Source organism: Fundulus heteroclitus, chromosome 3, assembly GCF_011125445.2.
Source record: "Fundulus heteroclitus isolate FHET01 chromosome 3, MU-UCD_Fhet_4.1, whole genome shotgun sequence".
Classification (NCBI taxonomy): Eukaryota; Metazoa; Chordata; class Actinopteri; order Cyprinodontiformes; family Fundulidae; genus Fundulus; species Fundulus heteroclitus.
This window is the reverse complement of record NC_046363.1, coordinates 24,833,731-24,893,468: the sequence shown is the minus strand read 5'-3', so window position 1 is coordinate 24,893,468 and position 59,738 is coordinate 24,833,731. Positions and strand designations below refer to the sequence as shown.

General features: G+C 39.2%; 4 protein-coding genes across 6 annotated transcripts in view; 2 read left to right on the top strand and 2 right to left on the bottom strand.

Moving 5' to 3' along the window:
• Positions 1-6,805: 6,805 nt before the first annotated feature.
• Positions 6,806-15,989, top strand: LOC105928536 (aquaporin-10-like). Its single transcript, XM_012865838.3, has 6 exons — positions 6,806-6,889; positions 9,438-9,564; positions 10,067-10,204; positions 11,406-11,524; positions 11,613-11,830; positions 15,782-15,989. Exons 1-6 carry the CDS (start codon positions 6,806-6,808, stop codon positions 15,987-15,989), a joined length of 894 nt encoding a protein of 297 aa, XP_012721292.2.
• Positions 15,990-23,056: 7,067 nt separating this feature from the next.
• On the top strand, positions 23,057-32,032 carry LOC105928534 (aquaporin-10). The gene is made up of 6 exons (XM_012865837.3): positions 23,057-23,229; positions 23,955-24,081; positions 24,820-24,957; positions 29,478-29,596; positions 29,679-29,896; positions 30,810-32,032. The coding sequence occupies exons 1-6, from the start codon at positions 23,146-23,148 to the stop codon at positions 31,018-31,020; spliced, it is 897 nt and encodes a 298-aa protein (XP_012721291.2). The 5' UTR covers positions 23,057-23,145; the 3' UTR covers positions 31,021-32,032.
• Positions 32,033-33,921: 1,889 nt separating this feature from the next.
• Positions 33,922-56,258, bottom strand: LOC105928499 (interleukin-6 receptor subunit alpha). The gene is made up of 11 exons (XM_012865788.3): positions 56,072-56,258; positions 45,802-45,968; positions 44,309-44,926; positions 41,942-42,065; positions 38,052-38,242; positions 37,815-37,978; positions 37,567-37,708; positions 35,018-35,055; positions 34,856-34,916; positions 34,484-34,601; positions 33,922-34,327 (listed from the first exon to the last, which is right to left on the bottom strand). Exons 2-11 carry the CDS (start codon positions 45,902-45,904, stop codon positions 34,063-34,065), a joined length of 1,824 nt encoding a protein of 607 aa, XP_012721242.2. The 5' UTR covers positions 45,905-45,968; positions 56,072-56,258; the 3' UTR covers positions 33,922-34,062.
• Positions 56,259-57,293: 1,035 nt separating this feature from the next.
• Positions 57,294-59,738, bottom strand: part of atp8b2 (ATPase phospholipid transporting 8B2) — a 40,306-nt gene continuing 37,861 nt past the window's right edge. For all 3 annotated transcript variants that reach the window (XM_021318171.2, XM_036133989.1, XM_012865784.3), the window contains 3 exons: positions 59,311-59,441; positions 58,274-58,834; positions 57,294-58,167 (listed from right to left, as the gene is read on the bottom strand). In XM_021318171.2, the coding sequence (XP_021173846.2) occupies positions 58,066-58,167; positions 58,274-58,834; positions 59,311-59,441 (794 nt within the window). In that variant the 3' untranslated portion in view covers positions 57,294-58,065. The remainder of the gene's footprint in view (positions 58,168-58,273; positions 58,835-59,310; positions 59,442-59,738) is intronic.

Here is a 59,738-nt window from a genome sequence, read left to right as displayed (position 1 = left end):
CTATCTGCCAGGAGATTTTAGAGCACTTAAAGGTATAATGGATGACATTTTCAGCTTTAAGTTCTGGGGGTTCTCCTTATCTCTTGGTTGTCCCACATGCCATTCATTGTGACGCGCTCACGTAACAACAATGTGCGTGCTTGTTGCCTGCTAGCTTCCGCTTGCCGGTTGCGCACGTGCACATGTAGACTGCTATCAAAACAATCTGGACTTCCTTAAGATTTCAGCCAAAGCACAGGCTGATCCCCTTCATGCCACACTGCCTTGATGGAGGTATTCATGAAAAAGGTGCCCCAAACAAGTAGTGAGTGGATATACTCAAGAGCCTTGTGATATATTCATTGTGGGGTTTGTTGGGTTTCCATTACCTGTAAGTAATAGTCATGGGCATGGTAGTGGGGGGGAAAGTAGACCTGACTACCCAGGGCCCAAGTAGGGAGAGGAGCCAATGAAAATCCTTTTTTGTGATGTTTTTATTTAGAATGAATTGGGCCCTCAAATCAATTGGTGTCATAATTTATTTCTGTAATGACTGGATCTGTAACCTGGTATTCAAGCCAATACCTGGCTATGTTTTAAAAAGTTTATTGAAAGGAATGGAGCAGATGACTGGCAGGGGATGGCAGCACAGGAGCAGGTTGGTGATGGTTAATGGCAAGCAGGATCGAATTGTGAAAATGAGCCTGCATGAGAAAACAGGAGCTTGACTAAGATTACTTTCACACTGCAGGGAAATGTGACCCAAATCTGATGTTTTGCCCATATGTGACCCATATCAATCTTTTTCATGGCTGCGTGAACAGCCCAATTCTGATCTTTTCACCCCCACCCCCACAAAAAAAATAAAAAATCTGATTTGGGCCACTTCCATATGTCGTACTAATTAGGATACGTATCAGATATTTTTCAAAGCGTCCGCAGTCTGAAAAGTCATGTCACATTTTATCCATCTTTTAGATCGCTCTCCTGACTCCAACTCCACATCCACACACAGCAGCAGCAGTTAGCGCGCCATAAAAGATCGTTAATAGCTGTGCTCCTTTCTTCTTACCTTACTTCATCTTGCTATGATGTGGTCTTTAAGCTCTCATTGCTTAACAGCTTTCTAATACTAGCAAGGACAGATGCCAGCAAGTATCCTTTTTATTTATTTTTTAACAAAAATTTATTCAACACTTCTAGAAACAATTACATTCTGCTGTGTGTCTCCTTCTGTTGTCTGCGGATGCAAGTCGTTTCGTGGTCTTGAACCATTCAGACAGACAACTGATGGCATTTAACAGTAATATGAACGGCCACCTTCAATAAAATAAAATTAAATTAAAAATAAAATCAGATTTTAGCAAAAAAAATGGATATTGAGCATCTAGACCTGCAGGGTGAACGTAGCCTTAGACCACTGACCAGGAACAGTCCAAGGCTTGACCAGAACAGAAGGCTGATAGCTCACCAGAGCGAGCAGAGCTGACAGCAGATCCACACAGGAACTTAGATCAAGAATGACGAGCATACAGTCACTGGCATTCATCCATCAGCGAGGGTAGGTCAACTACAGAAAGCCAAAGGTCAGGCAGGCTGAGCACATGAAAACTGGGCGTGACATTCAGGCCGTGCAGACGAGACGTTCTGGCACTGGGAGCTTGAATGAATCAGGTAAATATAGGTGGAGTGGCAGGTGAGCTGAATTGGAACTAATTAGTGGCAGCAGAAAGTGGAACTAATTAAGGTAAATGCAGGCAGGGGAGTGACTGAGATACATGGAGTGGAAATGTAAAGACCATACAGTCCAAAACACAAAGACAAAACCCAATTCATGACAATTTCAAACATACTGATAACATCAACAGAGAGAATGAACTTTATGTCACAGTCCACCCAACATATTGGACATTCTGGGGGCCTTCTGTTGGAGACGCAAAATGGTTTAGTCCACCCAACAGCAACCGGCCACAAGTGAAACAACGGTGGGCCCGGATCTAATGACCCGGGGGTTAGACATCATGCTGCCCAAAAAGCATCAATTGGGGTATCAAAGGAAGTAAGAGATGAAATAAAAAGAGAGAAGTCAGAAAGAGAGGATGCAGCTGTTGACTGCTTTCTTTCCCAAAGGTGAACCGAGTTTGCTTGTTATGCAAAGTCCAACTAAAGGTAACATAGTCCATGTTTGTATGCTCACGTGAAGTCTTTAGCTTAGCTTGTCGCCAACCAGGCTGTTTGCGGCTGTAAGTATAAAGACAATTATAGGCCAGCTAATGTCAGTTGTCAACATTAACCAGTTTCAGAAATAAACAGTGCCGCAGGCCAGCAGTTTGAGCAGCAGTGGCCAGTCCTGGCGGCTATTGTGAAGATGAGCAAATCAACAATGTGAGCTTGCATTAAGAAGCAAAGTTATTTGCATACTAAAAGGCTAATACCAATTCGTTATTGTTGAAGATTTAGAGAGTTTTGCATTAAATGCTCAAGGCAAGGTAGGCCAAATGCATCACTTTAGCTGGTGAACGATGGACAGTTATCAATATGATCTGATCTGATTGTAGCTTAAACCTTATTTATGTTTTTTATTTCAAATAAATACCCCTTTTTTCTTCTTTTTTTTTGCACACACGCCTCATACACTGGTAAGGATAGAGGCCCACTGACATTGAGAGTCTAGAGGGCCCAGAATTTGGTGCTATGCCCCTGGTAATAGTCATCAAATTTGCCAGAAAGAAATTGCTGAAATACACCACTATGTGTGGAGTAGTGAATAAGTTTCCCTTTTGAATTACATTTCAGAAAGAAAGAAATTTTCCTTTTAATGATCTAACATATTTGCATACAACTGAGTAGTGAGAGACAATTTGTTGTGTAATCTATCCATCAGCCTTTGATTAATAGTAAAGGGTTACACCAAGATTCCTGACATGGGTCTTAAGATCGATTGACAACGACTCACCATGGTAGGGAATGCTTACGTAAGAGTTATGAAAACAGAGCACAACCATATAAGATTTACATTTATGTACATGAAGGCAGATACTAGCCATTCAGCGTTACCCCTTTATAATACGTTTTAGGATGAAAGTAATAAATAACAAGTTGTCTAGGCAAAAGCAAACATAACTCAGTGTATCATCTGCATAATAGCGGAATTAAACTTTGTATTTAAGGTAAATATGACCCAAAGGAAACATACTATATTCAATGTCAATAAAAGTTTTCAGGTGCAGTAATTTGAAACTGCTGACACTGTATTTACAACCAAATGTGTAACTGAACATTTTCTACCCTTTCTTTAAAACCTGTTTTTTTTAGCTGCTGCTAGTTTGACTTTTAGCCCTCTGTTGAAACTGCTAAAAAAAGTGAGCCTGCAACGCCTTTCTCTTGATAAGGAGGGCATTGGCCGGTGACAGAAACTTCTATGGAATAACATACTGCCTATGTCCCCCATCTACATGTTAACATGCCTTTTTAAAGCATCACCAGCTCAAAAGGAATTTTCTGAAATTTGAAATACAGCTAAAATAATTCATTTCTTTTGTGATGATGCCAAGGACTAAATGTTAAAATGTCAGTTTCCCTCTGTCAAGCTGTTGCCTATTATTGAAACTATTGAAACATATAGTGAGACATTTTCAACTGTGCAGAAAACATGACCAAATTACCTTGTCATCTTGCCATCTTATCTGTTGCTCGGTATCAGTGCACATCTTCCGATGGAAATAAAATGCGATGGCAGCTTTAAAAAAATAAAGTCAATTATTAGGGTTGCATAAGAGTCCTAGGTTCAACAGGCAGTCATGATAGCAACAGTCTTTGTTATGATGAGGGTGTTTTATCAACTGGTGCCCAATGTCACGCAGGAAGATAGCAATGAATCTCAACCAACTGCGGGTAGATACTAGAAACGTCTCTCTTGATATGTTAGTGATTTAGTTTAGTTCTGGTTAGTTATATAGCTCTAATTAACAACAAATACCATCTCAAAATTTTATGAGACGGACAAAAGGCATTCATATTTAGGTACGTATACAGTAATACAAAAAACTATCTAGTACAGTCCTCTTGGAGAGCTCATGTCTTAGCTTGAAAGTTCCTGCCTATGAGTTTTAGTTTTAAGGGACAGTGTGTAAGTAATTTGGCTTTTAATAAGCAAAAATCAAGTATTGATTTTATAAATACATATTCTGGCAAAGTCTAATAACATCACTTAAAAAATGAAAGCATTTTACTGTGACTGGCAGCTTGTATAAAGTGCTCATATTTGTCAAAATGAGCGACATAAAATGGATAAAAAAGGTAGAGAAAACAGAGAGGAGCAGCTCTTCTGTCCGCACAGCTCTAGGAGGAGAATAGAGGAGTGTTGAAAGGTAAATTGATCCCTGGATCAGCGTGAACATAGGTAGACTTCTGCCTATTATACTTCTGCAGAGATCTGCAGCAATAGCACATTGCTGCAGATCAATGCATCTTTTCTCTGCGTGTCTTGGTTATTTAACTCACCAGCCTGGAAAGTGAGAAGTACTCACAAAAACAACCTTCTACTGATATCATCATGTACGATACAGAAAATGCTTTCTCACCTCTTTCATATTGTCTAGACTGTGTATTTATGTGTCATTGTTTGGATTTTGTTTGTCTTTTGGACTGTTTATTTTTCCACTCCATGCTCCACACCTCCCAGCCAGGTCTCAGGACAATGATCAGATCCACCTGCTGCCACTAATTACCTCCAAGTCATTCCACCTGTTTCCCTGCCTTTATATACCAGCCTCGCTCACCACTCTCTGCCAGAACATCTCCTCTTGTCTCACCGCCTGCAGGTGATGGTCCCCAGTGGCTTCTAGTCACGCTGCCTGTATGAGCCCTTGGACCTGTTCTCATCCTACCCTCACTAGTTTGGCTTACTAGCGAGTTTAAGGTTCCTCCTGGGATTCCTGTTTCTGGCTCTACCCACTCTGGGAACACATCAGCTGCTTCCGGTCAAGTTTGTCACTGCCTGCTGCATTGCATTATCAGGTCTACTTCAGCCGCTTCATCTGTTAGTCTACCTTCACTTTCTCAAATAAACTTTTTAAATTTATCCCTGAGTCGGCCCGACTTTTGGGTTCCCCACGTACGATCATTACATTTCTGTATATATTTTTCTGCAAGGTTTTTCTAATTACTTCCAATTACTTCTGTAAATATAAAAATTCCTCTCTACTATATTCTTTGTATATTTCTCCAATTTGTATTTATGATTACTCAATGTTTTTCCCATTTGTTTATTCCCAATACAATTACGTTAGCCATGCCTTTAACCTGTCTCGCTGCTGAAACTAATTAATTTCCCTCTATGTGGAATGATAGTTGATCTTATCTATTAATTGTATAATTGTAAAAGAAGTTTGTGTAAATTTCCTCCCTGTTTAGGTGGCAGATCAACCAAGCAGCTCTCTCTGCTTCCACCATACTCCGTGCTTAAGACACTTAGACTCGCTAAAAGACCTCCTCGCTACTTCAAACCTTTTTTTTTTTTTTTTTACTTTAGGAGCTCTCTTAAGGAGCTAGGTGCTTCGTAAATAACTTTTCAAATGGATTGAATCAAGTATTAGGGAGGGAGTCCTAATAAAAATGTCATGCACTCTGTGAGCGAGCTAAAGCTGAGGCATCAACGAACCTTCAAAGTGTTTCCTAGTGTATCTTAAAGTCAACCAAGGTTTGGTTTTAGAATACGTCCTGCAAAGACAAAAAAAAAGCAATACGTCCTGCAATACAGTGGCCATCATAGGCCCCGTCCACATGAGGACGGCTTTGGCTCTATCCAACAAAGTTATTAGCTGGATAGCGGATAACGCATTTTGCTCCTTTACTGCAAACAAATGCTTCTTTAGTTTGTTGTTTTCACCCTGCTCTTCTCCATTCATTTTCCTTTATGTCTGATAAAAGTTGAATTCAAAACAGATGGATAATTTTGAAATAAGTTTAAAACAAGATGTAATTTGCCCATTTTCATACCCTTAACTCCAAAAAAGTAAATAAAAGAGAGCTCCAAGACACATTCTTAATACTGTTAAACACTTTGTTTTATCATGGCAAGGTCATCAGGACCAATGGACTTTCAAAAATACTTCCAGATACAAATTAACCGTAAACCCAGGAGGCGCTTCTGCACACACATTGTTCTCAAGGCTCTATTATGTTTGCCATTCATAACCGTTTGCATACAAAACTTATCATCCCAAGCTAATTATTTTTCAATTAATAACATTTTCCACCAGTTATAATCAGTACAGGATATAGTAAAAAATCTGTTTGTTCTTGCGTAATTTGCACAGTACGAGTATGCATTTTCCTATTGTAGAGACGAGTCCACTTTGCAATGCATGCTGCATCTTTAGTAGGCTTTGAAAAAACATTTTTGATATATTGGTATTAAGCCTGATTTATTCTATATACCAGCAGACAACTGCTGAAAGGGTATAAAATGTTTGTTTTTTTCCTGTTGTTCATTACACTCCATTAAAACTGGGCTGTATCTGTTTTTATGGCCTCTCTTTATGTAAGCAACCCCTCACACATGTAGCAAATCATGTTATCTGCAGCAGCCAATCCTCAAGACGTACGGCTTAATAACTTGGTTATAGTCTTTTGTTTGTCTAATTCTGAAGAGGTGCGCGGCGAACCTGATGAGACGGAGGATACAGGGGGCATACTTTTGGACGTCCAGTTGGAGAGGAGCGATTAATTAGGACGGCCCCGGTTCTCATTAAAACTCATCTCAAACCTCTGAGCAGCCACAGCTAGACTTAAAGGTGAAGAGTGGTGTGAATTAAATCTAATCATGCTGAATCCACGTTTGCTGAGAGTGAGAAGTGCCCTGATGCGACAATGCATGGCTGAGTTCCTGGGAACGCTTGTCTTGATTGTAAGTTATGCTGAAGTTTTCATTCCACTAAAGTTTTACTTGCAGTTGCCTGATCAGTCAGTATTTAATTGTAGGAAATATTTCACACAGACAAGTATAAAATGCTTTACAGGGGTTAAAAACAGACGGAAACCAAAACAAAATAAAAATAAGTAAAAAAAGAAACAAACAGAAGTTGAAAAAGTAGATAAATATCAGACAGTTATAGAGGATGAGGAACTAAGAAAACACAATATCCTAGTAGTTCAAGGGAGGAAAAAACAGTAATAAATGTCAAAAATGTATGTACAAAAACACAAAATCTGTGATGAAATATGTCTACAAAAATGATGCTGTGCGTCGTAACTACATGTCGCCTCACCATGAGTTTTAAGTGTTCAGTTAAGGTATCAACAGAGGACCATTTCCAGTACACCTGAGGTGCCTGCAGGGTTTGTGGATCAAACGCACATCTGAAAACTAGGACAGACTAAGTTCATTACAAGTTTTAAATACCAGTAAGAGCACCTCAAATGATCTACTGCAGCGGCAGAATATTCAGAGACTTTAAATTTGCTGTAATCAGTTCCTTATCAACATTCCTGCAGCTGAATTTTAAATTAGCAATAAAGGAAGCTATAGTTTTTTTGTTTTAAGTGTTACAACAATCATTTCCACAAGTCATACTGGTGTAAACTATAATCTCCTCATTGGACTGAAAACAAAAATAAATTGGGAAAGGTTTTTCATAGAATCTAATCTATGTTTTGTAATTATTTATCTAACCTTTCTAACAAATCTTATGTGCACCAGTTTTACTTGTCCTGTTTTGACGAGAGTCCCCAGGTTTAAAAAACATTTAAAGCCTAAAACAGCAAATATTGCTTTTGATCAAAAGCCTATACTGTTATATTATCACAGAGATAATTTGACATTTACTGAGAAATTTGTGTTAAATAACAAAATTAAAACTGAAGAAGGGGCCTTTTAATAATGTCATTTAAAATGGTAAAAGGAAGCTTCTTGTAAGTAATAAATTTAGACACCAATGCATTTATTCCCAGTTAAAATTCTTGAAATCATGTGCATATGAGGAAACGTCACTGCAAAGCATTTTGAAGGATTTTTGTCCTGTTTAAAACTAACGCATCAGTCAGGTGTGGTTCTGAATGCTGGAGTGGGAGCTGGGCCAGAAGAAGAGTTTTCATGCAGGGTAAGTAGCAAGGTGGTCTTTTGCAGCTGGATTTAATGAAGGCTGTGGCAGAATACAGTGGAAGCAGCAAGCGTTGATCAGTGGCATGTAAAGCTTTCCAACATTGCAACAAAAAGCAACCTTGCTGACAAATGGCAGCCTTGAATCATCTCACCCGTTGAAGGACTAGATTTTATAAGATTTTATTCATTGAATAAATTATTAAAACGTATTGTGTGGAAATGGCTACTAAGTGCAATGCTAAATAAAGTGCTCTTTAACATGCTTTTAATAAAGAGTAAAGGTGCTCATTCAAGTTATCGCAGTTATCACAATAAAAAAGGTGCCAGTAATGAAGAGCTCTTTGTTACACAGTACAAAGTCCTTTGGGATGGTTACTGGAATCAAAATAATAGTTAAAAAAAGCTTTATATATATTAAAAAATGTTAATAAAGGGATACAACAAAGACCTTAAATATTGTTAAATGTTTTGTAGAAAATCTTTGAATTGTGATACTTTACAGATGTATATTTTAAGCTATATTGTACAACTTGCTTTTTGTGGGTTTCTTGGTTTAATTTGTACTAATTTGTACTTCAGATATATTTGTGTGTGGAAGTGTGCGTGCTGAGCCTGCGACTGGTTTAAATGGTGGCTCTTTTATATAAAAACATTCAATAATTACATGTGTTAATTATGTTTGGGACTTTAAATATTTAGATCCAACTTTAAACATCTCAATGTTTAAAGTTCAGAATTCTTAAGATTGTGTTTGTATTAGGCTTTAAAGAGATAAAGAATAAATTCAATACCGTGTTGTTCTATCAGACCCAACATTGGGTATCTTATCTCCAACCTGTAATCACTGGGTTTATATTTCTTATCTAGTTGCTTTTGATGTGTCTCTTTATTGTCCAAAGTATTGGATTAAGTGCTTTCACATGCACATGAACTTTAACGACGTCCCATTCATGGTACTGTGCTGAAATTTGCTGAACTGAGAGCGATCCATTCTTTTACAAATATCTGTAGAAGCAGTCTGAACGCCAAGGTACTGGAGTTTATTCACTTCTGGCCTTGAAAGTTATTCAGTAGTACAAAAATATACTATAACTAGTACAATACAAAAAAATAATTATAACTAATAATTATAGTTATAACTAATTTTGATAGAAAAAATCCCAACTGTCATTAAATGCATTTTTTTGTGTGTGCATTTTATTGATTTCCACCTGTTGTCAGGTAAATGTGCATGATGTAAGAAAGCTGCTGCAGCATGCGTATGTACAATTTTGTCTAACTTCTGATAAAACTAATGAACTGTGCGTGTCTGTGTGTGTGTGTGCGTGCGCGTGTGAATCCATGTGCCATGAAGCTCTTTGGCTTATCTGCAGCAGCACAGGTGACGACCAGCAGACAGACTAAAGGCCAAACTCTTTCGATCCACCTGTCATGGGCTGTGGGAGTTATGTCGGCCACATTTCTCACCAAGGGGATCTCGGGTAAAAACTTTCTCTGTGTTTAATGACTAACCTCATTTTATCAATGCATTTTAGACCTGCAACAAGGATTAATTGCTGATAGACGGAAGGATAAGAAACACTACTTTTAGTTTCATCTCTTACATCAGCCTATGATTAAAAAAAAGTGTCCGTGACACTTTAAAGCAGGGGTGTCAAACATATGACCCGCGGGCCGGTTCCGGCACAAGTAAATATTTAACTGAGTAAAAGTATTGTTGAAATTGCACATACTTTTCTTAAAAATGCTGAGGTTATTCATAATATATTGTGTAAAAGTGAAATTCATTTAATATAAAAATCAACAAGTTCACTTTTATTAGTTCTATTTAATCTTGCAATGAGTTTACTCGTGTGGCCCTCTTGAGATCTGATTAAGCTGTATGCGGCCCCTCAACCAAAATGAGTTTGACACCCCTGCTTTAAAGTTTTGTTTTGAATGATAAGTATTTACGTCACAGAGTTGGTTTTGATTTCTCCTCAGGTGCCCACCTGAACCCCGCTGTGTCTCTGTGTTTCTGTATTTTGGGGAAGCTGCGGTGGGGGCAGCTGCTGCCCTACTGTCTCTCCCAGCTCCTCGGGGCGTATGTGGCAGCAGCTCTGGTCTTTGCCCTCTACTATGGTTTGTCTTTCCATCTTTGAAATGTCTTCATACAGTACCTATCAGATATGTTGACAGCCTTTTATTTCAAACACAGAAGCCAAAACAACCAGTTACAAAAACTGCATAGAGGAAGAGAAGATCAGTAACTCAGTAAACCAGTATCAGATCAATTAAAAATGGCGTCAGATGGACCTAAACATAATGCCCCAGAAATGTTAAATATATCAAGTTTTTTATTATTATTATTATTAATTTTTTAAAAAAATTTTTTTAATGTTGCCAAGGCGGTAGCGTGAGGTTGGCGCCAAGATAGCGCTGCGGGAAACCCTGATGTTCATACTTTCACTGTGTTAGTCATTGTTTTTACTGCCGTTTTTCCACTTTTCGTTGCGTTCGCCTGTCTGCTAAGCTAAAAACAACCGCGCCTGGTTTGACGGAGAAACCAGAACAGCTGAGCATCTTTATGACAATGCACTTTTACTTTCGCCCTCTGGGGGGGGGGGGGGGGGGGGCTCGCTGGAAAATCAACCCCAGTTGCATAGTATACCTTTAAGGCAATGTGGTGCACTATACTATACCTCAAACACCCCCCACCCACCCCCCGTACCCGTGCTGTCCTCCGGTCAAAAACATCAGACATAATCAAGGGGATTTCTGTAATGTAATTTACTATTTACTAACTTACACAACTACATGTAGGCATATGAGCAGTGAGCAATATTCAAATATCTCATTTTAAAATGTTGAAATCAAAAAAATCTTGATTTATTTATCATTTATTATTATTGTGACATCAGTGTTCACAAAACGAATAATGCATGGTCTTTCAACAACTTCAAGTAAATAATATAACAATTTATGAAAAATATATTTTTAAAGCATGTGTCATGTGGTGCCCACCCATGGTTGTTGCCCCTGGGCACTGGCCCACTGGCCCTTATGGATAATCCGGCCCTGACCGTGTCAATAATCCACAAGTTTAACTGACTTGATATTACGCTGTGATTAAAAAGTGTTCCTTTCATTTTTTGCGCATTGTATTTCTTGTATTCCAGGCAAGAAAGGGTTATAAGATAGTTAAGGATTTGTTTTATCTTTTAAAATTATAAATTCTTGTTTTAAGATGTTGAGTATATTGCAGAAGTTGTCGTAATATTTGTAAAGGTAAAAACTGAAACTAATCACGTTGTTGCCCACGTTAAACCTGTTTTTGCTGCAGATGCTATAATGGATTTTAGTGGAGGCGTGTTGACCGTTTATGGCCCCAATGAAACAGCATCGATATTCGCTACGTATCCCTCTGAGTACCTCACGTTAGGAGGTAGTTTTCTTGACCAAGTAAGTGTTTATCAAAATGAAAGCTCTTCTTTGGTAGCTTTTGTTTCACCGAGACCAAGATCGACTCTAAAAATCTTCTATTCGACAGGTAGTGGGCACTGGAACGCTGTTGCTGTGCATCCTGAGCTTGACCGAAAAGAGGAACACCCCGGCTCCTCCTGACCTGATTGCTCCCATAGTTGCAGGGATCGTGCTCGGCATTATCATGTCCATGTCGGCTAACTGTGGTGCTGCTTTAAATCCTGCTCGCGACCTTGGGCCACGTCTCCTCACGTTGACTGCAGGCTGGGGGACTGAAGTCTTTACGTAAGAACTTTATTCTGCGTTGCACATGCACCTCATGACCCGCAGTCAGACAACAGAAGAACAAATACCTAAGACCAGGGGGGGGGCAGGTGCTAAAGCTGAAAAAGGGCACCCATCACCAGATTTATTCATGAAATAAAAAAATAATAATAACACAGTGGGGTACATTTAACTTCAATCTGCATCTAAAAAACTGTACAAAACTATGTTCTTAATAAATTAAATAGAATAATAAAACATAATAATAAAATAGAACATAGCTATTTACAAAAGAGACAAGACTGTCTACGGAGGTGAAGGGAGCAAGATTGTCCAAGTAGCTACCTCGTTGATCACGGTCATCCTTCTTGGTGCCATATCTGACAAACCTCAGTAAACAACTGGACAAGCCTTCAAAATCACAGATTTCATGAGTACAAAACATGTAGGCTTTGTGTTGTGCATGAATGCTCATTGGACAAAAAGGCAGGAGTTTTCAGCAGGTGTGGGGGGCCTAGAACACACCTGTCTGCATGATGATTACCTGTCTGTCAGGGTAGGAAATGAAGTGGCTGCAGTGGTTTGGCCTGGCGTTCCCCACTGAATGAGGAGGAGGAGGAGGAGGAGGAGGAGGAGGAGCTGCTGCTGCATATGCCACGTATCAGGTCCATCAAAAATAACAAAACACTTTTGGGCGAAATTTTTGGCAGACAGCAATTTTTATATGAAAATATTAATGAATGAAGAAAAAAGTCAGGCTCCAGCAGGAAAGGCTCTGTTGTCATCCAGGGACATGGGGGCAAGTGCTTGAGCGCCACTACGAATCTATCTTACCTGCAAACCCATTTCTCAGAAAAAATTTGCCCTGTAGTCGCAAAGTATCACGCTTTTACCGAACTCCTGATAAGAAACTGCCGTTTGTTCCAGAACAAACCTCTGTGTATAATTTTACGAGCCTGTGACGATCTTACTACAAATGCTCAACTTACAAGATTTTATCTGTTCAGGGCAGCAAGTGTTGACTCTTTTCAGCTTCAGGGCAAAACTCCGGAAAGCTTTTAGGAGTGGCATTTCACGCTGACTCATTATTTACTACACTTAGAAACCGCTGCTCATATAGAAACATAATTTCTGCAACTTTCCCTTTTTAGTGTTCAAATGAAAATTTCTATTTGATGTGTACATAAATATCAGACATGAATCCTCATATCTGAGCTCATAAACATTGTAGTGTTAACTATTAATTTAGTCCTGGTTAACACTACAAAGTTTGACGACTCAGCATTCTTGATTTGCACTTTAAGTCACTTTTCATTTTTGCTAGTATCTGCTTTCTTGGCTGTATCCTGATTTAATAAGTCCTTTTCAGACTTTAGAGTTTGATTTAGTTGGAATCTATTGACTTGGAAGGTGATTGTAGTGAATAGTTGAGTTGCATTGCAACAGGTAACAACAGGACACCTTGATTTGTTTGCAATTTGCTGCAAACAAACAAATTCTGCAAAATGCTGTACTATGATTCATATGATTTACATTAAGAGAAAGATGTTATCATTCAGTTCAGTGAATCTTTTGTCTCCATTATAAACTATCTGAATGAGGAGGTCCCATTTAGACTCAGCATCTTCTGCTGAGTAATCACAATATGGTGCACGGGCCGATTTGAAGTGAACAGTTCAGAGGTGTAGTGTCTCATTTCTTTTGTTTATTTTTAATTGCTTGTAAGAAAAAAAGCATTATAGAAAAAAAAAACATTAAAAATTGTCTGAATCCAGTGGCTAATCAGACGGGAAAAAAATGTCCACCACTTACAGCTTATTAAGTAGTCTTACGTCTTAGGTTTGACATCAGACACAACCAAATATTAACCAATTCATTTCAGTTTATTTACAAAGCACCTATTTACAACACCTCTTCTCAAATTAATTTACAAAGTCAATTCATTCAAGTCATACAGACAGATTAGTTAAAAAAAAAAAAAGCAGAAACAAAAGAAACAAAGCAGATAGCATCGAGTCTTTGACTTGCTGCATTCTCTCCTGGATGAGCAAGCAATGACAGATGACAGTTGTTTGCATTGTGTGGTTGACTTTTCAGCAATCCCTCATACCGAGCATGCATGCAGCAAGAGTAGGAAGGAAAACTGCCATTTAACAGGAAGACACCTCCTGCAGAACCAGGCTCAGTGTGAACAGCCATCTGTCACGACCGACTGGGGGTTAGACAATTATGTCCTCCAGTGGTGGCTTGTCAATAGGAGGTGCTCGGGTGCCGCCCCCATCAAAATTGCAGGGGAAAAGTGTTGACACAGTAAACATAAATGTTCTAATTATAGCTCATATCTACTTTTCCTAGCTCCTGTTCCTTGACCTTTCATTAGGTCAACAGTAGAAACTCTAAAGGAGGTTTGGACTGCTGTGCCGATTTTGGACAGTCTTTAACTCATATGCCATTAGGAAATGCACATGGTTGATGGGAGTCAAAACGGACCTACAGCCTTCTAGGAAAGAACGACATAAAAATGCTAGTTTTACAAATGTTGTGAATTGTTATGCATCTGCTCTGTTTTTTCATGTTCTTTGCCAGGATCATTTGTTTTTCGGGCTGGCTGGTTTTCCCCTTTCTGCTTTGCTCCACTCTACTCAGCTAATTGAGTGATCAGCTGCACCTATTGCTCCTAATTACCTACATTGATTCCACCTGCAAATCTGCCCATATAGTCCTACCTCTCACAGCCAGTCTCCGCCAGATTGTTGAAAGCCTTTTGCGTGACCAAACCATCCAGCGTTCTTTGATTGCCTCGCCTGCCTTTGACCAGATTTTGTCTTCAGAGTTCCCTGTTTGCTTCGCCCCTGTCAGACTCTCCCATGGCTTCTGATTTCTGGACACTGACCTACAGATCTGTTCCTTGACCTAGCGCCCTGCCTAGCCCACTAGAAACATCTGTCTGCTCAGGCCTTTGTGTATGGCATCCGCTTGGATTCTAGATTTCCAAACTACGTCAGCCCTGCTCACTGTGCTTGTTAAAAGTCTGTCAAGCCCCAATCCTGCGGACTACACTGTCGTCATCTCCAGGACTCACACAGAACCCCAGGTTCTACTTGTCAGATCCAGTGCAACAAAGAAGATTAGTGGCTTTTGTCAGTCCTCTCATCCTCTCAGTGCTCTTAACACAGCCACTAAACTATCTCCCTCCATTTCAGTGGTTACAGAGAGTGCTCACAGCTGTTTCCTGTCTCATACCAGCACTTTACTTTTTATTGAAAACATCGAAACCACTCCTATTGTTCGACTGAATCAACGGGTCTTCTGCACTTGGCACTGGAGTGAACAGTTAGAAACCAGCATGGTTTCTAATTGGTTGTTTAAAGATTCATCTTGAAGCACAGCTCTCTGTGCCTGATGACAAGCTTTTTTTTGTGTCATTCTTTATCCAATCAGATTAATTCATCACTCCTATCAATCAAAGTCATACCCCTCGCAATGCGGGAGCACAGGAGCAAATGTCACCTAGACATAGGAACCCAAGCGGAAGAGTCGGACAACAACAGAACCACAGGAGACAATGCAAAGGGAAAATTAATTTATAAAATAAGACTTTCACAAGTGTTTTTTATGGAGGAAAAAAAGTTGATAAAGAACTTGGACTAGACCGACCAGACGTATTAATCCAAAACTTGGCAATAAACCTAGGACGGATTTATGTGCTCATAATCTCCGCCCTCCTATGTACCCCCCAACATATTTATCAATATCTGCAGTTTGTCTAAAATGTAACATATTTAGACATTAGCTATGCACATTTCCAAGATAGCAGTCATTATAAAAGTTTGAAAACAAAGTTTTAAGCTTGTCAAATAGACATTCAGGTTTATATTAGTAAAATAAAAACTCATAAATGTCAGTACGTTAATTGCCACCTAACAAACATTGAACATTTTGCCATTTTAATGTTTATGATTTCTCTTCCAGGTGTTATAATTATTGGTTCTGGGTACCAATTGTGGCTCCGATTACCGGGGCTCTTGCAGGAACTTCCTTGTATTTGTTCTTCATCGAATGGCAGCTTCCTGATGAACCTCTGGAGAAGCTCCCAACAATCTCTACCATCAGTGACAGCATCAAGCAGTCCTCCACCATGTGGGAAAAGGGAGATGAACTAAAAGCTACACATTTATGATTCCTAATTGTTAATAAGAGTGCTTTCAACCCGCACGGCAATAGAAATGAGTACAAATTGTTAATTCTAGTTGGTTGGTGATTCCTGAGTAAGATTAGGTATTTACCTCTGCAGGTAAAACACACTAATCTCATGAGCCTATGTTAATAATTAACTGTATATTCTATTTAGGAGCCACCGCAAATTTGCCAAGGTAACAGAACAGTTTGTACTTCTCTACAATTGTAAATTAGAGCTCAATATACATCGTTGCATCAAATATCCATGTTGGTCAGTCAACAAACAACAAAAAATTACTGTAATTTATAAACATAAAACTGCTGTTGTTTTTTTGGTTTTAGTTTTTTAGAAAAATCATAAAAAAACACTACAGTGTAAACAGAAGAAATCCAGAAATACCAAAAATTATGCAAAAACAGTTAACTATAACAATTTCATTAATGTTTGGAAATGCAGTCAAGGAAGAAAACCTGCTGATAGAAGCAGACATGCAACTGATGGAAAACAGAACCGGGTAGTATACGTACTACCTGGTAAGGAGTGTGATCATAATTTGTGAAACTCCACACAATTAAACTTTATTTATCCTTCAGTTGGGTTGTAGCTGGGAATGGAGCGGGAACCTGAGGCTACTGAGGGACACAAAATACAGGAAAACAGAAACCAAAAAAACTAAACTTCACTTGAACCAAAACACAAAACCAGAACTCAAATCAACAGAAGAAGTCAGGAGAAACACATGAATGGTGGTTTTTGGTGATTGTGAGTGGTGTTGGAACTAACGTTGGCCTTTGTCACTGATTTTGAAATCCTCATTTGTAGGCTAGAACAGTGAGCAAGCATCAAAGCCTCAACTCTCACATTATTTTGGACAGAAGTTTTTGTAAGAATCAATAATTTTACCTCCACCTGTACTGGTGTCACCGTGGGGCACCACAAGGCTTCATTCTTGGACATCTTTGTTATTTGTATCTGCTGCCACTTGGTGCTACTTTCCTGTAACTTTTTTAGAATTTAATGAGGAAAGGACCAAATTCATGTTTAAACTCAATGGCACCAGGCGGATCTCCGTATTGTTGTTTCTTACCTGATCTTGTGCGAGAAAATCATTATTACAAATTGTGGTGTGCAGATTGGACCCTTAAAGGGGACATATCGTACACAATCCACTTTTATAGCCCTTAAATACATAATTTTGTTGTGTACTTCGACAGTCTGGGAGTGCAGATAAGTAAAATTTAGTCTGTGCAGGTACTGTATAGATATCTTTATATTGTGTTTGGGTCATATTTTTAAAACTGTTCAGTTTTCTCTATTTCCTAATACATGTTTTTTGAACAATTACGTCACAGTATTTGCTGTGTACGGTGGCCGGGAGGTGCAAATCCACTGCAAGGACAGAAATGCGCTGAAAAATACAAAAAGTACTCCAAATACAAAACTGAGGCAACACGCCAACACACAAAACACAGGCAATGGAAAAATGCAGGAAAAGAGAAATGCTGCAATCACAGAAATTAGACACAAACTGCCGACATGCTGCAAACCCAAATGATTCTGACACACAAAGCAGAAGCAAAGTCAAAATGCTGTAAGTAGTAAAAACAACTGCAAGTTAAGAAAAGCTGCAAACTAGCTCTGCAGAACGGAAGTGCTCCAAACCACTAGGGGGCGGTGACCACCAACCTCGTCAAATGGGTCTACAGACCTCAGACTGGATGGGAAGCAAAATGTGTTCAGTTTCAGAATAGAAGTCCAATGCGGTACCGCGCACGTGACGTCACCGTCTCAAGAGCAACGCCCCTTTTGCCGCTTAGGTAGGGCATACAGGAGAGAAAGCACGGATAACCCAGCTATTACAAGCGCAACAGAAACAGCGATCTGACCGACTTTACAGCCGTTAAACTTTCCCAAGACGCTGTCCCAGGCACACGGATTACTGGTCGCACTGTCGAAGAACACACCAACCTTCAGCTCAAACGATGGCTTGAGGTTCGAGGGTTTAAAAAGACTGGAAAACTGGCCGAGTTGATGAACGGTAAGCTTTGTTTTTTTCTCCTGCGCGGCGATCAAGGCAGCGTCGGCCGTTTTTTTTGTTGTTGTTGTTTGTAATCACCGTCCAGGAATGGGTATATGTTTAATGTTTGTCTCATTTGAAATGTTTTTGAGTAAGCTATCCTGGTAGCAGGCTATCATGTTAGCGCCTGCTACCATGATAGCCTGTATGCTGTCATGGTAGCAGGCGCTTCATTATTAACATGTCGGCCACCAAAATACTCTTACCTTGACTTGATGTCGCTGGAATTGGGTCAGGATGTTATTCGGTTGGGCCCTTTCCTCCGACAAAATGCTTGCTACATATGTACTTGAATTTGGTAACTTTTTCCGGGTTGAACTGTTGTGTAGGCCGACCGCCCCGGTGTTCCAAGCGTACACATTTCTCCTTGGCAGTCTTGAAGAAAACATCCTTCATATGCGGCCGATCAGCGTAACTCGAGTCGCTGTTGCACGTTCCATAGCAACAATGTTTAAAAACTATGGTCTTAGATTTGGAAAAAGCATTTGTTTACCGAGTAAAACCAAGGCTAACGCACGTCTCTTTTACAGCGAAACAGCGTCGGACTATGCAAGGTTGCCCTACTGCGTACCACGTGATGTGACGTCATCGTGACGTTGTGTTTCTAAAAATAGCTCGCGCGCGGTACCGCATTGTTGTTGTTTTTTTAACCTTTTTTGAATAGCGTTACGACACACTTTGAACTCACTGACACCCGGTCACGTGGTTTATGTAGCCTTCTATAGTTCCAAACATCTCAGCTCTCTACAATGCAATGTTAGTTTAATTGGCTATTGGCGGGATATATGGCAAAAAACAATACGTTTCTCTTTTTCCCTTGCAATTATTGACCATTAACTTAACTGACTGCATTTTATTAAAGTATCTTCAGGAGCGGCAAGGACATTTATCTGTGTTCAAAGTATTAGAGTGGAAACGTTATTCCCCGCTACAGATCATATTTGATAAAAATAGGTGTTTATGCAATAAACTGATCAATATAAACTGTCCACAATGGTTAATAATAAAGTTTTGCACGTATACCAAACCAAGCAGGATCAATATTGCCAGTTTTAAAGCTCTTTCAGTTGTTCGCTGCATGCTAACGTGTGAATGCTAGACCTTGTCCTCCAACTTTGTCCTGCTCCAGCTTTCCTTTAGTTCTACATCCTTCAACAAAGCATGAATATCACTGTTTTCAGGACTTACTCCTATACCCCCCCCCCCATATGTAGCAGATGTGATTTTGTGCTTTTGTTTTATCTGATATCAGAGGGTATGAGTTGAAAGAGCTGAATTGTAGAGCTGATCTAAATTTTAAAGACGTTTTAAATGACTTGGAGGAAACTATGGGGCTGTCGAGGTTTTTTTCATGTGAACGGAGTACTACATGTATGTATAACCCAGTTGTTTGTGCACATAACCTTACAGTTATTGTATATTTGTAATTCATTAAAATGTTCATTTAAATAAAACCGTTTCTGGTTGGAACCATATTAGGTGATAAAATACGCATGTGTCTATTGTGAAAAAACAAATAACCAAACATTTTATTATACAAGGCCTTTTATTATGCAAAGCAGGGACCTGAGGTGAAAAAAATGAGGGAGGAATTAGAAAGCCAAAATATCACATTAAAGAGGATAAAAGGGGAACTTAACATGTATGCAGTTCTACGAAATAAAGTTATGACTATGAAAAATAAATTGGGTCACATTTTTACCAAAGATCAGATGAAGGCCACTGGCATACACAATAATTTCGGCATTAGATACACTAAATGCACATAAAAAAACAACTAATTTTTCTGCATGCTCAACGGGCTACATGCTTCTTCAGGACACGAGTTTTCCTCTCTATTACATCATAAACCAGCAAAGAAGACCGCAACACATTCGGCTGGAACCAGGTGTTCTAACTCTGGAGGAAATGGCAATCACACCAAGCATGGAGCTGCACCTAGGAACAGGGAAGCTTTTTGGATGTGACATTGCCTGGGCATGGAGGAGAGCAGCAACACATGCATGTTTTTATGTTGGCAGGAAGGACAACAACCAGATTGAAGCAAGTGTTGTATTATCATTTCAGTCATTAATTGTGATAATTGCAATCCAATCATCCTAGAAATCATTGAGAGAGCAGCTTCCAAAGGACTTTTTGTGGCAAACATCATCACTGACATGGACAGCAATACATATCCAACACCCAGCAAGACCAAATAAAAGGCAGAAATGTTGACAAAATATTAAGCCATCACATGAGGGCTTCACTCTGGTTCAGAAAATTGAGAAGCTTTACTCAACAAGGTCTGGTGCATCCTTCAGTGAGCTCTCAAATGCCACGGATAATCTAGAGAAAGAAGCAAGCCTGTTAGAAAGCATGCTCCCTTTCATGTCAGGATGTGCAAAGAAAAATAACCAGCTTTATAAAAATTCTAAAATAATACAAATAATATAAATACCAACTTTGTGAAGGTTATGGTGTTAAAGTGCTGTTGTTCAAACATCTTGATTCAGCTCTTTTTGGAAGACGGAAAATGGTATCTTGTTACCTTGGCGATCCTGTGTAACATGCTTCAGCAGTTCATTCAGAGTAAGCCTCAAGTGGTTTAACTGAAAAATATTAAATAATTACTCATCTTCATAATCACCATTTTCTTTACTGATAATATCCCCATTTATGCTGCCATCTCTAATGGATTGTCTGTAAAAGAATCTAAAAATCAAACTAAATTAAAGCTAGGGTCAGTGTTTTTTTTCTGGAAGGTTCCCCTTTTTGAATAACTGCAAATTCGTAAGAACGTCTTACCTTGCCTTTGAGGTACTGAGAAATAGTAATAGTAATAGTAATATCATCTTTATTGTCATTGAAACATACATTACAACAAAATTTGTTCTCTGCTTTTAACCCATCACCCTTGGGGAACAGTGGGCTGCCATGTGCAGCGCCTGGGAAGCATTCTGGGGTTAAGGGTCTTGCTCAGGGACCCAGAGTGCAGGTGCGGGGAATCAAACCGGGTACTTGCATCCTTCTCTGAGTGCAAGCACACTGCTCTAACCACTAGGCCAACACTCTACCGAACCATTTGCATCAACAAAACAAGTTGCTCTGAGACGAACCTCAGAACAGGGGCATAAGATAGACTGTGGGGCAACAATAATGAGGAATTCAGACCAAAGCATTGATGTTCCACTTTACATAGATCACAACTGAATGACCTAAATGTGAAAAGAAAAGATTTAAAAGCATGATATGTCCCCTTTAAACTCAGTAATCAGGTAAACAGAACATTACATAGAACACTGTTTTTTTCTAGTTGACCACCAGTGCAGTAAGTCTGGCTGTGAAAATTTCTGCAACTATATATTCCACAGCGAACTATTCGCAATATTATGTGGTAAGAAAAAAAAATATTTAGAAGAAGGATGAAAAGGCAGAAAATCCAACAGGGCCCATAGGATAATGTACATCTGTGGGGGGTTTTGGGGGCAGCTCCCACTGCACAGGTTAATTTGAGGAAAGTACAATTGTGGGCCACTCAGAAAACTTCCACAAAGCAAGCCCTGTTTGTTCATCTTTATGCAATCCCTCTACATGTGATCTGTAGGGCGAATGTGGGGTAAGCCCTGTCTACACAGTCCTACAGAAATTCCCAAAGTGGGCTCAAATTGAGAACAGGTTTGCTTTGTATTACCTTATTGTTTTTAAACAACACTGTGTGTATTTCTTTAGTCACTTGCACAAAAATATATATGTTTCAGGAATTTAAATAGCTGTACAATGGGTCTCAAACACTATAAGAGTCTAATGATAAGAACAAGCTGTCTAGATAAGCAGCTGCATAACAGGCTGTCCCAACAATCTGACAGCCTGTTATGGAGTCCTCTTGCGAAGGACTCCAAAAGAGCGCTCTTGCAAACAACAGCACAGTCTTAAAACCAAGCAGGGTTACTGTAGTTTCGCAATTGTTTAGGAGTCCAGAGTTCAGTTAGACAACTGTGTAGCTGTGCAGATTCATTAGGATGTGCTGGTGTCTGTAAGAACCTGTGATCTTTGTTCACATAAGGGACCTTTAACTATGACATATACTTTTGTTTATGGTTGCCCGAATTTTAGGCAATTGAGGTAAGTTCCACACACACGTAAATGATGCTCAGAGAAACTAATATTAAAACCAAAACATGGGGTTGGGCTTTAAAGGTTTATTATTATTTAAAAATAAAAAGATTAATCGAAACCAGATGCAACCAGGAAAACGTCCAAAGTCGTGTCAAGAGTCAGAACGCTGATGAGGTATTCAGAGAGGGCAAGGCAGACAGGGAATCCAAGAACAGATAATGGCTGTGGAAGGAACTTAAAGGCATACATGTGGAACTGCGGGTGGTAATTACTGGAGGTAAAACAGTCAGCCCCAAAAAAAAAAAAAAACAGGCAAGATGCACTATATACATATATATATGTATATATGTATATATATATAAAAAATATATATATATATATATATATATATATAATGTGAATTGTTAAAAAGGAGATGCAACTATATTCATATTTGGTATAAATCTTAAGTTCTTATTCTAATGGTCTCACTGCAAGTTTGTATAGTAGGTTTCCGCCTTTTTTGAGTGTTTTATGCATGGACTGACAAGTTGCATCTGTCATACATTAATAAATAAGAAAAAACATTTATATACAATAATTTTCCATTTCTTTTTACATCTGTAATGTCAAAAAAAATTGCTGAGAAGTTGTAAAACACCATGTGGCTTAACAGCCGCTATTACGTCTGTTCTATTATCTGACAATTTATGGTCTTCGTTCATATAAGCGACCTCTAACAGAAGAAGCAAATCATATTATCAGGCACAGCTATTACTCAGCTGATAATACCTGAGTAATAGTCTTTAGTGTTTGTTCAACTCTGTGGTGCGTTAAGGCAAACCTAGAGAGACAAGAGATACAGTCTGCTCCTCTTCTTGGATGCCCAAGCAGAGAGGAGCCATAATTTAGACTCACGGCGCTCTCTGCCTTCACTAAAACTCATCCCATCAGCAGCTGAGCTGACGCAGAGAGGACAGCGTCGAAGGTGGAGAGTGAGCCATGTTGAAGCTGCGTACGCTCAGGCTGAGGGCTGCCCTGGTGCGAGAATGTATGGCTGAGTTCCTGGGAACATTTGTCTTGATGGTAAGTAACAATGGAGTTTTATTGATATTTTAAAAATGTTGAAATGCACTTTCAGTTGCTTCCTTTTAGTTTTATCCAAGCGAATCACAGTAGTAGACAAGCTCATACAGCTCCTCTCTGTGTGCCAAGATTCCTAGAGTACTGAAAATATCATTAATCTTTTATCTCAGCGTGATAATCTTGTGTATACTATCATTATGACGCTAAATAATAGGAAATGTCCAACATGTATAACCTTATATAAAAATGTCTGGTGAAGGCAGAATAATCCCTTAATTTTTTTATTACGTTATCTATTATTTCACAATCTTGTTCCTCTCGAGGAAAGCAGCACAATGTATGAAACGGCAGCAGCCATCACAATATTAATGTGTGCAATCTTAAAACCATACAGTTAACGGGGATTATATTTGAACTGCAATGCATTCAAAACTCTGCTTATAAGATATTTAGCCAGTTGGATAAACTATTAATTAAATTTGAGTATCCACACCTGATCTTCATTTTTGTGACTAAAATCTTAAACTTCACACAGTGGTGGCATACAGCTGAAAATTAGAGGGTGAGAAAAATGTGAGCTAATTGCAGCGGACGTCGTCAGCAGTAATACTTCCATCACATGTTTTCCTCATATTTAGTCTTAACCTTAATTTGGCAACATTGCATAACTTCTCTTGGTTTTCAGCTCCTCTCTCTCTCTCTCTCTCTCTCTCTCTGCTATACAGCTGTTCGGTTGCTCTGCAGCAGCCCAGGTAAAAACCAGTCAAGACACCAAAGGCCAGTATCTGTCGGTCAACATGTCCTTCTCCGTAGGGGTGATGTCAGCCATGTACCTGACCAAGGGGATCTCAGGTAAAAATACATTACAAGGGTTCCAGGTACTAAGTGTTCACTTATATACAGAAAGGCCATAATTTCTTCTTTTTTTTTTTTACATTCTTTTCTCAGGTATCACATTATACATGTAAGTTTAAATAATAATACATATGATTTAGCAATGGTATCAAGGTGTTACTCTATTGTATCTGTTACACTATGTCCGTTGGTTGTGCTGTTATTTTTACATCTCTCTTTCCAGGTGATGAAGCAGACGGAAAAAGTTTTATCATTCTTTCCTTTTTATGTCTTCTTTCTTTCACCTCTTCCCTTTTTTTCTCGTCTTTTTCTTTCTTTACTCTCCTACTTTCCCATTGTAGTGTCCACATAATTTGAAATTCTCCCTGCAGGAATCACAATAAAGCCATTTACATGCATAAATCAAGCAGAGCACTATGACTGCTCCACTTGTAAAAGTAAAATCTGTCGAGCTCTATTTGGCATTAAGACATCAATTCTTATTGCCACATTGCTAGACAGGACACTGGGGAAAAAAATATAAAAAATACTTGTGTGCTCTCAATATTTAACTTGGATGATGTGTAAACTCACTAAAATATCACGTCCCTGACCAGTGTGGACAGTAGAAATTTAGATCCAACAGCAGACAACTTCACTGCCATATTTATCACTTGGAGATAATCTGGGAGACCATGGGCTTCACATCTTTTTCACTTTCCCTTCCTGTATTCATTGTCCAAATTTTCTCCTCAGGTGCCCATCTGAACCCTGCAGTGACTCTAAGTTTATGCGTTTTGAGGAAAGTGAGGTGGAGAAGTCTGCTACCCTTCTGCCTCTCCCAGGTGCTCGGCGCATATGTGGCATCGGCAGTGGTCTACATGGTCTACTATGGTTGGTCTGACTATCATGCAGAATGAATGCAAACAAACCAATTCTGTGACAAAATAAAATTTCACAAAATTCCACCCGGATCAGTAACTGTCAATACATCGATTTACTTTTGGTCTCTTAAATAATAGATAAAAACAGAAATGCTCAACACAGCCCATGGAAAAAAACTGATTGAAAATACGTCCATAGAAATCTTGCTTTTAAACAATTTTATAGAAAACCTGAAGGTTTGACTGCCATACTCCCCAAAAACTGGGGATACTTCTGGGGTTTGTAGCTGAAAAATTCAACTAGCAATGTGATTAAACTTGCCAGGTGGAAAGGTGTTGCGGATTTAATACAAAACGACCTTTGAATTTGTTCTGTTTCCAGTCTCAGCCACATGCTACTCCCTAAATACTACCCACAGTAAAACATGAAGGTTGCATAATGCTGTAGGCTTTTATACATTTTAAAGTTAAAGTTAGAGAAAAAATGGTATCGGGAAATGATGTCTTGCAAAAAGGTTAGCGCATTTTGCAGTTTTTGATCCTTCAACTTAATCTGTCACAGTATTCAGAAGATATCTTCATCTTCTTTACTGTCTATTTGTGTTTAACTAGCAACTTAAATCTAAGGGGAAGGCACACTTGTGTTCATTCTCTAAGCAGCTTAACCAGGACTCGGTTGCCATTGTTATTTCTAGTCCTTATTCTTATCTTTTCTAAGACAATCATCTGACCAATGCCAGTATCTTCTTTCAGTCCATAGCAAAGCATTCCAATCACAGATGGACCTCTTCTTACAGAACCCATACACCTTTACTCATGGTATTAGCTGGTTGTTAAAATTGTCTTTTGGGACTTAGAGGTACAGTATTTCATCCATTGTATTTTTAGTAAAGGGAATTACAACAAGGAAAGTGAGTACTGACGTAAATTTTCCCTGGAGACTGCCAAAAAAGTTTGATCGGCAAAATGATTCCCACTCAAAACTACTTCAAGGTTCAGGACTCCCACGGAGAACAGAGAGGTAAGCTTGCCTTACTCTGCGGTTGTCGTAGACAAGCAACCCAGGCCTTCAGGTCATTTTCTCAGTACCTCAAATGCTGAGACGATTTGTCACTCCGGTTATGTCACAGCTAAAAATCACAGCTTCGGATTCAAGTCACACCCTGCCGAGCTCTAGAAAATCAAGTTTACTTTCCACTCAAGTTACAGTCATTAACTCAAGTTAAACAGATGCAGTTTGAATGACATAACCTGCTGTATAAAACCACGTGGCTGAAAAGAGAACAGCATAAACAAGATCAAGCAAATGTCCCCGCAGAAAGACTTCGGGCTGGGATTGGAACCCAGGATGTTCTGGCAGCAAGGGAGCAGTACCAACAACACCTTCTAGCCCATATCCAACATGGTGCCGCGGATGGCAGCCTCGGTTCTTGGCAACTTTGCATGTTTTTATTTGTTTTGCCAATCTTCACTAAGATCTTCATCAAATCTCTGGAGCTGTGTAAGGTTCCTTCCTGCTTCAAATCACTCCATTCAGCAGTGACTGTACTTCCCGTTTAGACTTTCATCTTCAGGTCGGAGCTGCAGAGCGGCATTTGCAAAAGACTTTCCCAGGCTGTCTCTCTGAATGACATGTAACAGAGTGTCATGTTTCTAGAAAGTTCCTGATCCAAATATAGAATCAAACTCAGAAATCGGAGTTTCCCATGTAAAAGAACAACAGCTTGCACAACTGGGAGTCTTGGTTTAAACGGCTTCAGCTGTGTCTGAAAGAAGAGAGGTGCAGTTAGATCAGGGGTTCTTAACCTTTTCGACCTTGAGGCCCAATTTTTAAAGTACAAAGTGGCCCGGGGCCCATTAAATATTAACACTGTACAGTTTGATTTGTATTCAATAATAAACCAAATCCACTTATTGTTTAACAAGCAAAAAAATTGTCTAATAAAATGACATGATAAAAGGGGATCATCACAAAAACTTTTATTAAACGTTTATATAAACCTGCACACACACATCAAGACACCGAACAGGCTTATAATTCATGGACCAAATCAAGCTGTGTTAATAAAAAAAATTTAAGGATCAATTCAGGCTGTTTAATCATATTAAAAAAGACCAATAGTAGGAGTTTTACTTTAAATTAATACAATAAATTATATATATATATATATATATATATATATATATATATATATATATATATATATATATATATATATATATATATATATATATATATAAATAAATCATGAAATCAATATAAAGGGGGTGATCAAATAAATGCATTCAAATAATATAAATCTATAAATATAAATAAACTAAATGAAATTAAAGTGCAAATGAAACTATAGCCTTATAATCTGCAAAGCCATTGTAAAATTGCTTCAGCAGTCTCCATTTTTGCATGGCAGAACCAGAAGAACCTTTATATCTGTGACAAATGAACAATGACACAAATAATAACAACAATTAACAACAATAATACAACTCCCTTTTATCTTCACCTCTTAATGAGACACTTGGGCCTGCCTCTGAGACATAATCAGATCCAGTCTGGGTGGAATGGGAGAAAGGCTCACTCTCAGAGTAGCCTCCAGAGTTGCTCTGAGTCTGTTTCGGGCTTTGGTCTTAGTTGTGGCCACGATGGAGAATCCTGATTCACACAGGTACGTAGTTGTGAATGGGAGAAGGAGTTTCACAGCCCTCAGTGCAAGACATGGGTACTCCTTTGAGACAGCAATCCAGAAGGAGCCCAGGTCCAGTTTGCCCCACTGCAGCTTTAAAGTGCTGTCAGTAGAAACATCCAGAAGCTGGGATTCCAGGTGTGAGGGCAAAGCAACATCATTTAAAGTGGAATCCACTGAAAATGGGTCCAAAATCCACATGTTTCCCTCTCTGGGATCCTCAGGAAAGTAGTCACCAAATTTCTTTGCCAGTTGGGAGAGGTGCTGGGAGACTGAGTCACTGATCTTCACCTGAGGGGAGTTTTCCAAAATGTCAGTCAAAAGTGGAAACATGTCCATCCTCTTTTCCTGGGCCCTCTTGGTCCACAAAGCAAGTTTCCTCTTGAAAGCTTCAACTTTGTCTGCAACACAAAATATGTTGCTGTTTCTTCCTTGAAGTGAGGTGTTCAGTTGGTTCAGTAGTGAAAAAATGTCACAGAGGTAGGCAAGTTTTGCTGTGAACATTGTGTCAGCATAGTAATGTGCAAGATGAGATTTTTTCTCAGTGAGAAAAGAGAACACCTCATTCCTCAGTTCAAACAAACGATTGAGGACCAGTCCTCTCGAGAGCCATCTCACTTCACTGTGATATAGCAGCTGGACATGATCTGCTTCTATGTCCTCACAAAGCTTAGCAAAACATCTGGAGTTCACAGCATTGCTTTTAATAAAGTTTATGGTTTTCACACTTACATCCATCACCTGGTGGAGATCCGGTGACATCTGTTTTGCTGCAAGGCTTTCACGGTGGAGAAAACAGTGTGTCCATTTGGCTTCTGGTGCACGACCAAGTATCTGTGTAATGACACCATGATGCTTGCCAGTCATTGATGCTGCACCATCACTGCACACCCCGACACAGTTCTGCCAGTCCAGGCCGTTCTCAGTGAAGTAGTTATCCATGCAGCGGAAACATTCCTGAGCCGTAGTTCGTGTTGGTAGCTCTCCACAAAACAGTATGTCTTCGTGCAAACTACTGTCCCAGCGATAGCGAACAAAAACTAGCAGCAGTGCAGCATTCGTGACATCCGTGGACTCGTCTAATTGCAAAGAAAAAAAAAGGACTACTTTTTATTCTTTCTGTAAGTTGATGCTGTATGTCTGAGGCCATGTCCGCGATACGATGACTCACAGTGTCGTTAGAGAGTGGGATGGTCAGCAGCTTTTTTGCGGCGTCCTCTCCGATTAGCTCACGGCACATATCAACAGCGGCAGGCAGAATCAACTCCTCTGCTATGGTGAATGCTTTCTTACTCTGTGCCACACGTCTGGCTACGAGGTAGCTGGCTTTCAATGCACATTTAGAGTTGCTTGTCAGTGACACAACAGACCTTTTCTGCATCTGCAGCCCAATTTCCTTCCTCCTAAAATATTCCACCGGCTTTCCCACGAGCATCGGGTGCTTGGTCTCTAGATGCCGCTGTAGTTTTGAGGGCTTGAGAGCTTCGTTGGACAGCATTAGCCCACACTCCACACACTGGGCTTTTAGCACTGCCTCTGTTCCTCCATTTACGAAACCGTATTTAATGAAGTCGAGATTGTATTTCCGCAAAAACTTTGTCTTTTGGGTTAGGGTTAGCTGTTAGATAACCATGATAGTCTTTCTGAGTGTTACTAAACAGTCGAAGGGTGAAGCTATGGATGTTTAAGCAAATAACGAAGTTTCACAAATGGTTTGTTTGCATTCAATCCTGACAATAACTATCAGTATGGTACTTGCACTTACAAAACTCTACGAAGTGCTGACGATGCACACGTTTGCATATAATCTAAACTTTATTTTGTTTCCAACCCATTTTTGTTGCAGATGCTATAATGGATTTTAGTGGAGGCGTGTTGACCGTTTATGGCCCAAATGAAACAGCATCTATATTTGCCACGTATCCATCTGAGTACCTCACGTTAGGCAGGAGTTTCCTCGATCAAGTATGAGTTTATCAAAATAAAACCATTGCTTTCACAATTTTCCACCAACACAGGGTGAATGTATAAATCTTCCTGTCATCAGGTGGTGGGGACTGGCACATTGATGCTGTGCATCCTAAGTTTGGATGAAAAGAGGAACACGCCTGCTCCGTCTGGTCTGATACCTCCCATAGTTGCCACGATTGTCCTGGGGATCTCCATGTCCATGTCAGCTAACTGTGGTGCTGCAATAAATCCTGCTCGCGACCTTGGACCACGCCTCTTCACCCTGACTGCAGGCTGGGGGACTGAAGTCTTTACGTAAGAACTTTATCTTGGTTCGCATGTGACACACAGTTTCACGCACAGAGGACTCTAGGCATGTAAAGTGCGTAGAGATGACATGTGTAGTGAATTGGTGCTACATAAATAAAACTGAATTGAATTTAAAAGAACTTTCCAAAAAAGTAAAAAAACAAAACTGGAGGGTTTTTTTACGAAGTTTGAAGACGTTTCGCATCCTACCCAGAAAGCTTTCTCAATTCAAAATGTTTGGAGTAGTGTCCAGTTCCAAGCTTTATAGTACTGCCCAACAAAGGCCTTGTAATTGTCTAGGTTTGCATGTGACACAGCATGTGATGGTTTGAAAGGGGCGTGAAGGAAGCCATTTACGTTAAGAGAGAAAAACCAACCTCAAACAGAGGATGAGGACTTAGGTTACAACTCTCAAAAACTTACAACACAGCAATGGGGTTGATTCCTTTCAATTATCACATCGAACCTCACCTCCACACAGGTGATCGAAACATCCACATTTTGAACTGAGAAAGCTTTCTGGATAGGAAGCGAAACGTCTTCAAACTTTTGAAAAAAAACAAAGTCCAGTTGTTTTGTTTTTTTAACTTTTTTTGGAATGACCATGGCCTGGATGACTGAGAATCTTCACCAGCACAATTTAAAAGCACATATTTCTACGTTCAAAAAAACACATATTTGAAGAGCAACACCATTTTTTGTTACTAAGGAAACAATGTCTGTCTGGAAGATAAATGTCCCTTTTAACAGTACAGATTATTAATCTGCTGTTTCTTCGACAAATAAGTAAACTCTTTACATGATTTTAAGGAGCCTGCAAAATATGTTCTATTTAAAACTGCACATATAGCTTTTTTTTTCTCCAACAGAAGCTACGATAATGAAGCTTTTTCTATGTTTCTTTGTGATTGCTCCTCAGGTGTAAAAATTACTGGTTCTGGGTCCCACTCGTGGCGCCCCTAATTGGAGGCCCTTTAGGCTCTTTCCTTTATGTGGTCTTCATCGAATGGCAGCTGCCTGATCCAGAACCCCCACAGAACCTCTCAACAGTTTCCACCAACAGCGACAGCATCAAAAAGCCTGCCACCATGTGGGGGACAGGAGGCGATTTAAAGTCCACATATTTTTGATTGACTTGGAACAAAACCACAATGCTTTAAGTCTTTACGACTGGCACAGAAGGCATATATTGGACAATCTGACTGGTTGGTTGGAAATCAAAGACCTTTATTTATTTATGCTGGTGAAGAACACACATCTGAAGAGGGTCCGTTAATAGATTTGTAAATAACTTCTAGGAGCTACTACGAATCTATAATTTTTTAACTCCTCATAGTTTTCAGAAAAGCTTCTGTTCTTAGTTTATTTGTGAACTTTCTATCACTGTTGCAGCTTTACTAACTTTCTCAGGGCTAAGGCACTAGTTCTTAAATTCAACCATTTCAAATGTCCAGTAGTCCACTGTATAAAACACAGCATTCACCTTCAAAGGTTGACATATTTACACTTGAATTTGATATTTAAGGTTAACAAAAGATTATTGCTAAGGTTTCTTGATTTTCAGATCAAGCTAAATAGGATTACTGATTCAAGAAAAACTGTAACATGTACTGACCGACATTTAGAATAGAATTAATAAAGCAGATAGCCTTTGAAGTACCTGTCCTGAACACATTGAGCTTCCTGGACACAGACAGTAGAGGAGGAGGCAGCTGAAAGGGATGTTGAAGAAATAAAGTTGTTTACGTCAATGTCACCGTTCTTTATTGTACTGATTCATTATATTAGTGAGCTGTTTACGCTTTAATATATGCTTAAGTGAGTATGCATATGTCAAGCAAAGATAACAAAGCTGTTGCTAAAAGCTGAGTAAGTATATTTACTTGTCTGCTGTGCTATAATGCTATTCTTTACGCCATCTTCACATATGCTTATGTACAGATTCACTGATTTCTGCCACTACGTGTTTTGATTTTTGGGCAGTATGATAGGCTTGCAAATACAACAGTGTAAAAGTTTAAAACCATTCAGTTTTGTTCTGATAAACCCAGTTATGATCCAAGAGACCTGAAGGTGTTACAAAAATGTGATTTGCACTCCAAGCATACCACACTGTTTTCATCTGTTTCATTTAAAGTATATACATAAAATGTCTTATGAAAAAAATATATATTTTATTGTATACTGTACATCTCACCCAAACAGCTTTTGCATGTAATAATGATCATTTTATGAGGGACAAAGTCTGTATTTTATCTTTAGTCATACGTTTTATTCAATCTAAATGCGGCTTTTGACACTAGTCTTTTAATGCAAAGCATAGGACATTCAACAAGAAGTGGATCTGTTGATAGGGGGTTGTCCTTTTCTTGCCCTTTCAATGCAAAAATAGACACAACTGAAACTAATTCTGATTACCAGCAACAACATCTTAATAGATTTATGATTTTTATAATTAATTAAAAAGGATATTTACTATTGTAGTATATAATAAATAATTATGTATAATGTATAAAGAAAATATTAATGTGGTGATGATGAAATGAGTGACGACAAGGGAATTGATAAGGAAATACATCATGTATAAAAGGTAAAAAGCATATGTGTACACACCGTGATGTACCAAATCTAAAATTAAAGTTGCAACCACATTACTTCTGTGTGAATAGGGAGTAAATATGTTCGACTTCCCACACCTTTTTAAGCTAAAAGTGTAAAACCTCTTGTTTATGTATAAACATACATATACTATAACACGGTGACTTTTCTGGTTTGTACTGCATGTGTATTTATTGCCCACACACACATTATATATATATATATATAGCATGCATTTATTTATTTTTCTTCTTTTTATATGGTTTGATATAAAAAATAAAGCAATAAAGTAATTTACAGAAGTGAAAAAATGACTGTCGATTAAAAAAAAAAAAAACTGAACATGCCCATATCTACAATCAGAGCAAATAGTTACAAGGTTTAAATTAACTGGAGCTGTGATAAGCAAAGCTGAAAGAGGACCCGAGCTGTGTTGTCTCCAAGCATTGTGAGGAAAACGGTAAGGAAGGTGGACCAGGAGGAAAAATCTATGGAGCCAGTTGACTTTTGGAACATCAAGGACCTTCTTTTAATTGGCAAAGGCAAAATTTTGTGTTTGTATAATTTAAGATTGTTTTTTATTATATTTGGTATAATACACCAAATGTTATATATTATTTGCTTGTTTTTTTCGGATGTGTATTTGGGTGATGTTTGTGTTTCTTGTATTTACTGATCTAGAATTTTTCAGTAAAAAAGGAAAATCTTAAAATGAACCAAAAAAGGTAAGGGAGGTTTAACAAAATCACTTTTACAAAGGAGCATTTTTTTTAGCTTGTTTTCAGAGTGACATGTTTAATAAAAAAGATTTTAGTTTTGTCCTACAAATAGTTAAACACATTAAAAAAAAAAAGATGTCCACAACAGGCTGCTGTTATAGACAAAGTAAACGGCAGAGGGCGCTATGGACTAAGCAGACAGGTAGATAATGCCATGATAAGTGTTTCGCTTCTAAATTAGTTATGTATAAATTAAGCATGATAAAAAAGCTAATTAGTTTAAACCAGATAATACATTTGTCTTCTAAGCTGCAAATGTAAGGCACAGTGGGAGAGAGACGTGAAACTTAAATTTAGCTCCTTGGCAGCAGGAAGTTCAGATGGAGATCAGAATCAGAATCACATACTTTAATAATCCCAAAGGGAAATTACTTCCCTCTGGGATTGTGAAGTATGTGAAACCCTTCCTCCCACCTCTGCTCCTCACCCTCCCACCTCTCTCTCTCTCTCTTTCTCTCTCTCTCTCTCTCTCTCACAGTCTCTGTCCCTCCTCCAACTGAAGGCAGTCCTCCCTGATCCTGACCCACTGAATGTGTCCAGATCATCCATCACTGCTTCTCCTCTCCTCACCGAGTCTGCCTCTCACCGGGTCCTATCTAACGGAAGTCATCATGACCTTAGACTTTCCTCCACAAACATGTTTCTGATGCAAAATTGAAAAAAGGTAGGATGTTTCTTGACAGATTTTTACAGAAAAAGCCTGTACACGTTTTTCCTGAATGTCCCTCTTCCAGATCTGTCCCTTTTCAATAATGTCACCTGGTTTCTGAAACTACAAAATGGCCTCTTGTTTGTTCATGGCTCCATCTGCAGGTAGAAGTAACTTTTGTTGTTGAAGTTCATCCCTTCTAATTGGTCCATCTCAGTTTGTTCTTCCTCACGTTCCTCCTCTTTTTGTGTGTCACTCGGTGGACTCTGTTTATAGAGCTGAGGGCCAGAGCCAGACACCAGAGCTTCTTGTTCAGGGGCTGAAGGGATAGAAGGGGGAGGTGGAGACGACTCATCACTGTGGGTGATGACACTGAGACTGAGGAGTTTGGACATAAACCTTTCTTTGTGTCTGGAATAAAAAAGCAAAACAATGGTTCAAATAAATAAGCTGGCTAAATCTATTTGATGAGTCCTAAAATTGATCAAATATATACATTTACTGGCTATTGTGAAAACATATTTTTATTTAAAAAAAAAAAAAAAAAACTATTTCAGATTCTCCAACCTAAAGATGTAGACGGCCAAAAGGACAGACATGACGGCAAAAAGAGCCGAGATCCATAGGATGTGATACTTTGGTTTGCATAAAACGTCTGCGCTGGTGCACATCTCTGTTGTCGTACCTGCAGCAAAAAGAGAAGAAAACCACACGAAATTGTTACGGTTACATATACAACTGGGTGTTATAAAAATGTTTTATTTCAGGAGAAGCGTCTCTCGTGTGGCTTGTTCAGCTGATGAGTCTCGGTTATTATGACGTCATGGTTTCCTGTTAAAACCCAATGGGATAAAGGGCAGTTTCAGGGTGTTTCCTCCTACTTCTTCTGCTTTTCTGTCAAAGCTGCATTCAGAGACAATTTACTGACAGCTCACTAACCATCAATGTAGTGATCATCGGGAAAACCAGAGCCGAAGTCTTCGGTAGTGGGCAAGCCATCCTGATAACAGATAAATTAAAGATTTAAAAATAAGGAAAGAAGTATATGGTAAATTAAAGGTGAGCAAGTTTTGCTTTCTAATTAGAAGTTAAAATTCCTACCATTGTGGTAATCAGGTCAACCTCCTCTACTACATTAGCTGAAAAGAGACATGAACAGGTAGCATGTAATCAGTAACATATTTTCTATAACAAACCGTTTTACTCATAGAGTTACATTTGTGAAAAGTCAGCAGACATGGTAAATAGCTTGTACTTGTTTAGCGCTTTATCGAGTCTGAAAACCCCATAGCGCTTTAGACTACAATCAGTCATTCATCCACACATTCACACCCTGACGGTGGTGAGCTATGTTTGTAGCCACAGCTGCCCTGGGGTAGCCTGATAGAAGCGAGGCTGCCATACATTGGTGCCGGGCCCTCTGACCACCGGCAGCAGGAAATGCAGGTGAAGAGTCTTGCCCATGGAAAACGACTAAGACAGTCAGAGTGAGGGACCGAACTGGACAAACTCCCTAACTCTTGTGCCACTGTCATCCCCATTTTGTAGATTTTGCTCATGATGGCAAGGAATCAGTATATATGTTAAAGTACTTCTGGATTCTGAGATCGACCAACTCGCAAATACATGCATTAGTAGCCATATTTTCAGAAAATGTGGCATTAAAATTGTGATTGCGCCGTTAAAGGTTTAAGGACTAAAAATTGTCCCTTGGTGACCGCTAGGCTGAAAATCCACAATTTGGGTCATGTGGTACGATTAAGTAGTTTGTTGATGTAGCTCAGGCTACGCTACAGAGAGTACACAACGACAAGTTCAAATGCGTATTCACAAAGTGATGATTTTAACACGAAAGAAAGCGCAAGCGTCTGTTACGATTTGGGTAAGTCTGCGAAAAACATTTTAGGAGTATAAACGAAATGGGTTGCTGTTGTATAATTGGAATCGGGGCTTATAATCGCGGTTCTGGCTGACAGTTCGGATGTAAACACAGAAACAACGCGTCAAAGCCCGATTGTTCTGTTAGAGTGCCTGGAAAACTGGGTCGGTCTTTCTGGTACAGTACTCGAGTGGTTTAAATCCCACTTAAAGTACAGGGACTTTTTCGTGTCAGTATCACATGCGGGGTTCCCCAAGGGTCCATCCTGGGTCCCATCATATTCAATATCTACACGCTCCCTTTAGCTCAGATCATAAAAAACAACATCAGCTACCATAACTATGCAGACGACACACAGCTCTATATCACCATGTCACCAGGTGACTATAAACCCATTTAAGCGGGTTTATAGTGTAAATGCTTAGAAAAGATCAATGCCTGGATGTGCCAACATTTTCTCAAGTTGAATAAAAACAAGACGGAAGTAATAATATTTGGACCAATGGAAGAGTGATCAAAATTTAGCACACCGCTTAAGCTACTTCAGCTAGGAACCACTGATCAGGCCTGAAATCTGGGTGTAGGGATGGACTCAGATCTGAACCTCCAAAAGCATCAAAACACAATTACAAAGTCGGCCTTCTATCACCCGAAGAACATTTCCAGGATTAAAGGACTAATGTTTCACCAGGATCTTGAAAAACTAACCCATGCCTATATCTATAGTTGAATTGATTACTGCAACTCTGTTTTTACAGGTCTGCCAAAAAATTTGATCAAACAGTTGCAGGTGATCCAGAACGCTGCTGCCCGCGTCCTCACCAAGACTAAGAAAATAGAGCACATCACCACGGTTCTAAAGTCCTTATACTGGCTCCCTGTATCTCAGAGAATAGACTATACTTCTTAGTCTATAAATCACTGAATGGCTTAGCACCTAAATACATCACAGACTTGTTATCAGCGTATCAACCCTCCAGACCACTCAGGTCTTCTGGCTCAAGTTTACTCTCCATACCCAGAACCAGAACGAAACATGGAGAAGCAGCATTTAGTTTTATGTTACACTAATCTGGAACAAATTCCCAGAAGACTGTAAAATCACAGTCCCTTTCTGTTCTCACTGACAGGGTAGCGGTGGGAGGCTGCTGGAGAAGAAACGCCTCTAGGTGCTCAGCTTGCTAATCACACATTTTACCATCTATTCTGCCGCTTTGTCCCACTGGCAGAAAGTGTGGGAATTGTAGGAATTTGACACAAGAAATGTAGGCAATAGTACAGTCAACTGTGAAGGGGAAACATCCGCGGAGAGTCAGTGAGTCCACCAAAATCACAGTATGCGCACAGTACGCCCGAGTATGTGGAAGCCTTTAGGCAGCCCTTGCCCGGAGTACATGCTAGCAACAATAAATCTAGTAAGTTAATTCAATATAAAAGTGTAACATATCTTGGCCTTATGTAAGAAACAGGGCAGTGTAGTCCAACTACTCTGTCCTCCCAACAGAGACGGATAGCACTCTCTCTCAGGAGAGAGCTGTTTACGTGAAAGGGCGGAGTGATATTACACACTTGGGAAGAACATTTAGAGCGCCTTGTAATCTGGGTGCCTTATATATGGAAAAAGACGCACAAACACACGTTAATTCACTGTGCGCCTTATTATCTGGTGCTCCTTATGGTCCGAGAAATACGGTATAATAAGGATTAAGATATGCACAAACCTTAAGAAACAGTCTGATTCTGCACTGTTTAGACGTGTGTTTTTATCTACCTTTCCAACTCCTGGCGAAGACAGGTGAAGTCCACTCACTCCACTGACCATCATATTCTTCTTTAGTTCTGAGTTGAATCAGGTAATCAACATCAGGCAGAGCATCTTTGATTATATAGTGGTGATTTCTGACCACAGTTCCCTGTAAGGACACGTACAAAATGATTAAACAAGTCATCAATTGGCAGAAACAGTCCAAATTCCTCAGTATTTAATGCATGACTGAGATGTTCACGAATTAAATTTACCTTTTCACTTGAGGAGGTTAAAGGTCTGTAGCTGATCTCATAGGTTATGTCATAAAAGTAATCTTGCTCCTTCCACGATATTGGTAATTTCCAGGTCACCATTATCGTGTTCTCTAGCCTCTCCACTGGGTGGGCTGACACGTTGGACGGGGGGTCTGGCTTCACTGGAGTAGCAGAGTGGGGTTAAAGTTATTACAAAAACCTTATTATGAGTGAAACAGTCGTGTAATAACTTACAAATATCCAGAGGTGTGAAATGGATCAGGGGACTGGTGGTGTTGCCTAAGAAGCTTCTGACACACAGGAAGGCCTCATGGAAAGTCCTCAGCTCATCGTCGTCGTGCTCCACAGCACACCAACAGCAAGCGTGCCGAGACGAGTACGAGCATTGGATTTGGTCAAAATTCTCTGGCTTTCTATGAGAAGGACTGGAAACAAAAAAAGAAAGCAGTGACTTAGAAAATATGGAAAAATACAAGGGATGAAGTTACAGACAAATAGGTTTTGCACAAAGAAAGCTCACAATTTTAATCCCAGTGACCAAAACACAGTTAATTATGCATGAGCTAACAAACTTCAACCCTGTATAATTTTTTAACTGTTAAATGTGTCATGGGGAAAAAACATGGGCTACAACATTTCCATCCAGAATTTGCTAATTTACAGAGTTTGTTTAGCAGAACTATCTGGTTTTAATGTGTTAAGCCTGAAAACATCAGTTTCATTATATGCACAAATGATTAGTATCTAGTTACAATTACTCAGATACATTTACTTAAGAAACTTTGGAGAAACATTACTTCAGGGGTCATACTTTTTACCTAACCTTAAATATTATTTTGAAGTACTGTTACAATTTCTATCCTCCTCTCTTGTGACTTCACAAATAATCAACAAACACATTTTAACCAAAGATACACAAGACACAGAGACACACCTTTCATGTGACTTTTGGTTTATTGTTGTAATATTTTCTATCTACAGAGCTTGCTGTGCCATTCGGATTAGAAGAGATTACAGTTAATGTAAGATATTGTCAGTGGAAGCCCTTTACCATTTCCTAACATATATACATTACCTACTGTCTGTATCAGTTTCAAAGGTTTTATGTTGTGGAAAACTGAGATTTGGAAATGTGTGTTTCTGTCATTTATTTTGATGTTAATTATTTTTACTAATATTACAGATACAAACAATCACCACCATATCCCACAGGGCCAGAGATAGGTGGCAGGGCAGGGCAAACTGAGACCAACACCACCTGACCCGTGCATCCACCCTCCAGACAGCCCGGGGGGAAAAAAACTCTGGTTAGCCAGCCCGCCCGATCTTTGCAGACCCATGTTCCCTGGACAAAACCAGCACGAGAGCCGCCAAGAACCAGATCCAAGACAAGGAGCCGGACATGGAGCCATTCAAGCATCCCCACCTACCGAGGAAAGAACAATTTAAACCCACCCCAACATTCAAACAACTACCACACCACAAACGACAATAGACATCCAGGCTGGGTTCATCCCAGCCCAGTGGAATGCACCCCCCAGAAGGGAGAGCATCTGCCACGAGATGTTAATGTCCATACCCCCCTCCCAGCTCGACCTCTAACACACCAGAGGCCCTGGGTAGGGCCAGACACTCGGGCATACACCGGCCCAAACCCCCAGCGATATACTCCACAGTAACCAAGGCCCCAAAAGGACACCCGCCCAAGGACGACACACCTCAGAAACCCAGAGTCCCGAACCCACCGCAGACCCACTGAGCACACCATGCCAGCAACCCACGTCCGCCGGCGCAGAACCCCCCCCAAGAGCATCGATAGCGGCCGCCCTGAGACCCCCCAGCCGGGGACCACAGACCCCAGCGCCACCAGACACCCCACTCCGGGCACCCCCAGAGCCCCAAGACCCAGGCACCACCTGAATCAGCTACCACGCCCTACAGCACACATCCCACAGCCCCCCACTCCCACTAAGTGATGCAGCCGATCAAAGGAGCCCAGAGAGATCAATCTGATGTGAAGGCAGATGCCGTCTCAAGACTAATATGGTCCAACAAAAGACCTCTTTACTGATTGATACTGAGAATTTTATTTTTGCTTTTCCAATTTATGAGGATAGTTTTTTTGCTATACATAAGGCAGTAAAAGACCTGCAAACTGATTTTTTTCTCCAAAGTTATTGGAGCTTAAATTTATTGTTCATTTTAAATTTAATTTGTTGATATTCTAAGATTTGCATGCATGTTGTTTTATATTTAAGCTAATAAATGGCAAATCAGAAATCTTGGTATCATCACATATCTTCTGTTCTGTGTCTAGCCAGGGCTCATCGCAAGGATTATGTTTTATCCATTTTGAGATGTACTGTGGGGGGTATCTTTCTAAAGAAATTTAAAGATGGAGGGGTCCAGAGATTTAAACCAGTTGAATGTTTGTTTATTGGGGATCATTTAGAATAAATAATTAATTCTAGGTAAAACTATCATTTCAATTGAAGCAACCCTACCCATAAGTAAAAATGCTTCAGCAAGAGTTCTGATCAAAATCAACAAGAGGGGTCATATTTCTCCAATTTTAGCTTCCCTTCATTGGCTTCCTGTTAAATCAAGCATAGAATTTAAAATTCTTCTTCTAATGTATAAAGCCCTTAATAATCAAGCTCCATCATGTATCAGAGCTCTGATTACCCCGTATATTCCTAACAGAGCACTTCGCTCTCAGACTGCAGGTCTGCTGGTGGTTCCTAGAGTCTCTAAAAGTAGAATGGGAGGCAGATCCTTTAGCTATCAGGCTCCTCTCCTGTGGAACCAACTCCCAGTTTTGGTTCGTGAGGCAGACACCCTGTCTACTTTTAAGACTAATCTTAAAACTTTCCTTTTTGACAAAGCTTATAGTTAGAGTGGCTCGTGTTACCCTGAGCTACCTCTATATTTATGCTGCTATAGGCTTAGGCTACTGGAGGACATCAGGGCCTATTTTTCTCACTCTGAGTTATCCTACTGTTCTCCAGTTTTGCATTGCATTGAAATGCCTGTTGTCATTTCAGGTTTTAACTTTTTGTTCTCTCTCTCTCTGTTTTATTCATAGAAGATACACCTGGTCTGGCGTTCTGTTAGCTGTGACATTATCCAGAGAAGACAGATCATCCGCTATTACCATCTAATGTAGAACAGATTACTAGATCAATGTGTGCTTCTGTGCTTTTTTGTCTCTTGTTGTGTCTCTGCTCTGTCTTCTGTAACCCCAGTCGGTCGAGGCAGATGACCATTCACACTGAGCCTGGTTCTGCTGGAGGTTTTCCTTCACGTTAATGGGTGGTTTTTCTTTCCACTGTCGCTTCATGCTTGCTCAGTATGAGGGATTGCTGCAAAGCCATGGACAATGCAGATGACTCTCACTGTGGCTCTAAGGTTCCCCAGGAGTGAATGCTGCTTGTTGGGACTTTGAAGCAATCAACTGGTTCCCTTATATAGGAAGTTTTTTAACAAACTGTATAATCTGACCAAATCTGTATAATATGATTGAATTTGACTTTGTAAAGTGCCTTGACATGACATGTTTCATGAATTGGCGCTAAATAAATAAAATTTAATTGAATTGAAATTGGTTGCCATTTCCATCTGTCAAGATCCTCTTTTGTCTTCTTTGAAAGAGGGATGTGGTTAAGTTTTGTTAAATTTGCCAATTTAGACGACACAGTAATACCCAAATATTTAATATTCCCTGACTGTAGTCGTAAATCTAGGAGGTTCTGTAAAAAGCAGTTAATTGGTAGAACTGTAGATATGGACCAATTTATAGAGTAATCTCAGACTTCTGAAAAGATTCTAGTAATCTAATTACATGAGAGAGAGAGGTGTTTGAATGCTGGAGATAGAGTAATGCATCATCAGCATAAAGACTAATTTTATCCTCTATTTTCATGCATTTATACCTGTAACAACATTAGTTTGTCTAATTGTTTCTGATAGTGGTTTAATAAAAATAGCAAACAGCCATCGGGGCCCTCTGACCCCCACCAGCAGGCAATGAGGGTGAAGTGTCTTGCCCAAGGACACAACGGCTGAGACTGTTGGAGCGGCCTCCCTAAATCTTGGCTGCTGTCACACCTATTTTGAATCCTTACCCTTTGCTCAAAAAGAGATGGCACTCAGGTTGCTTGATTACTGGGTTCTGAGGCCTCCATTCACAACGGATTTTACCACTGGGTGACTTCTTGTAGCAATGGATGCTTGGAGTCTCTGGGGGATCTAGAACATAGAAAAAAACTTTCAAACAGGCATGCAGCAGAGTCAGGTTTTGAGGTGGCAATGGACTTTTTAGGAACTAGAATTTTAAGATGCAGTATCTTAAATTTACTACAAGCATGTGTACATGTCACTCCTGTTGTGCTGAATCAACTCTTCAAACAATACAACACAGTATCAACAGAACCACAAAAGCCAATAAACAAACTACAAACAATGCCAAAACATTGAAACTGACGGCTCACAAGTTTTAGACCACAGCTTTTCTATCTTACTACAGTTTAAAGCTGTACCGCAAATGCTAAAGCTAGCTTGTATGTAAAGAGGAACAAAAAGAGGAGATGGACTTTGAGTGTTGTTAATTGGATTTCTGAGCTGTACGGCTACGGTTCTTGTATAAATGCTACCCTGAGTGAGCCCATTTGTACACACCAACCCACTCATGTTTGTTTACACCATGATAGTTCTAGAGCGAACACAGGTGAATTCGGATTCTTTAGAACAATTTTAGACTTTAGCTTTTAACAGTGTAATTAGATATATGTGCGCTATAATCCAAGGAAGCTATATTTACTGTTAATGTTCTTCGCCTTTAATACAAAAGCTTTGAAAAATACATATGAAGTCCAGTTGAAAGTTTACCTGCAGAAACTCTACATTCACACAGCAGGGACATGCGACAAAAATGCGATCTTTTTTGCCCATATGCAACCCATATCTGTCTGTTAAATGGTAGTGTGACCTGGCCAATTCTGACCTTTTCACCTAGAAAAAAAATCTGATTTGTGCCACTTCCACAAGTGGTACTAAATTGGATTAATTTCAGTCCTTGCTCCCACTACACATCCAAACAGACTTCTGTACGGCAGTAGCAGTCACGGCTCCACAAAAGACCATTGTTAATAACTGTGCTATTTTCTTCTTATCTTCCTTCTTCTTATGATGTGGTCTTAACACTGTTGTCTCCCATTACTCAACTACTTCATAAAAACACAAGAGACACCGGTATCTACTCTTAATTTTTTTTTCTATACAAAGCATTGTTGAACAGTTCTAGTAACAATAACATCCACAATTCCATCCATAAACGGTGTGCTGCTTTTTTGCATCTTCTTCTTTTATCTGCACAAGCGGGTCACTTTGTGGTCGTGAACCGTTCAGACAGAAGTCTGATGGCGGTCACAATTAATATTAATGACGACACAAAAGAATCCGACTTCAGAACAAGGAACGAAAAGTCTTCTGTCTACTGAGTGCTTTCTGGGTTCTTATGCACTCTGCTGAGATGACAAACAAAATGTCTTATCTAAGTGCTAGTTGTATCCCCATGTCATGGTACCAAGGGTGGAGAGTAATATTACCGATTTTTGAAAAAACGGACACCGTCTTCAACAATAATACGGCATTATAATTTAGAATGTGTTTGTTTATATAGAAGAAATGGAACATAATCTAATCTTAGAAGCTGTATGTTCTCATGTAATTTAGTGATTGTACCTGCTTCCATGTACATGAAATATTCAATAAATGAAATATCAATCCATCAGGTGAAACACATTATGTAGATTAACTGCTCACACACTGATATTTTTAAACCTTTATTTCAGTTAATTATGATTTCCTGCATACAGCTAATGAAAGCCCAACATTAAAGATTACAATATGTGTAAGAATTTGGCTGTAAATAATTTATTTAAACTCCAGGGAATGACAAGAAACCTTCTTAAAGTTAAACATTTAATCAACTTGATGATTAGTGTTCTAATTTGACATTTATTTTTAAGTACGCAGTTTAGTTTTCATGTTTGTTAGTTTTATGTTGACTTAGGTTGATTCACTTAATAATTAGAGAGCAGGCCTCAAAATGGTAATAAACATCATGAGGTACAATTTATTTTATTGAAATTAAATGTTTTCAATATTTATACAGAATCTGATCACTTATTGTTTAAATATTGAGTTAGATCACTCTCTGATAAGGAAGGATTTAACCCTCAGATGGATTTTTCAAAAGATACGTGAGAATGATCAGTTATATTAATTAGATATGTTTAAATAGTTAAACTTTGCCATCAGTTACTGCTGATTCTTAGAAGTCAGTTAGTTCACTCACATTTGCAAATCAATAGGGTGTGAATGGGTGATTGACTAAACTGTAGTGAAAAGTGCTTTGGAGGTCACGAGACTGGTTAAAGTGCTATACAAGTACAAGCCATTTATCATCAATAAGCAATGTGCTGACTCACCTGCAACAATCACTTTAACACCGAATGTTTCTTCTCCCCCGTGATGACATGTGTATTTCCCAGCATCCTTCCGTCTTACTGAACTCAGAGACAAACTGCTCCCATCACTCAGAAATGCAATTTCCCCCCAGTCTCTGTCCACAGTCTGCACCAGCTGTTTGTTCCACTTCCAACAAGGCCTCATTTTAAGCCCTCTTGCTACCCTGCTGCCTTCCTCATCTTTATATTCACCTTTGAGTTTCACCTCTTTATCCTCCCTGTCCGACTCTCCCCTCATTGTGGTTTTGCTTGGAGGGGTTGGTGTGACCACTTGTGGAGAAGTGTTGGGTTCTGTGCCTAGATATCCAAGGCTTTCTCCTTGTACAGTGCTGACTCCAGCCGTGGTGGGAGAGTGATATCTCCCACTTACTGTAGAAGTTTTATCAATTTTATTTGGAAAAGTCCCGTTTCTTGTAAATTGCTGTGTGGTCAGGGTTCTATCTGATGAAGATCTTCTCTTGTTTTTGCTTGGGACATCTCCAGTTAAGCCGACTTTCACTCCATTCACCTTCACTTGACCAGTGCAGGTCAGTTCCAGTCTGCTTCCTGGAGATACAACCAGCACACCAGGGGGAGGGTCTGCACACAAACAAGCAAACAAAGATGTTTGTTACAAAGATACAAACCAGCCTGGATACTGGCTATGTTTCCTCATGCAAGTTTAACCAGTGCAATATTGTGCATGAGCACTGTATCTTTAAATGTTCTTAAGGCCGGAGTGCTGGTCTCAGATCAGTAAGTTTAGCACAGATAGGACGAAGCGTTGCATAACAAAAGTTACAGAGTGCTTTAAAACTTCCTCTTTTAATCTGCCTCTAGCCTACACAGTTGCCCTTCCTTTATGAACTTTATCTTCTCTATATCATCACACTTATTTACATGAGTAGTTCCTCTAACCTTAATGATACTTTGATTTTTCTGAGATTTGTCATTTTTTTGTTATATGTGTACAGCCAATCAAGGAACTGTCAAATTAAATGAACTGTCAGAAAAACGTTCTTTTCTAGAGCTCATGAATGCATTTGATCTCTATAGTGCGGGATACAAATTATTTATTACCTTTTATGTAACAAAACATTTTTTGTTACATTGTACCCAAATTAATTTAGGGCTCGAAGTGTTTCCTTTTTTGATAAAAAGAAAGATATCAAAAAATCATTTTTATCCGGTTAACATGAACAAAAAAGACCAATAGTGAAACTAAAAGGAGCTCATCAACTGGTTCAACGTACAGGTAAGTCAAGAAAATAATAATAATAAAACATTGTTTCATTAATTATTACTGGAAGTTTAACACCTTTCAGGAGAAAAAGGTGAATGCTGATAAAAGTAGGGGCTATACCAGGCAGTCCCATAGCACTTTAATTTTGAAATCACAACTGGGTATATTCTTTAGAAAATAAGTTGTAAAAAAAAATTCTCAAATACATGTAATTTAGTTACTGTGAACTCACCTTTTCTTGGACAGACATTGTCAAAAATGCTGCAAACTGGTGTGACGCACAAAAAGCACAGCAACAGGAGCAAAACATCCATTGCTGGAAGTGGTCCCCTCATTAACAAGTCCTCAAACCATCACTGACACCTGCAGAACGCCAAGTACCGTTTAACTTCATGAAGCCTGAGAAGAAACTGATTATTAAAGCAGGTCTCAACCGTGTGCTGTCCATGAGACCCGTTATTGTGAAATGCCAATGCTCTTCCCCTTGTTCAGTGCCGTTACACAGAGGAAATCCTCCTCAGCGTAAAAACAAAAACAACAAAAAACTTTGAGAAGCTGAATTCAGGTCTATTCAGTTCAATTACATTTTATTTATCTAGCGCCAATTCATGAAACATGTCATCTCAAGGCACTTTCCAAAGTCAAATTCAATCAGATTATACAGATTGAAATTTCCTATATAAGGGAACCAGTTGATTGCTTCAAAGTCCCAACAAGCAGCATTCACTCCTGGAGAACCGTAGAGCCACAGGGAGAGTCGTCTGCTTTGTCCATGGCTTTGCAGCAATCCCTCATACTGAGCAAGCATGAAGCGACAGTGGAAAGAAAAACCACCCATTAACGTGAAGGAAAACCTCCAGCAGAACCAGGCTCAGTATGAACGGTCATCTGCCTCAACCGACTGGGGGGTTAGAGAAGAAAGAGCAGAGACACAACAAGAGAGACAAAAAAAGCACAGAAGCACACATTGATCCAGTAATCTGTTCTACATTAGATGGTAATAGCGGACGATCTGTCTTCCCTGGATAATGTCACAGCTAACAGAACGCCAGACCAGGTGTACCTTCTATGGTTCTACAGAAAAGGAGCCTGATAACTAAAAGATTTGCCTCCCATTCTACTTTTAGAGACTCTAGGAACCACCAGCAGACCTGCAGTCTGAGAGCGAAGTGCTCTGTTAGGAACATACGGGGTAATCAGAGCTCCGATATATGACGGAGCTTGATTATTAAGGGCTTTATACGTTAGAAGAATTTTAAATTATATTCTTGATTTAACAGGAAGCCAAGGAAGGGAAGCTAAAATAGGAGAAATATGATCCCAGAATATTTCTAATTTTGGCAAAATTCCAGAGGTGAAAAAAGGAAACTCTGGAAACTTGTTTCATATGGGATTTAAATGGCATGTCTTGGTCAAAATTTTTTTTTTTTACTTTATTACCAGAGGCCAAGTTAATGCCATTTAGATTAAGTGATTGATTAAGAAGTTTATTTTTTGAGGACTCTAGTCCAAAGATTACAACTTCTATCTTGTCAGAATTTAAATGCAGGAAATTTAAAGGAAATTCTACATGCCTGTAGTCAAAGTGATTGATTGGATTCATCAGGATTTATGGATAAATATAGTTGAGTGTCATCGGCATAACAGTGGCAATCGGAAGCATGCATATTGTAAAGAGAATTAGCCCAAGGACTAAACCATGTTGTACTCCACAAGTGACCCTTGAGTTTGAAGATTTATTATTAACATGAACAAACTGGTATATGTCAGACAGATAAGATTTAATCCATCCTAATGCTTTCCCCTTAATCCCTACAGTATGCTTAAATCTTTGTTGGAGAATATTGTGATCAACTGTGTCAAATGCAGCACTGAGATCTAACAGGACAAGTATAGACACAAGTCCGTTATCTGAGGCCATGAGAATTTCATTAGTGACCTTCACCAGAGCCGTTTCAGGGCTATGATGAGCTCTAAAGCCTGACTGAAACTCTTCAAATAGGTCATTACTTTGTAAATGGTCACATAGTTAATTAGCAACTACTTTCTCAAGAATCTTAACAAATTAGATATATAATTTATTAAGTCATCTTGATCAAGAGAAGGTTTCTTAAGTAAAGGTTTAATAACAGTTACTTCAAAAGCCTGTGGTACATATCCATTTACCAAGGATAGATTAATCGTGTCCAAAATAGGGTCACTGATCAATGGGAATATCTCCTTAAACAACTTGGTTAGGATTGGGTCTAATGTACAAGTAAAAGGTTTAGATGAAGCTCAAATTTTAGATAGCTCAGAAAGCTCTACTGCTTCTAAACAGTTCAAACACCGCGCAGGTTCTAGCGATTCCTCCAACACTGCCTCACTTACTGTATAATCATGTTTGGGAGGGTGCCAATTATTTTTATTTTAATGGAATCAATTTTATTTATGAAGATCCCATAAAATAATTACTGCTGAGAGCTAAGGGAATGGATGAATCAACGGAGCTGTGACTCTATAAGTTTGGCAACTGTACTGAAGAGAAATCTATGATTATTTTTGTTCTCAATTAATGATGAAAAATATGCTGCTCTAACACTGCGAAGGGTCTTTTTATACAACGGTAGACTGTTTTTCCAGATTAGGTAGGATTCTTCATGGTGTGTAGAGCACCATTTCTCTCCAATTTCCTAAAAATGTGCTCCAAAGAACGCAGCTCTGAATTAAACCAGGGAGCCAGCTTCCTGTGAATAATCACCTTCTTGTTCAAGGGAGCTACATTGTCTAATGCAGAACGCAATGATGAAGTCATACCGTTAACAAACGCATCTATTTGTGAATGGGAAGAAACAGCATTGCTGCTATCTGGAGGGTATTTCTGCAATACTGGTGATATTAAAAGGGGGACAGACTCTTTAATGTTTGATACAGTATTATCTGATAAAGATCTACTATGATGAAATCCTCTTTTTTGGGGGTGGAGAACTCAGATTAAACTCAAATGTTATTAAAAAATGATCAGATAGGACAGGGTTGTGAGGAAATACTGTTAATTCTTCACAATCAATGCCATATGTCAGCACAAGGTCTAAAGTATGGAGCCAAGAGTGCCCGGTTTATGCACATTTTGATTAAAACCAATTGAATCTATGATAGTTTTAAAGGCTACACTAAGGTTATCACATTCAGTGTCAATATGGATGTTAAAATCACCCACTATAATAACCTTGCCAGTGTTTAACACCAAACCAGATAAGAAGTCTGACAACTGTTCCAAAAACTGAGAGTAAGGGCCCGGTGGACGATACAAAACAACAAACAGAAGAGGTTTTATTGCTTTGCAGTTTGGATGAGGGAAACTGAGGGTTAAATGTTCAAAAGAATTGTAGTTATTGATTGGTCTGGGACTAATTAATAAATCAGGACCGAAAGATGGTTGCTACTCCTTCTTCCATAGATCTGGGAATCTGGAAATTTAAATAATTGGACTCCCTCCAATTACTTAAATTTGACTCAATTACTACCTGGCTACGTAGTCCTCTTGTAGCCAGGTTTATGTGAGACAAAATAAATCAATCTGATAATCAGAAATCAAATCATTAACTAACAAAGCCCTTGGAGGGAGAGACCTTATATGTAATAGACCACATTTAATTGTTTTATTTTTTTGGTTCAAGTTGAGTCATATTGATTTTTATGATTTGCTCCTTTTAGATTTGTTTTTGATGTGTTCAGTTTTGGCCATGGGAAAGACACAGTCTCAATAGGTTAATGGGTGGGTAACAATACAGAAGCTGCAGAGAGGTGTGTTAAACTACGGCTGTGCTTCCTGGTGTGGACCCTGGGTTGTCAGCATTTTGGAGAACTAAAAAATCCTGCCAGATTCCTAGAAAGAAGAGCTGCACCATCCAAAGTGGGATGGATGCCGCCTCTCCAGAACAGACAAGGGGCCCGTTCTTCGTACGTCGCTAACTCAGTTAGCTGGATTTGATTGTTGACGATTTGGCATGATCTCGAGAGCAGGCTTATTTCATGTAAACAGGATTAGATCGCAGCTGTATAAGCGGAGGAGATAGGGAAGTCTGTCATAGCCATGTCCATTTTTACGACAGCAACCTGTTGCGGAAGGTGCAAGTTTTTCGAATTAATCGCGTATTGCACAATAGACAGGATCCTTTAGCGCAGCGCGACAGTGTAATTGTAGAGGGATTTTTTTTTGGTGGCTGTTATGAACAGACAAACACATCATTTAACAGTGGCTTTTAAAGAGGAAAAAGTGGTGTTAGAGCCATAAATAGAAAATATTTAAGTTATTTGTATGATGGTTTACTTTTTATTTTTATCATATTCAGTAAGAAGATTTGTTCAGGCCATTTTATTGTGAAGTTGAGTTTTACTTTGAAAGGCTTGCTTCCTGTCGAGCCGTATATTGTATTAGAAAAAACTATGGATGGATTATTTAGACAAGGAGCAATACAGTTTTACCGTGTAAACTGCAGATGACTTGGAAAAGGAAGATTTTCATTTTTTATGGATAAAGATTTTTTTTGTTAAAATTCCCAGTTTGCACGTGTCCTTTACTTCCAGTGTCTAAGGAATGACACCGAAATTTGGATCTCTTGATATAACAAGTGCCTTTTTAAAATTAAGTATAATAATTAAAGGCTATCATTTTGTAGAATATTCTTGTACTTCACTTGTACTTGTCCCCATGTTCTAGTAGGTCCCGTGGAGGCTCTGATATAAAAGAACAAAGTAAATATGAAATTATTAAAATGCAAAAATTCATACTGTAGAAAGTGATAGAAACATCTACCATGGACAGTATTTATGCATGTCATTTGCATTTTGCCAGCCCTCTCTCCTGGCTTTTGCAGACTTTGAGGTGTTCCCTGTCGTTTTAATTAATGACTCAAATTCGGCATAACTTTCCATTAAAGCTCATGTTCTGCTTGGGAGAAAAACTGTGGAGAAAAACAGCCAATAGCAGCGTTGCTGATCATTGTTTCTACTATCAATACATTTCCCCTTTTAAACAAACGCATGAACGCGCAGTTATCTCAGATAACTCAATCCAGCCATACTAATAATAAACAACAGTGTTGGAAGAACCCAATTAGCAGAATCATGATTAGCCGGATGAAATCATCTTGGATGTGTCAGTTGATCTCGGATGTTTTAAGCAACGTATGAAGAACGGACCCCAGGTTTTCCCCAGTTATCAATGTAGGCCACGTTGTTTTTAGGACACCACCCAGACAACGAGCGCAGACCCAGCTGCAGAAACAAATTAGAGGGGGGTGGGGTGGGGGGGGGGCAATTCTGTTTTTTTAGGTGGGCACACTTTTTCAAAAAATATTGCATATGCTTCAGGCTGAACAGTGGCTTTGTGTCTACTCCTACAGTGCTGAGAAAGAAATTCTCAATAAAATCCCAACTCCCAAAAGCAATAGTGTAGTCCGTGTTGCCAAATTGGGTGGTTTCCACCCAATTAGGCTTCTTTTGAACACATTGAGCTGGAACAAAAATAGCTTATGGGCAGGTTGTAAGAATTTGGGAAGCGTTTCACAACATTTGTTGGGCTTTTAGAAAGAATTACTAACAGAGTATATCAAAATAGTTGTCAATGTCTGGTAGAAAATTAAAACCATTTAATAAAAGGCCATCTCCTTGAACTCATTTTACCGATCACTTTATTTTTGAAAGGAGTCGAATCTTTCGACATGAAAAGAATAATCATTAATCAACTGTCACTACGAAATTGCATTGGTCAATGTAAACGATCCAAGAGGGGTTGAGTTCTACTGATCAACTTAAAAAAATATTTCATGGCTGTGTGAAAGAGAAATGTTTAATTGAGCTATATTCTGTAAAAGAAATTAAGTTTATATTAAGGTAGCTATGTTGATCTTGTGTGTATTTGCCTTGGCCACTCCAAGGTAAAAAAAACAACAACAAAAAAAAAAACAGCTTCCAGTCCAGGGCGGGCACGGCCCCCCCAATGCCCGCCCATGCCGCCAGGTCTGAACAAGCGGTTGAATGATGACATGCGGCTAAACATGTCATCATTGGGCAGACAAGGCAGGGGACCAGAAAAAAATACCGAGTCCGACATTGTTTTGGCAAACTTACACACCGATCGGCATAACCTGGTGTCATTACCACCAGCGTGAATAACAATTCAGTTTCTTACAGTATTTACGCGTATCCTTAGCCAGCAGTTTCAGGTAGGATTTAATGTTGCCCATTCTGGCCACTGGCAGGAATTTGACTATGGTCCCTGGTGTCTCTAGTGCCACGTTTCTGACTATGGAGCTGCCAATCACCAGAGGCGGCTTCTCAGCTGGTTTCTCGCTGAGTAAGGAAAATCTGTTATAAACGCAGACGAGTTGGTGGTGATTTGGGGGCTGGAATTTAGAGCTATGCTTCCAAGAAACCGTCACCCAGCCGGCCTTGTTACCTGGCTGCTCTGATGCTGCTGCTGGAGGACCAATACATAAAGTTACTCTATGTGGCTACGCGCTAGCTAAGGGCGGCTATCAGCTGTTTTTTCCAACAGCACGGAGCCGGGTCTCCAATTCTGACACTCTCGCCTCCAAAGCTACAAAACACTACATGTATTACAAGTACCATTATCACTGAAGGAAACAAAAGAAATAACTAAACATTTAACACAGAGTAGGAGAGAATGGCAGGCTTAGACATAGAAGCTGTTGGAAGAATAGGGGAGAAAGCCATTTTGAGGCTGAAGCTAGGCTAAAGCTAGGCTAGCGACCTCTTTACCATCCCGAGAAAAGCAAACCGTGCGAAACATGAGAAGTTCTCAAACGTGAAGGGCAGCAACAGAGTGTTTTAAAAGTGCTTATGTGCTAGAAACAGGTAGATATCCCAGCAAAGACAGTAAAGATAAAAATGACAGAGTCTGGAACACCAAACCGCAACACCAGGAAGTGACACATTACGCCTTACCGCAAACAGGAAGTGACGCACATCACAAGATGATTACGCCCTTTATGGCAAGCCGTTTTAACATAAATTCGGTTTTACCGACCTTACATTCCAGATATCTCAAATTGTTTACGAGTCCGTACTTGCGTACACAAGCACGCAGCACGTATCTTTTTTTTTCTTCTTTTTTTTTTCTTTTCAACAGTTTATAGAAACATTCCTCTCCATTGTAAAAATAATACATTGAGCAATTTCCAACATTACGGGGTTTTAACATAAATGAAGATTTACATCACATTCTGCCAATGACAAATTTACAAAAAGATATTAAATTGTTTACACACATTCACAGTTTTTGTTGCCTTTTTATTAAGAGAATACTTAATCAAGTTCACATATTGGTTGACCTCCTTGTTAAAAGCAATAAAAGATGTTTTGGAATGCGCAAACTTACACTTATGAATGTAAAAATTTGCCAAAAGAATAATCAGATTAATAATGAAGGTTTCATTTGGCCTAGTCTTAGTTCTGCTGAGGTCATAAAAGCCAAAAAGGACATCATTCCAAAATAACTTGAAATCTTTCTCAATTTTTCTGCAATAAAATTACAAATGTCAGACCAGAGATTTTGGACAAAAGGGCAATGCCAAAACAAATGGGTTACTGTTTCAAACACTCATAGAACAGAAAGTGCACATCAATGTCTTGTTTTAAAAATTTTGACAATATGATCATTAGACGGGTAAAACTTATGAAGTATTTTTAAATGATATTTCTCTAATTTTGTTGGTCAGCAAAGTTGGTCGGTTGGGTAAGAGCCAGACCTTCCTCCAGTCAATGTTTTGCACAAATATACTCCAGTATGGAACCATATATGGTACTGTAATAAAATCTGCTTTGAACAGAGATCTAATTATTTTTATTGTTCTTACCATTGTCACAAGAAAAATAAATCTTACCAACTGGAGTGTCAGTCAGTAATGATAAGGTTATTTGTTGTGTGTCCAATCTTGGTTGAGCTCTATATAACATGCAAACGCCAGAAGAAATTGCTCCAAAGACTTTGGCATAATCTGCAGGAGACACGGGAATTTTGTATTCTTCTAGAAACTCTTTATAAGAGAAAAGAAAACCCTCCTTGTTAAATAATTGGTCAACAAAAATAATGTTATTATTAAACCAGTAATCAATAAATAAAGATTTGTGTTCTTTGTTGTTCCATATTAAATATTTGTTGGGTGAAAAGTTGTGTTTGAAAATAAGAGACCATGAAAGGAAGGCCTGGCGGTGAAAGGCTGACATTTTTATCGGGACTTTAGCGATATTATAATTACAGGTTAAGAAAAAGCTCAAACCACCCAGTTTTGACAGCAAATGATATGGTATGACATTCCAAATAGAATTAGGGTTTTTAAAGAAGTGTTTTAACCAATTTACTTTAAAAGTATTATTAAGAGCACAGAAATCGATAAAGTTTAATCCACCCTTTTCATAGGGATTTGTTAGAACAGACTTTTTTCACATGATGAGTTCTATTTTTCCATAAGAAAGTAAGAAGGATTTTGTCAATCTCAGTTTTTTATCCACATGGAGAGAAAGAGCTGGATATGTTAACCGTGATAATCCTTCTGCCTTAGACAGTAGGGTTCTGCCTCTGAGGGAGAGATCCCTTAACAGCCACTGGCTCAGCTTTTTTCTATTTCTTTGAATAATTGGGTCGAAATTCAATGAAGTTCTTTTATTTTTTGGTCCTTAGTACTTGTATTACCTAAGTGAACAAGTTCACGTTTAACTGGGATATTACAAATGGAAGATTTCATACAGTCCTTTATGGACATAATTTCACACTTATTAATATTCAGCCTTAAGCCGGAGGCCATAGAGAATTTTCCATGGTATTTATTGCAATAGAGACTTGATTTTCATCTTTAATAAAGAGAGTGGTATCGTCCGCTAGTTGAGATATAATAAGCTGTCTACCTAATATATTGATGCCGTTTATCTCACTTAATTTAATATGATTAGACAAAAGCTGGGCTACCAACAGGAAGAGGTAAGGCGAAGCCGGGCACCCTTATCGGATGCCTCTAGAGACGTTGAACCTGGAAGACATACCACCTGATAGTCTGATTGAGCTATTACTATTGTTATATAGACTTATAATCGCTGAGGAAAAAAACTCACCAAATCCAAAATTTTTAAGGGACTGCAGGATGAATGGATGTTCAACGGTGTCAAATGCTTTGTAAAAATCTACAAACAGCATGAGCCCACCCTCCTCTACCAAGTCTGGGTAATCCAAAATATTTAATATGAGCCTAATGTTATTTGCCTTTTGTTCATGAAGCCTGATTATGTTTCATCTATGATGGAGTCCAAGACAGAACGTAATCTTCTAGCCAATAAGAGAGCTAAGATTTTAAAGTCATTGTTGAGTAAACAAATTGGGCGCCAATTAACTAGAAATGATTTGTCCTTGTTTGGTTTAGGTTATTCCCTGAGAGGTGGGAAGGCATTCGTTTTCAATGGATTCTATGAATACTTTTAATAACAAAGGGGATAGTTCAACAATAAAAGATTTATAAAATTCTAAGGATAGCCCATCACACCCCGGCGATTTGTTATTTTTTAGTTGGTTTACAGCTTGCTGTACTTCTTCGAGTGATATAGGCATGTCACAGTGCTCTCTATCCGTTTCACTTATCATCTTTACTGACAGGGAGTTTAAAAAATTATCAGACGCTGTTGGGCTAAATTGAGAGCTATACAAGTCTGTATAAAATTTTGAACAAAACTCTGAAATTTTGAGATGATCTTCAGTGATAACTCCATTAAAATGTAACTTACTAATACTGTTGTTGGTGGAATGAGGTTTCTCCAGACTAAAGAAATAACAAGAGTTTTGTTCACATTCTTCTAAAACTTCCTCTTATAATCTGCCTCTAGCTTACACAGTTGCCCTTCCTTTATCCGGAACTTATCTTCTCTATATCATCACACTTATTTACATGAGTAGTTCCTCTAACCTTAAAGATACTTTGATTTTTCTGAGATTTGTCATTTTTTTGTTATATGTGTACAGCCAATCGATGAACTGTCAGAAAAACGTTCTATTCTAGAGCTCATACATGCGCTTGATCTCTATAGTGCGGGATACAAATTATTTGTTATTACCTTTTATGTAACAAAACATTTTTTGTTACATTGTACCCAAATCAATTTAGGGCTCGAAGTTTTTCTTTTTTTTGTTAAAAATAAAAATATCTAAAAATAATTTTTATCCGGTTAACATGAACAAAAAAGACCAATAGCGAAACTAAAGACAGCTCATGGACTAGCTCAACGTACATGTAAGTCAAGAAAATAATAATAATAAAACATTGTTCAATTAATTATTACTGGAAGTTTAACATCTTTCAGGGGAAAAAGGTGAATGCTGATAAAAGTAGAGGCTATACCAGGCAGTCCCATAGCACTTTAATTTTGAAATCACAACAACTGGGTATATTCTTTAGAAAATAAGCTGTAAAAAAAATTCTCAAATACATGTAATTTAGTTACTGTGAACTCACCTTTTCTTGGACAGACATTGTCAAAAATGCTGCAAACTGGTGTGACGCACAAAAAGCACAGCAACAGGAGCAAAACACCCATTGCTGGAAGTGATCCCCTCATTAACAAGTCCTCAAACCATCACTGACACCTGCAGAACGCCAAGTACCGTTTAACTTCATGAAGCCTGAGAAGAAACTGATTATCAAAGCAGGAGTCAACCGTGTGCTGTCCATGAGACCCGTTATTGTGAAATGCCAATGCTCTTCCCCTTGTTCAGTGCCGTTACACAGAGGAAATCCTCTTCAGCGTCAAAATAAAAAAAGAAATAATTGAGAGCTGAATTCAGGTCTACCACTGTGACGTCTATTTGGTAGTCCTCAGACTCAAGATTCCTGTAGTTGTAACATTAATTTTATGTACTGCTGATGCTTATTCATGCTGTTTTTTTTTGTTTTCTTTTTTTAGATTTTTCACAGCTCTAGTGGCTTGCTTTTTAACACAGTAGGCTGACAGGAAGGGGGTGGAAGAGGGGCAGAGACATGCGGCAAAGGATCGCGGGTCGGAGTCGCACCGCGTCGAGGACTAAGGCCTCAGTACATGGGTCATGCTACCCGCTGCGCCACCAGTGTGTCTGATGCTATTTTTTTTAACTGATATTTCAAATTGGACACAAAAGTCAGACAAAGAGTGTGGCTCTTGGAAATTATTTTACAATTATTTACAACTCATGAAGCAAGAAGGAAGTACGGTAATTAAAATTTTAAATCATCCCTTCAGGATTCATATCTTTGAGAATTGATTATACTCCCTGATAAACATGAGGAAGTACCATATATCAGTTTTTGGTTTAACATAAAGATGAGGAAACTTCAAGCCGTCTGGTTTGTCACATATGCGCCGCAGTTCTTGGTGTGTTGTCATTACTGCCGTCTACTCCGACTTTTAAAATTTAAAAAAAGTATTCAAAGTCTGGTTCTCTATTCTTGCTAACCATCATTATACAGGTGCATGGACAGATTATTCCTCTAAAGAAATGTCATTATAAATATATATGAAATGCAGTGAAAGTTATGCTTCTAATGTGACAAAATGTGGAATAATTAAAGCAAAAATAACACTTGTGCAATGGATTGCAGTTCCTCTTGTGATCTGCTTTAAGATCAACTAAACTCAAAATGGGTTAAGGGTCAGTGCTTGCAATAAATACTCAACTTTACCAGTCGGACGGGAAGCAAAAAGACAGGTCAGAATTTGGCATTTTATTTTCCATTTTTATTTACAAGTAAAAACAAACAAAAAAAATCACAGGATTGTGTGTTTACAACAAAAATAGGATTTTTAAAATCAGCTTCAGCTTTTCTTATGTCTTCACAAAACTATTTTTGCACTCTGCCCAGAAACAGTCATGAGTTTGCCTTTTCATTTAGCTTATTAAGAGATACATAAAAAATGAGCCTTTGTCAAAACCAAGGCCTAATGTTAAAATCAAAGCACTAAATGCTTCACTGGAGGTGCAACTCAACCAGGCCTTTAAAAACACATCAATATGATGCAAAAAATAGGTACAGAAAAGCAGATCAGTATGATAAAATAATACAAATGTTGCAACAGACTTGTGTTTAAATTAAATAGCGTTCTCACTGAGAACTTTAATAAACAGAGTTTTCAACAGACAAAGCTTTTACAGATAGCAACGCCAGTACCTCATCTCCCTCTCACTAATTCACCGACTCCTTTTAAAGGCAGGGCATGTGAAGTATGTAGGAGAAACGTGATTAATAGCTAGGTGTCTTGCCATCAGTTTTAAAATCTGCTGCAACTCTTAAACACTTTAGATATCATTCTAATATCACAGAATCGCTGACGGGAAGGTCAAGGCCAATAGAGTTAGCCACTTCCTCGTGTAGGATAATTTGAGACAAGAGCTCCATGTTGGTTATGTTTTTATGACAATCTGTCTTTGCAGGGATTTAGAAAAACACTCCATGCAGTCTGTGAGGAGAATGCAATCTCATGCATGAGCTTTACTCAATGTGGGGGTTTCTCTGGCATTACATGGAGGGCTCTGGCTGCAGGAGGCACTGGCAAAGCCCCTTCGACCAAACAGAGCTTCCTATAGAGAAGGGAAAGGACATAAAAGAGTTAACGTGTGTAGATGTGCAAAACAGCCATACTCTGGGCATTTTTAATTGCACAGGCAATTTGAAATAGCCGCTGACCTGCACAGTCTCCAGAGAGCGTGCCCAGCCTCCAGGTGAGTCTGTCCTGGCTGCAGCGGATGCTGAGCTGTCAGGATTAGCGACCTGAGCAGAGGCCCCAGGTTCGGCTGGTTCTAAGGCTGCTGGATGTGACGATGAAGACAATCTAATTCCCGTGTCGGTTTCCTCCTCGATTGGTGTGTCTTGGGAGCCACCCAGAACAGAAGAAGAGTTTGATAGAGCCGGACCCATCCCGGACATGTTACCGGGCGCTGGGCTGCACTCCCCAGATGTGCTTGGGGGAGTGTGAGTGTTTTTCTTCCTTCGAAGCGTTTCGATCCAGTTAGAGCTGTGTTTGGAAGCAAAGTTTGCTAGCGCCAAGGAGGAGAGTCTCATGTTTTTTCCCGAGGTGATCAACTCGCCAAAGCCTTCCTGATGGGAGAAGGCGTAGCCTGACCTCCTGGAACCACCTCGGGCGCCGAGACGTCCCTCAGAAACACTGCCTGTGCCGCGCCAAGCCCCTCCGATGGTGCGGCCTGCTGGTTTCCGCCTCTTCTGCCTCACCAGTTGAGTGTAACGCACCTATAGATGTACCAAGAGTAGAAGATAGACATCACTTTTGATTGTTAGTGATAGTGTTAATTGCATCTTTAAAGATAAACAGAGATAACATGTTTTGTTTTGAGGTCACATTGAATTCTGGACTCGGAGGTTTTGGTAACTGTCTCGGCAAAACTCCAAATTTAATAAACTGTAGAGAACCTAACTTCAAACTAAAGAGGAACTTAGTCACAGCATCTTGATTAAAGCTTCACTTGGCTGTCTTGGTGACTAACCCCCCCCCCCCCCGGGTTCAACCTACGCAATTTTAGAAAGCAGCTCTCGATACTGGCCTACACGATATTTGCTGGGCATTCAGAGTGCATGAATGTTTTTCACCCACAGTACGCAGTTAATGATTGCCTTAACCCGGTTTCAAACCGACATACTGGAAAGACACTGGCACATGTTGCAACGTGAGAGAAAACATTGTTTCTGGACACTTTGTGCTTTCTCACCGTGTCTGAGAGCTGAGGCTTGAGATCCAGCTTGAGGAAGCGGAATGCCAAAACTGGAACTACGCATATTGCTGTCGCTAGTGCAATAGTTAACCACACAACTGGCTGCAATAGTGTGTTGTGGGCACTACCTGCACTCAGAAAACACACACAAACACGCACGCACAAACATGAGGTCTATAATATTTGAAGTATTTTTCACAATTTCACAAATGAAAAATAATTCTATAAGAAATTCAGTTCCTAAAAATTATAATCTTCTTGCTACCACATATTTACAGTTACAATTTAAGCTGTATATGATGATACAGATCCATAGGAAAATATGGAAACACTCATTTCACATGGGAAGAAAAATGCAGTACATTTTTAGATGTTTTCTTCAGGTAAAGTGCCTTGCAAAAGTAATCTTATACATTCATTTTTTT

What these genes read in the sequence shown, in the direction of transcription:
- LOC105928536 (XM_012865838.3), top strand. Translation starts at nt 6,806, where the DNA reads ATGCTGAATCCACGTTTGCTGAGAGTGAGAAGTGCCCTGATGCGACAA. An exon ending in TGGGAACGCTTGTCTTGATT is followed by an intron (nt 6,890 to 9,437) that starts GTAAGTTATGCT and finishes TGTGCCATGAAG; the next exon opens with CTCTTTGGCTTATCTGCAGC. An exon ending in TGGGGGACTGAAGTCTTTAC is followed by an intron (nt 11,831 to 15,781) that starts GTAAGAACTTTA and finishes TTTCTCTTCCAG; the next exon opens with GTGTTATAATTATTGGTTCT.
- LOC105928534 (XM_012865837.3), top strand. Translation starts at nt 23,146, where the DNA reads ATGTTGAAGCTGCGTACGCTCAGGCTGAGGGCTGCCCTGGTGCGAGAA. An exon ending in TGGGAACATTTGTCTTGATG is followed by an intron (nt 23,230 to 23,954) that starts GTAAGTAACAAT and finishes TCTGCTATACAG; the next exon opens with CTGTTCGGTTGCTCTGCAGC. An exon ending in CCTGACCAAGGGGATCTCAG is followed by an intron (nt 24,082 to 24,819) that starts GTAAAAATACAT and finishes TTTTCTCCTCAG; the next exon opens with GTGCCCATCTGAACCCTGCA.
- LOC105928499 (XM_012865788.3), bottom strand. Translation starts at nt 45,904, where the DNA reads ATGAGGGGACCACTTCCAGCAATGGATGTTTTGCTCCTGTTGCTGTGC. An exon ending in CATCTCTTTTTGAGCAAAGG is followed by an intron (nt 38,243 to 41,941) that starts GTAAGGATTCAA and finishes TTTTGTTTCCAG; the next exon opens with TCCTTCTCATAGAAAGCCAG. An exon ending in CTTCGCCAGGAGTTGGAAAG is followed by an intron (nt 35,056 to 37,566) that starts GTAGATAAAAAC and finishes GTCTCTTTTCAG; the next exon opens with CTAATGTAGTAGAGGAGGTT.